Source organism: Dasypus novemcinctus, chromosome 18 (genome assembly GCF_030445035.2).
Source record: "Dasypus novemcinctus isolate mDasNov1 chromosome 18, mDasNov1.1.hap2, whole genome shotgun sequence".
NCBI lineage: Eukaryota > Metazoa > Chordata > Mammalia > Cingulata > Dasypodidae > Dasypus > Dasypus novemcinctus.
In genome coordinates this window covers 84,707,284-84,778,985 of record NC_080690.1, presented here as the reverse complement: position 1 = coordinate 84,778,985, position 71,702 = coordinate 84,707,284, and the positions used below count along the sequence as shown (strand labels likewise).

General features: G+C 45.2%; 2 protein-coding genes across 3 annotated transcripts; both read left to right on the top strand.

Annotated features, from left to right (window-relative positions):
- The first annotated feature begins 11,828 nt into the window (after positions 1–11,828).
- Positions 11,829–30,000, top strand: LOC105744866 (zinc finger protein 383-like). Its single transcript, XM_071209506.1, has 6 exons — positions 11,829–11,895; positions 15,726–15,820; positions 21,555–21,681; positions 22,230–22,361; positions 23,056–23,160; positions 25,902–30,000. The coding sequence occupies exons 2-6, from the start codon at positions 15,761–15,763 to the stop codon at positions 27,050–27,052; spliced, it is 1,575 nt and encodes a 524-aa protein (XP_071065607.1). The 5' UTR covers positions 11,829–11,895; positions 15,726–15,760; the 3' UTR covers positions 27,053–30,000.
- Positions 30,001–36,380: 6,380 nt separating this feature from the next.
- On the top strand, positions 36,381–57,702 carry ZIM2 (zinc finger imprinted 2). Of its 2 annotated transcripts, XM_058280926.1 has the most exons (6): positions 36,381–36,555; positions 40,783–41,249; positions 43,000–43,088; positions 47,881–48,007; positions 50,198–50,290; positions 53,640–57,702. In XM_058280926.1, the coding sequence occupies exons 2-6, from the start codon at positions 40,871–40,873 to the stop codon at positions 54,599–54,601; spliced, it is 1,650 nt and encodes a 549-aa protein (XP_058136909.1). In that variant the 5' UTR covers positions 36,381–36,555; positions 40,783–40,870; the 3' UTR covers positions 54,602–57,702. The 2 variants fall into 2 exon arrangements, with proteins under 2 accessions (XP_058136909.1, XP_058136910.1); XM_058280927.1 differs by lacking the exons at positions 36,381–36,555; positions 53,640–57,702 and having other exon boundaries at positions 40,787–41,249; positions 50,198–50,903.
- The last annotated feature ends 14,000 nt before the right edge of the window (positions 57,703–71,702 follow it).

The following is a 71,702-nucleotide window of genomic DNA, read 5'->3' as shown; positions in this document are numbered from 1 at the left end:
TAAAAAGGGAAGCAGATGTGGCTCAGGCAATTGGGCTCCTGCCTACCACATGGGAAGTCCGTGGTTTGTTTCTCAGTGCCTCCTAAAGAGGACAGCTAGCTGACGCAATGGGCACACGCTGCAAGCTGATGCAACAAGATTGTTGCAGCAAAGCCAGGAGTTCTGAACTGCAGAAAAACTCATAACTGTCTCTCAGGAGATGTGGAGGAACAGATTTATTACACATGGGCCCAGAATAGAGTCAGTCTCCAAAATCTGAGGCCCTTTTTTCAGTTTTCATAGGTTTATATAGGATTTCAGATGGGATCAGCATGACTTTTGCTCATTGGCTAATGTATTGCTGGGCAAAAACTTGCAAGAGGGGTTACAGAAGCAGAATGCAAGTGCAAGGTTGCGGGCTGATTTACAGAAGAGAGGGTGGGGGTGGAGAGTCACTCATTTGATATCTTCCTGCTAGGCCATGTTTTCACAGTCTGATTTAAGAAACAGGGGGCAGGAGTTATTCATTTGATATTCTCCTGCAAGGCCATGCCCTCACAGGCTGATCCACAGAAGCGAGGGCAGGAGTGATTTCTTAGATATTTTTGCAAGGTTATGCTTTTTATTTCTCAACAAGATGATGCAACAAGAGACACAAGAAAAAATATATAATGAGAGACACAACAAAACAGGGAGCAGAGGTTCTCCATGCCTACTAAAAGAGGACAAGCAGGATGGGGAGATGGTGCAATGGGCAGGCACAGCGAGCTGATGTGACAAGATAATGCAACTAGAGACACAAGGGAAAACACAATGAGAGATACAACAAAGCAGGGAGCCAGGGTGGCTCAGGCAAGTGGGCACCTCCCTCCCACATCTGAGGTCCAAGATTTGGTCTCCAGTGCCTCCTGAAAAGAAGACCAGGACAAGACAGCAAATGCAAACAACAATGGGGTGGGGAGAAATAAATAAAGAAATAAAATAAATCTTTAAAAAAAAAAAGAAGAAAGAGCTAAAATCAAAGATCTAACTGAACAACTGGAGAAGCTAGAAAAACAGCAAACCATTCCCACAGAAGGAAAGAAATAATAATGGTTAGAGCAGAAATAAATGCAAGTGAGAAGAACAACAACAAAAAAACTAGAGAGAAAATCAAAACCAAAAGCTGATTCTTTGAGAATACCAATAAAACTAACAAACCTTTAGCTAGACTAACAAAGAATAAAAGAGAGAAGATGCAAATAAATAAAGTCAGAATTGAAAGGGGAAGTTACCGCTGACCAGACAGAAATTAAAAGGATCATAAGAAGATGTGAGAAACTGTATGCCAACAAACTAGACAAACTAGATGAAATGGACAAATTCCCAGAAACTTACAAAAAACCTACATTGACTCTAACAGAAATATAAAAGCTTAATAACCAATCACATTTAAAGAGTTTGAATAAGTCATCAAAAGAGAAGTGCCTCTTCTGTCACTTTTACTGAACTTGTGGTTGGTGCTGGGGTTGGTATATGCTCAGGACACTTGAATCTCTGGACTGTCCATGTGCCAGCTGGGCCCTGAGCCTCAGCAGAGTTGCAACTCCTACTCTCCAGTTCGTAGAACTAACCCAGGGCAGCTAACAGGGAGGTGAAGATGGTCAGCCACCACACCAGGGAACTGAAGGTGCCTACAACTCCAAGTAGGGGAATCGCATCCATCAACCATGTGGGATCTAAGCCCCCTCTCAATTTAGAGGTGGAGTGGACAATGCCACCCCAGGGTCCACAAGATGGAGGAATAAAAAATGGATTAGATGAGGGGGGTGGGGGGTACATGGGGACCTCATATTTTTTAATGTAACATTAAAAATAAATAAATTAATTAAAAATTTGGATTAGAGTAGACTTACTGATATGCTACTATAGAACTATGGTGACTCTAGCAATGGAAGAAATTGTATCATTGATGTGGAGACAGTGGCCACGGGAGTTCCTGAGGGCAAGGAGAGGGAAGAAGAGGTGCGATGTGGGGGCATTTTCGAGATTTGAAGTTGTCCCGAATGATATTGCAGGGACAGATGCAGGACATTATAAATCCTGCCATAACCCACTGAATGGACTGGGGAGAGTGTAAACTGCAACGTAATCTATAATCCATGAGGTGTGGCAGTGCTCCAAAATGTATTCACCAAATACAATGAACAAGCCACACTGATGAAAGAGGTTGTTGATGTGGGAGGAGTGGGGGGTGGGGTGGGGAGTGGGGTATATGGGAACCTCTTATATTTTTTAAGGTAACATTTTGTGTGATCTATGTATTTTTATAAAAAAAGACAATAAAATTTTGCTAAAAAAAATACGTGTCAATGCAAGGACAAATATTACATGATCTTAAAAACATGAACTAAATTCAAAGAATAAACGCAAGGAATTAAAACCTAGAGTATAAATTATTAGGAAATAAGAGGAGGCCTGAAAAGGGGTACTGATGTTTAATGTATATAGAAGTTTTAAGTAACTTGACTGTAAAAGTATGGAAATGCAGAGTTGATGGTAACACATTATAGTGAGTAGACTTAAAGCAGCTGGTTTATACATGGGATTGTGGCTGAAAATGGTAGCCTAGGGATAAAAATGTCAATTGAAAAAAGGCTAGAGAATAATCTAGGGACTGAATAACACAGTGAACCAAGAGGTGGATAAGAATTGTGGTTAATAGTACAAACACAAGAATGTCCTTCTGTGAGCTAGAACAAATGTACATCACTATTGCAAGGTGGTAAGAATGTGGAGAAGCATGGTAAATATACAATTAATGTAAACTATGGACTATAGTCAACAGCAATACTGTAATATTCTTGCATCAATGCCAAAGGTGTACTGTGTTAATAATAGAGGGCTAATGGAAAAAATATGCCAACTATACGCTATAGACCATAGTTAGTGGTAATGTTGTGATGATATTATCTCATAATTTGTAACAAATATCCCACAACAATGTAGTGTGTTGGTGGAGGGGTGTTGTATGGGAATTCCACACATGTGCATGATTGTTTTGTAAGTTCATAACTTCTCTAATAAAAATGTATTTTAAAAAAATAAAGTGTCAAACAGAATTGGATGGCTTCACAGGTGAATTCTACCAAGCCTTTTGAGAAGAATTAACACCAATCCTGTTTAAACTCTTCCAAAAAACTGAAGAGGAGGGAAAATGACCCAACAGATATTATGAAGCAAACATCACCCTAATACCAAAGCTACATAAAGATACTCAAGAAAAGAAAATTACAGACCAATCTCTCTAATGAACATAAATGCAAAAATTCTCAACAAAATCCTTGCAAATAGAATCCAGCAGCATTTCAAAAGAATTATACACCATGAGCAAGTGGGATATATTCCTAGTATGCAAGGGGGTTCAACTAAGAAAATCAATTAATATGATACACCACATTAACAAATTGAAAGAAAAAAAAACCCTCATGATTTCAATCGATGCAGAAAAGGCATTCAACAAAATCCAGCATCCTTTCTTGATAAAAACACGTTGAAAGATAAGAATAGAAGGAAAATTCCTCAATATGATAAAGGGCATATATGAAAAACCCACAGCTAACATCTTACTCAAGAGGAAAGGTTGAAAGCTTTCCTTCTAAGATCAGGAACAAGACAAGGATGCCCACTGTCATCACTGTTACTCAATATTGTGCTAGAAATTCTAGCTAGAGCAATTAGACAAGGAAAAAAAGCATCCAAATAGGAAAAGAGGAAGTAAAACTCTCACTATTTGCAGCTGACAAGATCCTATATTTAGAAAATTCTGAAATGTCTATTAACAACTACTTGAGTTAATAATCAAGTTCAGCAAAGTAGTAGAATATAAGATCAACATGCAAAAGTCAGTAATATTTCTGTACACTTGTATTGAACAATCTGAGGCTGAAATCAGGGGAAAAACCCATTTACAGTAGCAACAAAAAAAAGAAATATAGGATCTATATTCTGAAAACTATAAAACAATGCTAAAAGAAATCTAAGAAGACCTAAACAAATAGAAAGACAATCCTTTTCATGGACTGGAAGACTAAATATCATGAAGATGTCAATCCTATCTAAAATGACTTACAGATTCAATGCAATCCTAATCAAAATAGCAACAGCCTATTTAACAGAAATAGAAAAGACAATTACCAAATTTATTTGGAAAGGAAAGTGCATCTGGATAGCCAAAAGCATCCTAAAATGAAGAGTTATGTGGGAGGACTTTCACTGCCTGACTTCAAAACATACTACAAAGCCTCAACAGTCAACAGCATAAAGATAGGCACAGTGATCAGTGGAATAGAGTTGAGAATCCAGAAATAAACTGTCATCTCTATGGCCAACTGATTTTTGACAAATCTACCAAGTCCATGCTAACAGAAAAAATCAGTCTCTTCAACAAATGGTGCTGGGAGAACTGGATATCCATAACCAAAAGAATGAAAGATGACCTCTATCTCACTCCATATACAAGAATCAACTCAAAGTGGATCAAAGACCTAAATATAAAAGCCAATACCATAAAACTACTAGAAGAAAATGTAGGGAAACATCTTCAATATCTTATGGTAGATGGTGGTTTCTTGGATCTTACACCCAAAGCACAAGAAACAAAAGAAAAAATAGATAAATGGGACCTCATCAAATTTAAATACTTTTGCACCTCAAAGGACTTTGTCAAAAGTATGACAAGGCAGCTGACTCGATGGGAGAAAATATTTGGAAATTACATATCCAATAAGGGTTTAATATCCATAATATATAAAGAGATGCTACAACATACCATAAAAAGACAAATGACCCAATTAAAAAATGGGCTGAAGACTTAAATAGACATTTGTCCAAAGAAGTAATACAAATGGCAAAAACAAAACGAAAATACATGAGAAAATGTTCAACATCACTAGCAATTAGGGAAATGCAAATCAAAGCTACAGTGAGATTTCTTTCACACCTATCAGAATGGCCACTATTAAAAAGACAAAAAACTACAAAAGTTGAAGATGATATGGAGAGATAAGAAAACTTATTCATTGTTAGTGGAATGTAGAATGGCACACTGTGGAGGCCTGTTTGGAAGTTCCTAAAGAAGTTAAATATAGACTTGCCATGTGACCCAGCAATATGATTACTAGGTATATACCCAGAAGAACTGAGAGCAGTAACATAAACCGACATCTGCACATCAATGTTCATAGTTGCATTATTCACGATTGCCAAAAGATGGAAATAATCCAGGTGTGCATCAACAGATAAGTGGATAAACAAACTGTGGTGTATTCACATGATGGACTATTATGCAGCAGTAAGAAGAAATGACATTGTGAAGTATATGGCAACGTGGACGAACCTGGAAAGTATTATGTTGAGTAAAGCAAGCTAGACATTAAAGGACAAATAATGTATGATTGGGCAACCATGAACTAAATATATTATGTACACTCATGGAATTAGTAACCAGAGTATGGATTACCAGAAAACAGAATGAGGTTAGAGAACAGGAAGTTGAGTGTTAACCTGAGCAGAATTGGTAAAAAGGTTGTTTGTGAATATTTGGAAATGAATAGAAAAGGTGGAAGCACAACACAGTGTTTGTAACTAGCAGTGCTGTTGCATGGGTATGACAGTGGTTGAAAAGGAAGTCTAATGTTATGCATATTACTAGAAGGAAAGCTAAAAAATTTAACATGGGAGTATGTAGCAGAGTAAAACCTGATGTGAAATATGAATATGGGTAAAATTGCATATATAAGACTGTTTTTCCTTGAAAGTAAACAAATGTATATTAATGTTACAAGATTTTAATATCAGGCAAAAAAAAAACACAAAAAAACCACATATACAACATTATGCCAAGTGAAAGAAACCAGACACAAGTACTACATATTGTATGATTCCATTTATATAAAATATAAATCAATTTATAAGGATTAAAAAACAGAATGAGACACTACTGCCTACCTATTATATTGGCTAAAACTTTAAAAAATGAAATATATTACCCAGCAATAAAAAGGATCAAACTATTGATTCATGCAACAACATGTATGCATCTTAAAGGGCCTTTTCACATGAAAGAAGCAAGAACAAAAGGCTACATGCAGTATGATTCTGTTCATATGACATTTTAGAAAAGGTGAAACTGTAAGGATGGAAAACAATAGTTTCCTGGGTTTTACTACAAAGAAGACACACAAGGGAGCATTAGGGTGAGAAAGGTTCCAAATGGCACCATAGTGACAGAATCAGGACTCCACGCATCAGTCAAAACCCAGAAAACTACATCAAAAAGAATGACCTTCAGTGAATGCACAATAAAGCAAACTATCAGCCAGGATGTCAGGCTGTGGCAAATGAATCTAACCTTATTACAAATGTATGAAATAACCTCACTAAAGGGGGCAGGGAAAGAAAAAGCAGCTCAAATAAGTAACTCTGACAAGGTGTTTTGACTGGAAACTGCAGGCTGAAGACAAAAGAAACTGCACATAAACCTGTACTAATGAAAGACGTTGACGATGTGGGAGGAGTGGGGGTGTGTGGGGAGTGGGGTATATGGGAACATCTTATGTTTTTTAATGTAACAATTTTGTGTGATCTAAGTATCTTTAAAAAAAAAAATCAAAAACAGAAACAAAAAAATCTGTACTCTTGTCGGCAGATATGCTTCCTACCTGGTACAGGAAAACATGAGAAGACACTTTACATATGCACGTGGGTCGGTCCAATAAGTAGATGGATGATGGACAGTGTTTTCCCCTGTCAGAAAGGATATTAGAGAAAAAAAAGAAACGATGACTGCAATAAACCCTGTGAACTCATGGTTAGCAGATAGAAGCAATTACGGGCAGGGCTGTATGTGAGCCGGGGCACGTACACATGTTTCCAAGGTCTGTCTGAAGAGAGAGGGCCTAGAAGCAGGGACACCCTGTAGTAACCTGCACACTCAGAGCCCAGAGCTCGGTTTCTAAATACCATTCCCTAATAAAAGAAGCCAGCGATCCTGGGAAAAAAAGGTCGTTTTTAGGGCTAGATGGCAGAGAAAATATAAAGTAAGTCTGAAGCATCTTGTAGTTACTACAAAGTAAAGAAGCACTCAAAAATCCAAAGGATAGTGACATGTCAGAGGGGCACAGAAGCCAACCAGAGAGTTCCCAATGGCCAAAGCTGGGGAAAAAGCCTGAGTGATAAAATAAATAGCACAGTATTGGATTATAGCATAAAGTATAAAATAAATACACAAGTCTGTACTGATGAAACATAAAGAGAATAAATAAATAGGGGAGAATGGACAAATCCTCCTTACAGAAGAACTGAAAGGAGAAAGAGTTACTTTACAGTGGTGACCCTCCAAAGGCGACCTTCACCTGACACCCAAGGTCAGCGCCACCAGAAGCATCCTGCAGCCATCGCTTCTCCGGACGGAATTTGGTGCAGGGCGCTCCGTAGTCCCAGCATCGTCCTGAGAACATCCATCCAACAAAAGCAAATTGGGAGACATTCTACAAAACACCTGACAGTCCTCCTCAAAACGTTCTTGGGTCATAGGGACAAAGACGGAGCAGAGTCGGGAGTCATGACAGTGACAGGCAGTGCGCACCCTGGATCGGATCTTGGAGCACAGGACGGACGTTCCTGGGAAAGCGGATCCGAATGGAGCCTGGAGCCACATTTACCCGGCAACGCGGGAAGGTCACAGCCGGTGAATGGGGTGAGGGGTACACTGGGGTTCCCAGGACTACCTCTGCGCCTTTTATGGAAATATAAAATAATTACAAATTCGAAGTTTATTTTTTAAATATTTTTTATAAAAAGCAAGGAAGATGCAATTCCGCGGGGGAGGCAGATGGGTTGGTGCCGACAAAGGAAATAGATGGAGGCAGGAGTAGACTTGTGTTTAACTCTCATAAAAACCTGATAAATGTGGCGACATTTTGTCTTTTTTAAAGATGGGAAACTGAGGCTCAGAGAGATCAACTGCCTTGTCCACTATCCTGTAGTTAGGAGGTTGAGAGCTGGCTTTGAACTGGAGTCTCTCTGACCCCAGATTCTACCCCTTGCCAAGCAAGCTGTTGATACAGAAGCTCTAGGGGACAGGTGGCAGGTGGAAAGGGCGATACATAGAGAACGACAAAAATAGAGGGACTACCGAGTATCGGTGCTGCTTCGAGCCAGGCTGTGCCATCTTTTGAGATGGGCGTGACAAGCAGCCTCTTTCCTTCTCAAAATTCTTGGAGATTGCGGGGAACTCCTCAGCTAACATCACGGCTCAGTCGTCAACCTAATCACCAGCGCAAAAGGGTGGGCGGTGGCCTTCGGTGTCCTCTCCGGGAGCGCCATGGCTACCGACATCAGGTCTGTCCCGTGGGTGGATGAAGACGAAACAAGACCCCCCCAGTCACAGCTGAACACAGACAAATCAGGAACAGGGTCGAAACTGCGCCAGCAGCCCGGGGAACGGGGCTGGCCCCGCGGCCCACCTCCGGCCTTCCAGATGAGAAGAGCTGATAACAGAACACACCAATTTCAACAGCACCCTACCCGGAGACGCCCTGCTTCCTGGAACTTCCTAAGAATTGCCCAACAGTCCACAGCCCGTAAGAAGTCCCTGGGACGGCCCCCTGTTCCCCGTGGTGGCGGTCGCCCTGGGTGCCTGAGTCGGTGACCCCGGCGTCCTTTGGCCACAGGTGTGCTCCTGGGAGCTCAGGCTGGAACACATCCACAACCCTCAGCGACAGCCTTGTCAGCGTCCAGGGTCTTTCCTGGCTCCGCTGGGGGCAAGCGCTGACCTGGGAAGGGGAGGTGGGCAGGACGTGGCCGTTGGTCACGGTCATGAGAGGCTGTCCCTCAACTCAGTGTCAGCCCCCAACCTGCAGGGATGCCAGCCCATGCGAGGGACGCCGGAGGGCGAATCACGGCAAAGCTTGGCCTCACGGCTCACGCTGGTGACAGGACAGGGCTCCTTCATTCGCTAGCGACAGAAGCAAACCCCAGCTGGCTGCAGCACGAGGCAACTTACTGGTTCAAGCAACTGGGAAAGCCAGGGCTTTCAGGCATGGCTGCATCCAGGCTCTCAAACAATGTGCTCCACCCGGCCTTGGCTTCTCTCCATTTCTTGGGTGAGCTTTCTACGGCGTTGGCCTCATCTTTAGTCAGGATTCTGCCCCGTGGTTTTAGAGATGGTTGCCAGCAGCTCCAGCCCTGCAGTTCTCCTGTGAAACGTGGATCCAAACGTGGAGGCAGCGGGGAGGGCACTGGCGCCCGCAGGGCCCGGGGCTGCTCCACAGCCTCTGTCCACAGGACCTAGACAGCACCTGCGGGGCAGCTGTGCTTCCACGCAGGCAGCGACGGTGCCTCCTACCGCACCTGCTCCTCTGTGCCCACCAAGAGGCAGACGTCTCTCGACTCTGCGAGTGGGCTGCGCTGCTTTGACCAAAAGCACGTGGCAGAGATGAAGAAATGATACGGTGCCACTCCCTGGCCGTACCCTCAACTGGCCGGTGGGCTCTGCCCCTGCCTCCTGGGAGCAGGCACCGTGCCGGAGGTGCGATTGCCCTGAGACCACCACGCTGTGGGGAGCCCAAGAAACGTGGTGGAGAGGCCACGCGGGGCAGGAGGGGCCCAGACCGCCAAGTGGAAAAGCTGCAGGAAGCAAGTCCCACAGCCCCAGTTTCCCAACTAGTGCCACGTGGGGCAGAGATGAATCCACCAACCTTTGGGGAACCGTTTGTTTTGTGGAAATAGATACCCTGGCCAAAGAAGGTGTCCAACAACATTTGTTAAGTGTGGATGACTTGCTCCCCACAGCGTCCCCAGAAGAGCCGAGAAAGATCACGATGGCTCCTGGGGGCTCGCCCCGCCCCCGTAGAGAAGCAGCAGGGGCTCGGGTTTCTGGGAGGGACGAATGGGATGTGTAACGCTCTATTTCTGGAAGATGTGCTTGTGCTTTGGACGCCATTCACCGTTTGTCCTCAGACACGATCAGAGCTGCCACCTCTGCCTCACTGCGCCAAGGCCCCAGAGTAGCCTTGTCGATGCTGTGGGACTGTGTGTGTCCAACGGGGGACACAGGGCTTAGCTGCTCATGCCAGACCAGCTGGCAGCAGTCAGGGGCTGACCGGTCACCCGGCTTAAACAGCTAGCATCCTGCAGCCAGGCTTGCTCAGCTACACTCCCCCGCCCTTGTATGCAGCAAATTCATGGCGTTACGTCATTCCATCCATCCACCCACTCATGCACCCCATCAATCCACCCTCCTACTCATCCACCCACCCACCCACCATCCACCCACCCATCCGCCCACCCATCTGCCCACTCACCTATTCATCCATCCATCTACCCATCCACCCTTCCATCCACCCTTCCATCTATCCTTCCATCCACCCATCCACCCATCACCCACCCATCCACCCATCCACCCATTTGCCCACTCACCTATCCATCCTTCATCCGTCCACCCATCTGCCTACTCACCCAGCCACCCATCCACCCCTCCATCCATCATCCACCCAGCCAGCCAATCATGTTCTGGGGAGATATACCCTCAGGGAAGGGCTAACCTTGAGTATGGGTCAGTGACTCTCTTCTTATCATCTGGCAAAGGTCACAGGGCAGCATGTCCTTTCCTAGGTAATGTAAGACTGTCTGAACAGACTGGAGAGAAAGACGCTTCCCAACTGGCTTTGAATAAGTAGCAGCCTTGCTGACCCTGTCGGAGGAGAGGACGCATGGCAGGGACCCACGGGCACCCCTGGCAGCTGAGCGTGCCTGCCGGCAGCGGGCAAGTGCGCCCTTCAGTCCTACAGCCACAACCCCAGTGAGCTCGGAAGACGAGTGCCCACTGGAGACCGGGGCCGAGACTCCCACCCGGGATGAGAGCACCAGAGAAGCCGCCCACCCTGCTGACCCGCAGGGATTGTGTACGCACAAGTGTGTGTGGTCCTAAGCTGCTAAATTCGTGCTCCTTGTTGTGCAGCACAGAAGACTATTAATAATTCCATCTCTAAAAGACAGTCTGTTCTGCTGATACGCACAAAAGTAGATGGAATAATATAATTAACCGCCATGTGCTCAACATCCAGATTGAGCAATTTTCACCACGGTCATTTTTCATCCACGCCCCCAATTTCTTCCTCCCTTCCCTCCCGGCAACATCTTCCACCCCCTACTGGATTTTTTAGAGGCTAAATGCAGATATCATATCATTTCCTCTTTAGGTGCTGCAGTATGTATCTGTGAGCGATAAATACTCTTAATAAATAAATACCCCAATACCTTTATTACACTTCACTTAAAATAATTCCTTAGTATCACAAAATATCCAGAGTTCAGTTTCTCCAAGAGAAAAGACGAACTATTTTAAAGCTCTTTTCCCTCCCATGAAGGCAGCCTAAGCTCGTGACCGCCCTGGGTGCGGTTTTCCTCCTTCGCTTTTCCGTCTGGCGCCTGGATCCGGGCTGACCAAGGCTGAGAAGACAGGCTCGCTGTTCGGGGGCGGGGGGCGTCTCTGAGCCTAGCCCCCAGGTAAGGGGGCGGAGTGCAGAGCGCGAAGCCCGCCCCTGGCCGAGCGCTCCCCCCCGCTGTGGGACCCAGTCCGGGGGTTGGGGGGACGCGACTTCTCGCCCCCTCCCTACCCCCTCCCCACCACCTCCGGCCCCCTCCCCATCCCCTCCGGCCCGATCGCGCTCACTCCCGCCCCATCGGCCTGGGACTACATTTCCCAGCGGGCCTCGCGCTCCTTCCGGGTTCACACTCCTCGGCGGACTCGCGGCCCCGAGCGCGGGGCCTTCTGGGGCTTGTAGTTCGGCGGGCGGCGCTGGGGCTGGTGGGGTCGGGGTTTGAATTCCGCCCGCCCGCATTCTGCACCGGGCAGGAGGGCTGCGGAGAGCGGTGGGTCCGCGGAGCGAGAGAGTGGCCGGCGGGCTGGGGCCTGCGGGGGCGGCCTGCGGGGGCGTCTGCATCTGCCCCCGCGGGAGCCGAGGGTCGCGGGATGCGCCCTCGGGGGCGCGTGAATGGAGGTCGGAGTGGCAGGGTGCCCGCGGCCACGCTGCTGTCTCGAGTGCGTCTGGCGGGGTGGCGGGCCTGCGGGGACGTGAGAGAGGGGTCGGCCACCAGCAGGTGGATGAGCGGGGAAGGGGTCGCTAGAGTAGCTGTGGGGGTGCCCGGGCTGGGGGGTCCGATCCGAGCGTGGGGCGAGGTGCGTGGCCGTGCGGGGCGGGCGGCTGTATCGTGCAGCTGTGTTTCACACCCGCGTGTCTGCGTGTCACGGCGGGCTGGGAGTGGACTGGGCCAAACTGCCCGCGTGTTCCGACTGTGTGTGTGGGGGGGGGGGGCCCTGCCGTGCAGGAGGGCGTTTTTGACAGTTTCAGCGTGGCTGCGTGTGACTGTGGTGCGTGGAAGGGCGTCTGAGTGCGTCTGTGTGATTGCAGCCAAGTCTGGTTGTGTGTCTGGATTGGGGGTGAGTTTGTGTCAGACCACGTGAGTGTGGCTGAGTCCGCCGGTGTGTGAGTTTCTGTGAGCCTTGGTGAGTGGTGAATTCTTGTCCAACCCTGCGTGTGTGGCCAGGTGGGGTTGTCTGATTCCGTGTCTGATTGCATGTGTGAGTTTGTAGTGTGTCTGTGCCTGCCAGTGTGATTGGGTGTATTTTTTAAAAGCAGTTTTATTGAGATATATTCACATACCATGCAATTTATCCAAAGTGTACAACCAGTGGCTTTTAGTATAATCACATTGTGCATTCATCACATTTGTGTGTATTTTAGGATGTGCCTGTGTGATTGTGTATTTGTGTTTGTGTGCATATATGTGTGTATCTGAGTCTATGTATGTGATTTCTGTGTGCATTTAGGCCTGTGTCTTTGTGATTGGGTGACTTTGTATGTACCTGAGTGTGTGCTTGTGTCGGTTTGTGTGATTACGAGTCTGTGTGACTGTGTAAGGTTGTGTGTCTGGTTGGGCCTGTGTAATTGCATGACCCCGCGTGTATGCTCGTGTGATCATGAGAGTTTGTGCCTAAGTGCGTGTTTGTGCGGATCCGGATCTGAGTGTGTGGCTTTGTGCCCCGGCGTGTGAGCTCGCGCGTGTCTGTGGCTGCGAGTGGGTTCCTCATCCGAGCCTGGACGTGCGCGCGTATCCACCCGAGTGTGCCTGGTTTCCGTCCTGGCCCACGTGCCTGGCGTCTGTGTTCGGTGGACGCACCCTCTCGGCGCCTGGGTGTGTAGCGGGGCAGGGGGTGTCCGTGGGCGCCCGCGCCTGCTCCTCCGCGCTCTGACCCGCGCAGTCCCGGGCCCGCGGAGCGGACGCGCCGGCCCCCGCCCCGCCTGGCCTGCAGGGCAGAAGAGCCCACGGGGGCGCGGCCGGCGGCAGCTCCCACGGGCCGCCCGCGCTCTGGCCCGTAGGGCAGAAGACCCCAGGGGGCCGAGGGCGGCGGCAGCTCCGGGGCGTTTCTGAGCCGAGGGGCGACAACGCGCCCGCGGATTTCTCCGGCCACGGAGGAGAGAAGAGCGACCCGGACGGGGCCGGCCCGGAGGAGGGGACGGCCGGGGTCCCCCCCGACTAGCCCGGTACTCCAGGACCGGACCGCAGTGTTTTAGTGGGCAGGAGGGCCAGGCCTGGGGGCGTGCTAGTCTGATGGGGAAGGCAGGGGGCTTCCCCGGGGGCTCCAGGTGGCTGGAGGGGGCAGGTACGGGTCAGGGGGCCGTCACCGACTTGGCCTGCCGGGGCCGAGGAGAATGATTTGGGGGGGGGGGGCCTGAGGGCAGTTTGGGGGTCGTGGAGCTGCGGGGCGCCCCGTAGGAGACGTTTTGGGGGCCTGAGAAACCGCGGAGGCGGATACCGGGTCGCGAAGACGGCTTGGGATATAGTCCCCCAGGCGAGCCTGCGGGTGTGCGCCCGCGCGGGGATGCGCCTCTCCGAGAAGGCACTTCCTCTGGGCGAGTGGGTCCCCGGTGAGGTGGGGGGTGAAATGGGGTGTCCACTGCCCGGAAGGGTGGCTCGGAGTTTCGTGGAGTCCGTTTGCAGGTGCGCATGTGCCCGCCGGCGCCCCACTCTCCGGGTGTACAGCGGCTATTTATTTTTTTTAGTGTGCATATTATTCTTCTAACCTTAGTAAATTATCATAATTACAGTTTCAATATGGAAAGATAGATTTGCATGTTCACATTCTTAATTGAAACATATAATAAAAATAAAATTAGGGAATTTTACTGAAGTATAGAAAGAATTCTTTGTAAAGATACCTTAGAAGATCTAACTGAATTCTGGAAATCAGAATTACAGTTATATATGTTTCTATGTTTTTCCTATATAATATTGCTATCCAAATGAATTAAAAATAGAACAATTACTATGCATATTTGAATACTTTTAAATTTCCAGCTGACTGGCATAATTTATTTAGTACTGCAAGTTATTGTTTTAAAAGATTATTTAAAAAAAGATTATATAAAAAAGATGATTATGACATATGAGATATTTATGCAGTTGAAATTTCTAAATACAAACTATTAAATTAGAAAATATTTCTAATAATATTTCTAAACGTTCTTGACCTGAACTTTTTTATATTTTTATTTTTTTAATTTAAAAATGTTTCTCTTTATTTTTTTTAAATGTTACATTAAAAAAATATGAGGTCCCCAAATACCCTCCACCCACCTCACCCCACTCCTCCCACATCAACAACCTCTTTCATCACTGTGGGACATTCATTACATTCGGTGAATACATTTTGGAGCACTGCTGCACCAAATGGATAATATTTTATATTGTAGTTTACATTCTCCCCTAGTCCACCCTGTAGGCCAGGGTAGGACATACAGTGTCCAGCATCTGTCCTGCAGTACCACCCAGGACAACTCCAAGTCCTGAAAATGCCCCACATCACATCTCTTCTTCCCTCTCCCTACCCTTAGCAGCTACTGTGGCCACTTCCTCCACATCAATGCTACAATTTCTTCCATTATTAATCACAATTGTTCCATACTAGAATATCAGTAAGTCCACTCTAATCCATACTTTATTCCTCCATCCTGTGGACCCTGGGATGGTGATGTCCACTCCACCTCTATATCGAGAGGGGACTTAGATTCCACATGACTGATGGATGCAATTCTCCCGCTTGCAGTTGTAGGCACTCTTGACTCCCTGGTGTCATGGTTGACCTTCACCTCCCTGTTAGCTGGCCAGGGTAAGTTCAATAAACCAGAGGGTAGGAGTGCAAGTCTGCTGAGGCCCAGGGCCTGGCCGTCACCTGGATAGTCCAGGGATTCAGGTCCCGAGTACGCATCAATCCCAGTGCCAACCACAGGTCCAGTAAGCGTGGCAGAAGAGGTGATGGAGTTGGACTCAGATGTGACCTTTCTACACATGCCTCTTCTCTTACTTTTGCAGGGGGTATTGGCAAACAGGATGCCCCCCTGAGGAGTGGGCTTCTCCGCGTGGCCATGGAATGACTGTGCAACCTGAAAGTGTTTCCTCCAGCAAAACAGCAGGGCAGGAGGAGGGGAAGGGGGGAAATAAAATAAAATAAATCTTTTAAAAAAAGGGTTGCCATGAAAAACCAGATAAGCTAGTAGGCATGAAGTGCTTGGCAGAACCCCCGGCAGGTGGTAATGCTGGGTTTGCGTTGACTCCGTCCATCATTTTGTTAATTATTATATTATTGGTTTCCCACCCCTCGGAGGGGAGGATGGCTGCATGACTTCTTGTTTCTCCCCCAGCCCTGCCTTCTCAGAGCCGCACTCGTCCACCAAAAATGCTCCTCAGTAAGAAGGGACGAATGCCCGCCAGAGACCCCCCTCCGGCATGGAGCACGGTAAGCTGGCGCCTTCTCTCTCGGACCAGAGGCCGGTTCAGAGAGGGCGGCCGTAGCTGACACCCTCCCCGGCTCTGGCATCCCCCACGCACGTGGGTCCCACGGGGGGCTTCTCCTGGGCCACTGCCCTCTTTCCTAATTCTGCTCTCTGCCCACACGGCGCCCCTGCCTTCGCGTGGTGTTTCCGTGGTGATTGCTGCTGCCGGCAGCGTTTCTTTCTTCATCTGCTTCTCACGCCTCTGCTCCTCCATCTGCTCCGGGAGGGCAGGAGCCCTTTCTCTCCGGGACGTGTGCCCAGCGCCTGGAGCAGTCCACGGAGGGGCCGGCGCTGCGCACACGCTCCTGGAGTTGTGGGAGTCGGCGACAGGTCTCTGGCGGGGCAGGCGGCCAAGGCTGTAGCCACCCCGAATCCATTCCGCCCCCCTCTGCTGACACCCTGGATCCCTCTTCCGAGCCTACCCAGTCCACCCCCAGCCCTGCCCCAAGCCACACGCTGGCCGGACGGGTCAGTGCGTCCTGCCCCAGGCCGCTGGGCTCGGCTGGGCGTGAGGACGACCCCAGCCACTTCCCGGGCTTGCGGTCTGGAGGCACAGGAGCCCGGAGCTCAGGGGCAGCGGGCGCAGCCGGCGGGGAAAGGAGGCCACGGGGCAGGGGCAGGCGCGGGGACCAGGAGCTCAGAGGCAGAGGGCGCAGCCGGCGGGGAAAGGGGGTCGCGGGACAGGAGAAGGCGCGGAGCCCCCTGGAGCTCAGGGGCAGCGGGCGCAGCCGGCGGGGAAAGGGGGCCGCGGGACAGGAGAAGGCGCGGAGCCCCCTGGAGCTCAGGGGCAGCGGGCGCAGCCGGCGGGGAAAGGGGGCCACGGGGCAGGGGCAGGCGCGGGGACCAGGGGCTCAGGGGAAGCCGGCGAGTAAAGAGGGCTGCGGGACAGGGGCATGCGCGGGGACCAGGCGCTCTGGGGAAGCCGGCGAGTAAAGAGGGATGCGGGGCAGGGGCAGGCGCGGGGCCCCGGAGCTTGGGGACAGCAGGTGCAGTGGCGGGGAAAGGGGGCTGCGGGGCAGGGGCAGGCGCGGGACCCCGGAGCTCAGGGACAGCGGCGGGGAAAGAGGGCCGCGGGACAGGAGAAGGCGCAGAGCCCCCTGGAGCTCAGGGGCAGCGGGCGCAGCCGGCGGGGAAACGGGGCCGCGGGGCCGGGGCAGGCGCGGGACCCCGGAGCTCAGGAGCAGCCGGCGGGGAAAGGGGGCCGCCGGACAGGGGCAGGCGCGGGACCCCGGAGCTCAGGGGCAGCGGGCGGGGAGAAAGGGACGCGGGGCAGAGGCAGGCACCGGACCCCGGACCTCGGGGACAGCAAGTGCAGCCGCAGGGGAAAAGGGGCCATCGGACAGGGGCAGGCGCGGGACCCCGGAGCTCAGGAGCAGCCGGCGGGGAAAGGGGGCCGCCGGACAGGGGCAGGCGCGGGACCCCGGAGCTCAGGGGCAGCGGGCGGGGAGAAAGGGACGCGGGGCAGAGGCAGGCACCGGACCCCGGACCTCGGGGACAGCAAGTGCAGCCGCAGGGGAAAAGGGGCCATCGGACAGGGGCAGGCGCGGGACCCCGGAGCTCAGGGGCAGCGGGCGGGGAGAAAGGGACGCGGGGCAGGGGCAGGCACCGGACCCCGGACCTCGGGGACAGCAAGTGCAGCCGCAGGGGAAAGGGGGCCGCGGCGGCAGGGGCAGGCGCGGGACCCCGGAGCTCAGGAGCAGCCGGCGGGGAAAAGGGACGCGGGGCAGAGGCAGGCGCGGAGCCACGGAGCTCAGGGGCAGCGGGCGGGGAAAAGGGACGCGGGGCAGGGGCAGGCACCAGACCCCGGACCTCGGGGACAGCAGGTGCAGCCGGAGGGGAAAGGGGGCCGCGGGGGCAGGGGCAGGCGCGGGACCCCGGAGCTCAGGAGCAGCCCGCGGGGAAAGAGGGCCGCGGGAGAGGGCCAGGCGCGGGACCCCGGAGCTCAGCGGCAGTAGGCGGGGAAAGAGGGTCGCGGGGAAGGGGCAGGCGCGGGGCCCCGGACCTCGCGGACAGCGGGTGCAGTCAGTGGGGAAAATGGGCCGTGGGGCAGGGGCAGGCGCTGGCCCGGAGCTCCCGATCCAGGTGCACAGCTCGGGTGCCCAGAGGACAAGAACATTTTCCCAGGAAGTTCTCAGGAAAGGCCCTTTAAAAAAAAAACTTTACTTGGAAGTAATTTAAAACTCACAGAAAATTTGCAAGGATGGTACACAGACCACCCAACTGCCATTTACTAACACTCCCCCTGTTTGTGCGGTCATCTGTGTGTGCTTTCTACATTATTTTCGTGACCGTTGGGCATAGGCTGCAGAATCACAGCCCGTGACCTCTCAATGCCTCAGCGTGTGTTTCCTAAAAATGAATATTCTCTTACATAACCGCAGCTCAGTTATAAGCTTCATCCATTTCATTCGGATACATTTTCTTTTTCTTTTTTTTAACCCACTTGTGTCTTTTTATTTTTTATTTATTTTTTTAATCGTCTTTTTTCTTTTTAACCTACGTTTTCTATTTAGGCGGTACCGGGATTGAACCTGGGCCCTCGTATGTGGGAAGCAGGCGCTCAGCCTCTGAGCTACACCTGGTCCCCCCTACTTTTATTTCTAATCTGTTGTCCATATTCCAGTCACATCAATGTGTTGAGCACTTTTTCCCTTCCGTGTGGGGTCCGGTCTAGGATCAGGTATTGATGAGCGGTGGCTCTGTCCCTTTAATGTCCTTTAATCTGGACGTTTCCTCACCCTCCCTTGTCTTTCCTGACCGTGACATTTCTAAAGCCACAGCCCCACCCAGCCTACTGTGGTTTACTGGTTGTCTCCCTCAAGCGGATTCGGGTCGTGCATTCCTCCCCAATACCACGTAAGTGCAGTGTGTCCTTCTCGGGGCACTGTGCTAGAGGCACACACCCCTCACTGATGGTGCTACTTTATGCATCCGGACAAGCTTTCCACCGTGTGCTTCTCCTTGTCTCCTTGCAACTTACATGGCATGGTGCCAGCAGCCTGTGAGCAGAGGGCTCTGACTGGCCCGTTCGGAGTCCCCTGCCTGCCACTGAGCCCATTGCCCGCTGGGAGAATGGACGACCCCCGTTGGCCCAGCCCGGGTCACGTGTCTGTCCCTGGGGGCCACGGGACACATGGTGCCCGCCTCTCCCAACCACGAGGACGGCCCGGCATTACTGTGGAATAAGGCAATGGCTCTCAGCTGGGGCAGTTTTGCCCCAGGGGGACACTTGGCTGTGTCTGGAGACAGCTTGATGGCCACAGCTGGCAGGGGTGTGCTGGCACCAGTGGGTGCAGGCCAGGGGTGCTGCTGAGCATCTTGCCCCAAAAAGAAGGATTCAGTCCCAAGTGCCTGTAGCGCCACGGCAGAGAAACCCTAGAATAGAGAAGAAGGGCCCTGCGAGCTGCCAGGAGCAGAGACCACCCTGGGAGTCCATTCTATGCCGCACAGCCGGGAGTGCCCGCAGGGAGAGACCACAGGCCCTCAATCTGCCCCTGGTTCGAATCCCGCCTCAGCCACCAACAGCTGCGTGCCCGTGGGCTAGTTCTCAGCTCCTCTGTGCCTCAGTTTCCTCACCTTTAAAATGGAGAGAGAGCAACAGAGGCTCCCTCGGGAGGATTAAACGAGATCCTAACACGCAAATGCTCGATTACGCCAGCCAGAAACAAGGTTTAATACAAACTGCTAATCGCTTCTGGCTGCTTACCGAGTGCCAGCATCGTGTTAGATGCTTTACATGGGAAAAGAAGTTTTTAACTTTTTTAAAAGCAAATCATTTTAGGACGGTGTGTAGAACATGGCTAAGGCAAAAGTACAAACGGCTAAGGTATTTTCAGCTCTAGGCGCCAGCCATTGTTATAGATTCTTTTCTTGGATTAACCCGTTTAATCTGCACACTACCTTGCTAGACACAGATATGGAAACTGAGGCATGGGAAAGTTGAGTCCTCGCCCAAGGTCCCACAGCTCATACGTGGCAAAGATGGAATTCAGATCCAGGCAGGCTGGCTCCCAAGGCTCCACGCCAGCCGCTGTACCAGGGGATCACCGCCTCAGCCTGCAGCACTAACGTTCTCCTCTTTCTTTTCCTTTCTCTCTCCTTTAAGCCGTTCCATTCGCTTTGGCTTTTCCTTGCCTACACACGACTCCTGCTCTGCTTTGCCTCGCAAACTCCTCCTCATCCTTCAAGACTTAGCTCCAGTATCACCTCCTCTTTCAAGACTTCTAGAGTTCGGGGAAAGCCCCGGTGCTCCCTTGCATCTCTGCCTTCTCTCCCACCTGCCGCCTCGCACCGTGACGTCGTCGTGACTCTCTCGCCCCTCTGCTCCCCGCTCTAGACTGGGAATCCATGAAAGACACAGGTTTGGCTGCTGTCATCTGACACTCTAAAATACAGCTGCTTAAATAAGACCGAGCTGGTTTTCTGTCGTGGGGCGGTCTATGTGGAAGCGACCAGGCTTCTTGACTCTTGTTCTCTGGCCCCACGTGGCTGAACACGACTCACCCCTGCGTCCAGTCCATGGTCTGGCCCGCAGGAAGGGGGAATAAGGGAAGGAGGAGATGAGCTTAGTCCCCCCAAGGGAAAAGCCTGGAAGATGCACCTGTCTCTTCTGCTCAGGCCCCATTGGCCAAAACCTAGCCACATGGCCTCACCTGGCTGCAAGAGAGGGTGGGAAATGTAGGCTTTGGCTGGGCAGCCATGTGCTCACCCATAGCTTCTATTGTGATAGGACAGACAGATATTCTATCTACCACGAGCCTTGTCTGAGATGAAGATTTGTCCCAGCACCAGGCCATGATGAATACATGAACAGGTGGACTTACTCTCCAGGACTGACTATCTTTCCCATTGACTGGAATCTCCCTCCCCACTTTTTAAACAGATATTCAGAATAGTAATTAACATTCTTGATCACTGAGCATATGCCAGGCACTGAGCTGATTTCTTTATGTATACTGACTCATTTGATCCTTAAGACAGCAGGGTCGCACAGGTGTTAGGTGACTGAGCCAGGATTCAAACCAGGCAGTCTGACTCCAGACTCTTAATGCTCTTAACCAGTACAGTGTCTGCCTCACAGATGTGCCTCACAGAGAATCCCAGATGGTTGTACAACTGGTGAGCAGCAGAACCTCTTCCAGGCCATTGATGACCCCAACATGCCATAGCATCTGCTCATATGCCCCTTGAGATACCACCACATAAATGCTGCATAACAACAAAGCCTCAAAGGCACGCAGTGATAAAGGTTTGGCTTCGTGACTCTGCTGATCTTTGCTGGGCTCACTCTTGGCTCGGCAAAGGCTGGCCACCAGTTGATCTAGGCCAGCTTCTGCTTGGTGCTGGGGGTAATCTGGCTCTTGTCCCACATCTCTCATCTTCTGTCAGGCTGGCCTGAGCACGTGCTCATGGCAGTGACAGAGGCACAAGAGAGGGGAATGTCGATTGCACAAACACTTTTCCAACTTCTACTTATATTGTGTTTGTTAACATCCACTGACCAAAGCAAAAGTCCCATGGCCAAGCCTAGATTCAGACATGGCAAAGCGCTTGGATGAACTGGGGCCATGTTTGCAATCTACCACAATGCAGAACATGGAATGCTTCCCATACCTTCCATTAGCTTTTCACCTACATTCTTGGGCCAGATGAGGGGCCAGTTCCTGGGTGAACAGGAACAGGCGTTTGGTGTTACAGCAACCAGTGATCTTCAAGGACGTGGTCATATACTTCACCCAGGAGGAGTGGCAGCTGCTGACACCTGCTCAGAAGGACCTGTACAAGGATGTGATGCTGGAGAACTATGGGAACCTGTCCTCTCTGGGTAAGGGTAACCTCTCTGGAGCTCAGCTTGGGCCCTTGAGATTGGCTCATTGATTTTAAAAGGCTGCAAGGCTTCCAGAGCACTTGGCCAAGTTCTGTCCTAGGACTGGGCTCAGCCACTGAGGTTTTAATAGCGTTGGCTTCATCCTCTGGTTCTCTCTGCTCATGATCTCATTAGAGCTGCCAACAGCTCCAGGGGCACTTGCTGAGCAGCATTCGTAGCAGAAGGTATTTGTTCTGGGTGTTTCCCCAAGAAGTCCTGACTTTCACTCTGATTGGACCTGGCTTCAGTCCCATAACCACAGCAAAAGTATTCCCGTGGCCAGTGGCCATGAACAGGGTGATTGGCTGATGTGCTCTGTGAGGGTAGTTTCAGCTTCCTAGAAATAGAAATGTAAGCTGGTGGGATGGAGAGGTGGGGCAGAAGGATGGGGTGGAGGCTAGGGAAGCCCTTGCCCCAAGAATCCTCTACAGGTTTTTCTATACAAACATTTGCTTTGAAAATGGGTTCTGGGAGGCGATCAACACTTCTTTCCTTCTGTGGAGCAGAGCATCAGTTTTCCAAACCAGAGTTGATCGCCAAGTTGGAGCAAGGGGAAGAACCTTACATCAAGGAAAGAGACATCCCTGAAGCTCCCTGGCGAGGTGATGAGGGAATTGATGTAAACAACATCTCCATGGGTGAGTAGATGGGGATATCATTGAAATTTTCCATGGGAAATCTTCCCATAAAGTTCCATCACGCTTAGGGGTATGGGAAGAAAAGATGAGGCTGCAGGATACATTTCCTTCCAGGAATACTTTTGCATTCTTCTACCCTGAGAGATTCTTCCACTTTCCTGTTCTCAACCCCACAATTCTTTCTTCTCCCCCATCCTCTGTATCAGACTCTTTGGGTTGCAAGAGACAGAAAACCTAACTCAGTATCTTTGTACTGGCATTTCCTCTTACTGAGCTTTCTCTCACCCCACTTCCCCATACATGCATGCACACACATATACGCAGGCACACACATACTTTCCAAGACACTTTCCATCATATTACCCAGTTTTATTAAGTTTTTAGGATAAATCACTGCTTAGGACTCTTCTATTACTCTGTTGTTTGTCTCCTCACTCCTACTAGAACATAAACTAGAGCAGACACTTTGTCTGTCTTTGTCCACTACTTTATCTTCATTGCCTGTGCTAAAATAGAACTTTGAACTTTGTGCCTCTCCCCATCTTGTATAAATTTCTGTTTAGGGGAAAATTAGAAACAGAGTATTTTGCCTGCTTTGGAAGCTTCTGTATACAAGTGTTTTGTATAGTGGGGAGGGATTGAGGACAGTATTTTCTTAACAACCTTGGCCCTTTCTATCCCCTATTTGTGAAAGAGTGCATCACATATGAGGGAGAGTCCTTTGATGGCAAAGCAAGGAGAACCTCAGAAACAAATATTGAAAGGCACGGAGTTTCAGCCAAGGACAAAGCATGGCAAGGTTGGATGACTCCGTCCACCTACCCAGCCATTCTCCCATCCATCCTCCCATTCATCCATTCATCCATTCATCCATTCATCCATTCATCCATGTGTCTTATAATTAGGATTCGGAAATAAGGTGGCTGTTAAGGGGATATGTATTAACTGTGTATTTATACGGAAAAACAAAGTCAGACTTTTTCTTACAGAATGTAAGTATTTTTAGGCAGAAAAGTTTGAAAATGAGGACTGACTTTTCCAACTAGGTTAAATAGCAGACTCTTTCCATAAATTAAAAGACACAAATCGGGAAGCGGACTTGGCCCAATAGAAAGGGCGTCCGCCTACCATATGGGAGGTCTGCGGTTCAAACCCCGGGTCTCCTTGACCCATGTGGAGCTGGCCCATGTGCAGTGCTGATGCACACAAGGAGTGCTGTGCTGCGCAGGAGTGTCCCCCGCGTAGGGGAACCCCACATGCAAGGTATACGCCCTATAAGGAGAGCCACACAGCGCAAAAGAAAGTGCAGCCTGCCCAAGAATGGCCCCCCACACACGGAGAGCTGACACAACAAGATGACACAACAAAAAGAAACACAGATTCCCGGTGCCGCTGATAAAGGATAGAAGCAGTCACAGAAGAACACACAGTGAATGGACACAGAGAGCAGACAACTGGGGGAGGGGGGCGGGGAGGAAGGGGAAAGAAATAAATTTTTAAAAAATAAATCTTTAAAAAAAAAGACAAATCTGCCAATATTTTGACAAAAATATATTTAAAGCAAAGATAAAAACATTTAGTATCTTACTGGCATAGCTTTATAGAAATGCACACTACGTTGACTCCTCCAACCATTTCTGAGAACATTAGGTAAGACAGGACCCTTGTAAGTGAAGAGTAGCATAACTTTATATATATATATTCATTAAATACATGATGATCCACTTCTTTAATCCATTCAATAAGTACATATTCATGAGATTCACCTCATTTTTCTTAAGTTATTGAGATTTCAATATAAGAAAGCAGAATAAATTATTATAATAAGGGGGAAATCCACTGTAACAAAATGCACCATCATTTATTGATTCAAAAATACTTATTAAACACCTACTTTGTGCCACTTGCTGTACTGTACTCTGGGATTTTAACATTAGGCAAAATATCAAAGCCCTCATCCTCATGAACTTTGCATTCAGAAGCCCTAGGCAGACAATAAACAAATAAATGCATGGACACATAACTTACCAGGTAGTTTTACATGCTATGATAAAAGATGATGAATGAAAAGGTGAATGAATTGAGATAGTAAATGACTCTGAAGACTGGCTAGCAAATTCATTTACAAGTCAGATCATTTCCACATCTGCATTTTCAACAAAATTGGAATTGAATCTAATCGGGTTGTCAGGGATAATAGGTCATAATAAGACTTTTTGCTTATGACTTGGAAGGACTTAAAAGAATTGAGTGACTCTTCTATAATAAAACTCCCTCCACATTTTTGCATGACCAAATTTTCTCACACTGTATATATTCATATGTCTATGTGTAAAAGTGTGTACATACATGTATGAACGTATACACACAAAAATAGGAATTGAATTACTATCAAACCTGAGCAATAAGTGGTATTTATCTATGAAACACCTGGGAAGATAGCTTATTCAGGTATATATAAAACATTTTACCTTCCACATTTAATAATTATCAAAATTAAATACACATATCATTTTGAATAATAGTATATAATACTGGTAAATATAATTTTAGCTCTCAGAGCCTTATGATCATTGAGAATTTTTTAACTTAAAAATTTGAATTCATATATTCTTGTCTGTTTGCAGAAAAGTATTCTTTCAAGCTTAACAGTCTATGACCTTAGAATAAAATTCTGTGGGGACATGCAATTGTAAACGATTTCAAGGAGAAACAAAAGAATGAGTTTAATTTTTACCTTCTAAAGGGACTTTTACAAACATAATGTTGAGTGAAAGGACGCTTGAGTCACACCTCCACAAAAAGTGCGCATTTTATAAGATTACATTTATGTAACGTGCAGAAGCAGGCAAAGCTAATCCACACTGTGGGAAGTCAGGATAGTGTTTTTCCTAGGGGAGAGGGGCTGATGACTGGAATGGAATAGAGTGGGAAAGGCTTCTAGGATACTGCCTCCGGGGTGCTGCTTTAGGGGGTGTTTTCTGGGGTACTGTCTTCTGTGGTGCTGTGTCTTCATAATATAGTATTGTGTACATGAATATGCTCAGTTTATGAATATTACATTTTACACTTAAGATTCACATACTTTTTCTGTATGCACGTTATAGTCCAGTAAAACAAATTTTTTAAAAAGATTTATTTATTTATTTAATTCCCCCCCCTCCCCCGGTTGTCTGTTCTCTGTGTCTGTTTGCTGCGTCTTGTTTCTTTGTCCGCTTCTGTTGTCATCAGCTGCACGGGAAGTGTGGGCGGTGCCATTCCTGGGCAGGCTGCACTTTCTTTCGCACTGGGTGGCGCTCCTTGCGCGTGGGGCTCCCCTACGTGGGGTACACCCCTGCGTGGCAGGGCACCCCTCGAGCGCGTCAGCACTGTGCATGGGCCAGCTCCACATGGGTCAAGGAGGCCCAGGGTTTGAACCGCGGACCTCCCATGTGGTAGACGGACGCTCTAACCACTGGGCCAAGTCCGTTTCCCAGTAAAACAATTTTAAACAAAAATAAAAATGACATAAAATACACTGGGACTCTAAATCTCTTGCAGATGGGAAGACTGAGAGCAATGGGAAGACATCATCTCCAAAACAAGGGAGTTCTAAGAGGTCGTCACAGGGGAAGGTAAAGAAAATAATCCAAAGACGTGGCCCCCAGGTTGCTAGGGCAGAGAGAGCCTTGAAAAGCAAGGACAGGTCACTGCGAGACATGCAGGAACCTGACCCAAAGCCAGCCACAGACTCATGCCAAAAAAACCTCCCTGGCAGGAAAAGGCGTGAATCTGTGGTCTTGAGGAGACGCTTGACTCGCACGCCCACAACTGTAACACCACAGAGCATTCCTAGAGGAAAGAAAACTCCGAAGAAGGATTCTCATGAAAAACCACAGGATTCAGACCTTAAAAATCCTCCAAAAGTCAAAAAGGGGAAGGCTCACTTTCAATGCAAAGAATGTGGGAAAACCTTCAACCAAACCCTCCACCTTATCGAGCATGAGCGGATTCACACTGGGGAGAAACCCCACAAATGTGACGCGTGTGGGAAGTCCTTCAGGCATAGCTCGTACTTCTTTACGCACTACAGAATCCACACAGGAGAAAGGCCCTATAAGTGTAAGGAGTGTGGGAAAGCCTTCAACAGCAGTTCCACCCTCAGTAGTCACTACAGGATCCACACAGGGGAGAAGCCCTTTAAATGTGACGAGTGTGGCAAAACCTTCAAGCAGAGCACAAAGCTTACTCGCCATCGAAGAGTGCATACTGGGGAAAAACCCTACCAGTGCAGTGAGTGTGGCAAATCCTTTGGCCGCGGCTCATCCCTGACAGAGCACAAGAGGATTCACACTGGAGAGAAACCTTATCAGTGTAAGGTGTGTGGGAAAGCCTTCAGATGCAACTCCCATCTTTCTGAGCATCACCGAATTCATCAGGAGGACAAGGCCTTCCAGTGTAAAGAGTGTGGGAAGAATTTCCGAAATGGCTCCCACCTTTCAGAGCACAAGAGAATTCATCTGCTGGGAACCCGAGAAGACTGCCAGGAAGGTGGCGAAGCTTTCACCGGCAAGGCGGCGCTTCTTAAGCACCAGAAAAGCCACGATGAGGATTACCTCTATCAATGCAGAGAATGCAGAAAGACCTTCCGGTGTAAGTCGAGCGTCCGAAGACATAAAAGAAGGCATGCTTGCAAGAAGCCCTGTGTGTGAGCTGAATGTGGAAAAGCTTTCACCAACAGCTCAGCCCTTCTTGACCACCGCAAAATTCATGTAGAGAAACCGTATCCATGCACAAAATGTGGGAAAGCCTTCAGGCGGGGCACATCCCTGACACAGCACCAGAAAATACGTGCTAGAAAGGGAAAGTAAATAAATGTGAAAGAGCCTTTGGCTGGAACTCACACCTTCATGGTCAAAAGAGAAGCCAAAATGGAGGGAAACTACAGTAGTGGACATTTCCTTCATTTCTCATCAGAGGTTTTCTATTTGACCAGTGGTTCTCAACCAGGAACCATTCTGTCCCTCCCCCAATATCTGGAGACATTTTTGGTATCTCAACTCAGAGGTGGAGAGGCTGCAGGATGTTGCCAATCCTGCAATAACAGGACAGCCCCTCACAGCAAAGAATCATCTGGCTTCAAATGTCAATAGTGGTGCTGTTAAGTAACCCTGTTTTAGGCAAAAGCACTGTGGGTAATTGAATTTGAGAAGGAATTTAGGTATAGTTTTATGTGCCTTCCAATACAATGGCTACTAACTACGTGTGGCTATTTAAATTAATCAAAATTAAATAACATTTAAAATTCAGTTTCTTGGTCACACCAGCCACATTTCAAATGCTTCATGGCCAGATGTGGCTAGTGACCACCAGACTAGATAGTGCAGGTATAGAACATTTGCATCATCACAGAACGAGCTATACAGCACTGGTTTATATCTCCTAAATTATCGGGATTATCACCCAGCATACCTTGAGAAAGCGAGACTGTGGGAGACAGCTGGGGGAGATGAAACTTGTATTTTCAACACAGCTGAATGTAGCCTTTTATAAATTGCTTTTGGAGAATTTCTTTGCATCCTGGTGCCTCGAGCACTTTGACGTCTCAGGATGGGCAAGTGCCCTGCCCACAGGACGCCGCCCTTGTGCTTGGGGCAGGATACCCAGCACTTCCCGACAGTGTTGCTGACAAGCGCTAACAGGTCCTGAGCACCTTCCCATGCTGAGCAGGTGCTGGGCACTTCCCACAGCGTATCTTACTCAGTTCCCCCTGGAGCACTCGGACATAGGAACCATTGTGATCCTCGTTTTCTAGGGAGACTAGCCAAGCTTTTGAGAGCTTTTGCTATTTTTTTAATGATTATTCTTTCAAAACTTGAACATGGAGCAAGACTATTGCTATCTTTATATTGCACTCTTTCAAATGCACACAATTTGAATTTTCACAAAAACATTTAATATATATATATATATATCCGTTAACATTTCTGTCTAGACTGTCCTTGAGTACAGGAAGCAGTTTAGATTTACTTGTGGCCTGAGAGGACAAAGAAAAGACTCTGAACCAGAGGTCAGCAAGTTAGGTCCCTGGGCCAAATTTAGCCCGCTGCCTGTTTGCAGCAATACAATTTTATTGGAACACACTTGTATCCACTCATTTACACATAGTCTACAGCTGCTTTAGTGCTACAACAGCAAAGCTGAGTCATTGCGACAGTGACTAGGTAATATATTTACCATGTGACCCTCGAGAGGGTCTAGAGAAAAAGTTCGCCAAATCCTGCTCTAACTAACCAACCACCTGAAATGAATAAGGGTAAAAGTATGGAGCTGTTAGAGGAAGAAGAAGAGATACACTCTAAGGCAGAGGCTCGTGGACTTTTATGTCTGTGGCCAACAGCATAAAGTATATTTTATATTGCAATCCAGTACACACTATGTATCTATGTGTTTATATGCGTTGCATGTATGAACATACATTTGTACGTTCATGGAGAAGAGGTTTAATGTAACAATACCCTTATTACATGCATGCACCGATTCTCTTTCACTTGAAAAATGCTGGTTGCGACCTTCCAAATTGATTTCATCCACCATCCTAAGGTATGATCCACAATTTGGAAACCACTGCCCCTTTGGCTGGCAACATATGCTAAAATCAGAATCTGCCATTGCATCCTTTTTGAGATTCTCAGAGAGCCAGGAAGTCTAAGGCCCCCAGCTGGGGCTGTGGGTGGCATCCCCATTGGAGGACATTTCAGAAAACAGAAGGTGGAAAACACCAAGATGTTCAGGCTGTGACTTTGTGTTTGCTCCAGAAATAGCTTGGAGAGTAGAGTGAGGTCTCCAGATAAGTCCAGGCTCTCTGGATTGCTTTTGTGTTTTCCAGGACATTTCCTTGCTGTCCCCTTCCTGATATTGGGAAAGCTGGAGGCTCCACAGATCTCTTAAGAGTGGGATTAAAAGAGGACGGCTGGGACTCTCCAAGGATGCTGGTGGTACTTTAATAGGGAAGAACATATGATTATCTGGACATTATCTTCGGAGTGGGGCTTGGGTGGGTGGGGAGGACTGTGTATGGCAGGTTATTGTTATTGCTGTTGTCTATGAAACAATTTGAGTGTGGGGAGGGGTGGGGGGATGGAGGGGGTTCCTCTGGTACAAACAAAGAATGTGTCTGTATATATTCACCAGGATGTTTTTGGTTGCAAGTAACAGGAACCCAATTCACATTACCTTAAATGAAACCAACAACAACAAAAGGAAATTTATTGCCTCACAGACTTGGGAAGGCTCCTGGATTGAAGGATCTTTGACATGACCAAGAACCTCAGAGACTGGAATCAAGAATTTCCTGTGGTCGGAATGTGTTGCTCATCTCTTATCTCTGGTCCTCTCTGTGTATATTTGCCTTGACCTTCTATTAACAGACAGGAGCATTCTCCATGACGGGGGAAACAGCCAGGGGACCTTAGGGGAAAGAGGTCTTTCTCCCACAGACTTTGCATCAGTCACAGAGAAGGGTCCCAATTAGGCTGCTGGCGGGAGCGTTAAGAAATCTATCTTTTTGTTTGTGTGGTTGTACTGGGGATGTGTCGCTTTTGTCATTTTTGGGTCATGTTTAACAGTGTGAATAAACAATCGCTCTGGCTGGAGGAAACAGAGGTGGAAGCATGAATGCCACTTAGAAGGCTGTTGTGGTCCCCAAGGTGAGATAATGGTGGCTCGGACTCAGGTGGTGTGACAAAGGGGATGGACAGAAGTGGAAAGCCTCAGGACAAGTGTATCAGTTTGCACCAACAACCGCTGGGTGTGGGATGTGGGAGGTGAGGGAGAAGCAGGTGTCCTGGATGACTCCCTGGAGTCTGGCCTGAGCCAGTGGAGGGGCCAGATCGACGATGGGCAAGACGCAGGAGGAACAGAAAGGGGACAACAGGGCGATCAAGTTAACTTGGTCTACAGTCAAGGGTGTGTCGGCAAGAGCTGAGAGTGTGCACGAAATTTACAAACAATTCATCGACATTTGTGTCTGTTTTTGTCAGATTGCCTCAACATTCACGGTGTTTCCTCCCACCTTGTGTCACTGCCTAGGAGTGTGGTACAGCCCAATCTGCCCTGCTCTTGCAGGCCAGGATTGAGGCTTGATGGTTAATGAGTCCATTCATTCATTTATTCCAAAATCATTTACCGATACCATAAAAAGTCAAAATATGAATGACAAACTGAGAAAAAGACATATTAGAGGCAAAAGATCAGTGGCACAGGTTCAGTGGTGGCCATTCTGGTAATCTTTGCAGAGCGAAGGGCTGAGTGCAGCCTAAAGGCCCATCCAAAGGGAACTGGCTAAACAAATGATGATAAAGTCATTCAGGAGAATAGTCTTCCACCATTATACAAAGAGGAAAGCTGTTTTGTATGCACTGATACAGCAATATTTCCGAAATTTATCGATGTGTTAGCAGATTAAAGCAAGGAATAAAACAAATGACAAAGAAGTTTATAGGATAGGGTATCATTGGTATAAAATAATTGGGAGGAGATGGAAATTTTATATATATTTTACATATGTATGTCTATATACACACATGCATATACAAATATATCCACACACATTATTTTTGAAAGCATATGCCAGAAATATTGGTAATATCGATAGGGGTTGACACAGGGGAAAGGATCAGGATGGCAGGTAGACTTGCAGTGGAGGGGACTGATACCTTTCACTACATATCAATTTCACTCTTACAAATTTTCACCACTGTGGCAGAAAGCACTGGTCCCCTGATGGCAATTCCTCCTTTCTTCCATGGTATTAAACTTGTGATTTTCAGCTGCCACCTGTTGTCTGGAATAAAGGTGGCATTCTCATGCTCCCTTGTAGCCAGCCATGGCCATTCTGATAATATTCTGGCCAAGGAGGAGTAAGGGTAAGGGGCCTTTCTTAAAAGACAGCTGGCACACATCCTTTGCCCCTCAGCAGTCCTCTTCTCTCTCCTGCTGCTGGGAATGTGCCTTAGAGTCCTGGTCCCGTCTTGGACCTTGATTATGAGGAGCGGTGGAGTGTGAGCTGGAAGAGCCTCTTGGTTCCTCGATGACTTGGTGCTGCCGAGCCACCACGGGCCCTTCACTGCCTGCCTCTGTGCTAGCTCTTTCCAGTGGAAACATAATGAGAGCCACAGTTGGCATTAAAATTTTGAGGGGGGCGAGCAGACTTGGTCCAGTGGTCTACCACATGGGAGGTCCGAGGTTCAAATCCCGGCCTCCTTGACCCATGTGCAGCTGGCCCACACGCGGTGCTGATGCACACAAGGAGTGCCGTGCCACGCAGGGGTGTCCCCGCATAGGGGAGCCCCACGCACAAGGAGTGCGCCCCATAAGGAGAGCCTCCCAGCATGAGAGAGAGTGCAGGCTGCCCAGGAATGGTGCCACCCACACGGAGAGCTGACACAACAAGATGACGCAACAAAAAGAAACACAGATTCCCGTGCCGCTGACAACAGAATCAAAGAAGAACATGCCACTACATGGATTTATTTATTTATTTTGCTCCCCTCCCCCCGCCCCAGTTGTTTGACACAGAGAACAAACAACTGGGGCGGGGGGAGGGAAGAGAAATAAATAAATCTTAAAAAAAATACATTAATAAATATAAAAATTTTGAAATAGCCACACTAAAAAATTAAGTAAAACAGACGAAATCAATTTTAACAACATTTTAATTTAACCCAATATTTCTGAAACATTACCATTTCAACACTTAATCAAGATTTAAAAGTATTAATAAGATAGTTTACTTTTTTACATTAAGTCTTCAAAATCTGATGAGCATTTTATACTTAAAGCACACCTCAATTTGGACTAGTCACACTTCAAGTGCTCAATTGCCACATGTGGCTAGTGGCTGCCATACTGGATAACGCAAGCCTAGGCATTCACCCAAAAGAGAAACACAGAGCTATCTCAGTACAGCATAGCTTTTTTGGGGGGTCTATGTTGTACCTGTACCTAAATAACTGATACCATTCCATGTATATATTTAAAGTTTTTTTTGAAGTATTTTATTCAGTTAATCAAAACTCTATGAAGGGCCATTTAAAAATCTTGATCAAAATGACACGCATGAATGCTTGCCTCAGCAATTCCACTGCAGGGGATTTTTCTTACCAATAGATTTTCACAGCAGAATTGCTGGAGATCAAGGCTATGCAACAAAGAACAGAAAACAGCAGTCAGGAACTAGTTAAATAAATTAGATTACACCATACAAAGGAACCCCAAGCTGGTGAAAAAAAATGAGGAAACTCTGCATTGATTTGAAAAGCTATCCGAGATACCCAGGAAGTGAAAAGAAATTAAGGTACAGATCAGTGTGTATAGTGCGCCACCTTTTGTTTAAAAAAAGAAGGAAATGTGAATATTTGTATTTATGCAAACACATATATGCATTACAGTTAAAGAAACATAATCATATGTATGTAAACATGTAATAAACAAATGTATCAATATATGTCATGTGATATATCTTGTTTCATTATGTCTTATGTTAAATTCCATTACATTTTATTCCATATAAATATGTCCTGAATATATATAATGTATGCATATAAACCTATTTCTATAATAATCACACAGATGTGATATATGCACATACAAATACATATAGATATGTACAACCTCTATATGTATAAATAAATTCTGAAATGATATATAAAAGTAATTATTGCGGTTATCTGTGCGTATGTGTGTTTGTGGTGGTAAAAATTTGGTGGACAGGCCACCTGGTAGGAGGAAGTTTTTCTGAAATAATTTCAAACTTACAGGAGAGTTGTAAAATAGTACAAAACCAACACACCTCCATACCCAGATCCATCAATTTTAACATTTGCCACATTTGTTAAATCATCTACATCCATCTATTTTCTGAACATTGAGGATAGGTTTTATACACCATAATCCTGAACAAATTACTCCCCTGTATGTTTCTTAAGAACAAGGATATTCACTTATGTAACCATCTTAAGTGCAGTGATCAAGTTCAAGTAATCTCACATTGATATAAAGCTTACTAGCTGTAGTCCAATTATTCATATGTCCCAATAATGTCCCCTTGAGCCTTTTCTCCTCCTTTATTAGATCCAGTCCAGGATCACATATTGCATTTAATTGATAACGTCTCTTTAGTTGCTCTTTTATTATTATCATTATTACTGTGGAAACATATATACAACATAAACGTTCCTGTCTCAAACGCTCCCAAGCACGCCATTCAGTGAGATTAGTCACATTCACAATCTTGCAGTACCCTCACCACCATCCACTATCAGAACGTTCCCATCACCCTAAATGGAAAACCTACTATACATTAACTCTCCATTCCCCCTCCCCGTTAACCTGTTCTCTGCTTTCTGTCTCTATGAGTTTGCATATTACAGCGATTTCATATAAGTGGAATCACACAATATCCACCCTTTTGTGTCTGAAATTTCACACAACATGGTATTTTTAAAGTTCATCCATGTAGTGGCATGAACCAGAACTTTGTTCCTTTTTAAGACTGAGTAATGTCCCATTGTATGTAAATACCACAATTTGTTTACCCATTCATCTGCTAATGGACATCTGGGTTGCTTCTACCTTTTTGTTCTTCAATTATTACATTACTGCCTATCTTTGTATTTTTTAATTACATTAGTTGATTTTTGTAGTGAATACTTAGAATCCCTTCTCATTTCTTTCTGTGTATATTTTCCTAATATTTCTTTGTGATTATTTTGGGGCTTGTAGCAGTTTTATATTATTGATGAATTCCAAACAGAGATATTGGATTATGCTTGTAATCTGATCTGTACCTGGGCATGATTGAGTTATGATTAGGGCATTGAGTCCCTACCCCTTGGTGGGTGGAGACTCAAGGATAACAGGTGTGGCAAAGAACAAAGTTGAGGGTTTCTGAAGTTGGAGTTTTGATGTTGCAGTTTGATGCTGAAGTCTTAAGCTGGAGCCCCAAGAAGTCAGCAGAAGAAAGAGAAGCCAGCCTCAGGAGGAAAGAAAACTTGAACCCAGAGAAAAGCAAGTCCCAGGAACGTAGGAACCCAGGAAGCCTGAACCCTCACAGACGTCGGCAGCCATCTTGCTCCAAATAGACTTTGGTGAGGGAAGTAACTTATGCTTTATAGCCTGGTATCTGTAAGCTCCTACCCCAAATAAATACCCTTTATAAAAACCAACCAACTTCTGGTATTTTGCATCAGCACCCCTGTGGCTGACTAATACAGGGCCTAAACAACATACAAATCTATAACAATCTTGGTTGGTTTGATACCAACTTAACTTTGATACCATACACAAACTATGTTCTTATACTCTTCTATCCACCCACCTTTATGTAGTTCTTATCACAAATTACATATTTGTAGATTATGAGTCCAAAACCATTGATTTATCATTACTTATTATGCACTGAATTTTAGAGCCTCTGGGAAGTAAAAAGTGGTGTTACAAACCAAAAATATACTGGCATTTATATTTACCCATGTCATTACCTTTACTGGAGATTTTTATTTCCGCATGAAACTTTGATCTAGGATATAGTGTCCATTTCCATTCAATCTGAAGAATCCTTTGGGCATTTCTTGTAGGGTTAGGCTAGTGGTGATGAACTTCCTCAGTTTTTGTTTATCCGGGAATGTCTTAGTATCTTTCAGAGATTGAAAATAAATGTCTCCGGGAGACATTTTAAGGCTGTTAAAAGGTTTAAATTAGGAACTACAGGACGAACTATGATTCTTAACTCACTGGCCTAGTAGATAAGAGTTTTAAGCTAAACTTAAATTTCCCTATCTTGTCACACCTAGCCCTTCCCCCATAGCTCTTGCAAAGAGGAGACCCTGGGGGAGGGGGGAGGGTTGGTAGGTCAAGGAGCTTAGGAAAAACTTTTTTCCCTTTCCTAATAGTAATGACCATTACTATAGCAAGCATACACAAGGGTGAGGCTAGACCTGAAGGAACCATAAACAAAGGTATATTAGTCTAAGATTACAGCACAACAGTAGGTCTATTCTAAATCCACCTAGTTAAAACAATTTCAAATATTATTACCCTTTGCCGTTTTATAATACAAAGGTATCTATTTACTAATCTTAACTCTTAGTTACAGCTTCTAGTATGTTTTTACTTCAAAACAAATTGGGCACTTTCATTTATTAACTAAGAAACTGAACTATTTTATTAGTAGAATTAATGTTGCTAAATTTTCCTGCTTTTCCAGCAGTTGAACTACTTCCACTTGTGTTGTACTACAGGGTATGTCCTTGGGGGCTCCTCATCTTCTTCCAGCTCCCTTTCTGTAGCACAGCCAGCACACCTGTTAAGAGTTTTTAGGGCATCGCCATATTCTCTCAGTGGTCCAGACTCATGCAGGAGGGCAGCCACCCCTCCCCACATGGATGTTACAGGCCAACCCAGTTTCCTGGCTTGTGGCTTGCTAATTGTTCCAACCCAACTCCTGAAGGGCACGGTTGGTGTGGCCACAAGACCAAAGAACACACCTGGCACGGAGTCAGGCATAGGCTTTGTTGGGACTGATGAACAGGATAGCGTGTCTGATGATGGCCAGTTAGAGAATGAAGATAATGGTCTGGAAAGAGATGGGAAAACGAGGGGTGATGTGTTGTAGGCAGCACATTTTAGCCTAGCAAAACGGCTCGGCTTGTACCGAAATGGCCTCCGCGCTGGACAGCTCCTCCCCGCGCTGCCTTCCCGCGCTGCCTTCCCGCGAGCGCCAACCTGAAAGCTGCTTCTCTCCCCGGCACCAAGAGCGAGCAATCCATACACTCCGTCCCCTGTGCCCAGCCAATCGCGCGTGCCAACCTGGAGTCTGCCTCTTCCCTTAGCAACAGAAAGCTACCAGCCAGTCTAAGATGCGCTGTCCCGTTCGCCAATCCAGTCAGAAGATGCCGCCCAAACCAGCCTATCCGCGACTGCCACCTCTCCCCCGCCCCCCCATAGCCCATATAAGCCGATGTCCTCCCTCAATAGCCCGGACCTGCGCCCCGAGCCCGCGTCTGCAGGCGGTTACCGTGTGTTCCGTGCTCTGTTGGTCACTTCCCGCCGTCCCGCATCTTCCCCCGCCGCACTGGCGGGGCTGGAGAGCGTGGCGGAGGCCGACGCGACGCCGACAGCGATGTGAGGGGATTCAGAGCAAGGACCCTCTACGGTATGAGAACAGTTATTGCTAGGATCCTGCAAAGTGTGCATAAGGGGTCTGGCGATGTTTTCACTATGCTCATAGGAAGGTGCTGACCAAGGACCTTTACTGCTTTGGGGCGATTATAGTTCGTGATACCATCTACACATTCTCTCCCCTCTAGGGAGGGTTGTTAGCCTTTAACGTAGGTTGAGGTCACGCAGGTGGCTACGCGCTGCGGACTTGGGGGGGGGGGCTGGGTCCCCACAGATGACAAGCCTGCAGAGTGCCCTGGTTCAGTTCTTCAGCTTCCCCCAGACAGAGCAGCACAGCTGCGCATGCTCCCGAGTTCGTGCACAGGGTTACGCTGACTCCTCCAGAACCGCAGGACGAGTGCCGCTGGCTCTGTGTGGGGCTGGTGAGGGTCCGAGGGGCCAGCAAGGGCTCTCGAGAGAGCGCCCTACAGTTTTTAGTTGCCTTTTCTGGATTCAGAGCTCACCCTGAAACTGTTTACTAGAGCCGGCCAGTTCTGGGTGGTGGTTCTAAGCCTCTGTGCAGGAAACGTTCTGCCAGCGTTGTCCCCGCACAGCCCTGCCTAGTTATTTATTTATTTTTAAAGTAACCGAGTCTTGGCTATTGAAAAAGTTAAATAAGGCATCTCAGGGAGGAAGGCCTCAGGCTCGCCGTTCCTCCAGCCCTCCCGCCTGCCGACGCCCTCTCCAGCAGACCAGGGCCACCAGGGAGCAGGCGGCTCGGGCTTCGGGGCGCGGGGCCGCCGGCGCGCACGCGCAAACCCGCCAGCGCGCATGCGTGCGGATTTGGGCGCCAAGTCGACGCGGAGTTGCCCAGTCAGGCGAGGCGGCTGGCAGGAGGTGAGCTGCGGGCGCTGCAGCGGGAGGCCCCTCAGGACGCGGCGGCGCGGGGCGGGGGCCGGGCGGGCCCGGAGGGCAGGGGAGCGCGGAACTGGCGCGGCCTGGGGGCTTCCCCGGGGGCGGCCAGCCAGAGTGGCTGTGCATTCGGGGTCCTCCGTAGGAGGGGACCAGGGCCCGGGAGACAGAGGCGGGAGAGGGGAAGGCCGGCCTCGGGCACACAGGGGCCTCCGAGTGGACCCGAAAGGGCGGACTGGACCTCGCGAGCTGAGGACGGAGGGCGCATCCTTCCCTGCCCGCCGCGGCCCCTCTCTGCCCCTCAGCCGAGCGCCCCTCGCGTGCTCTGAGCCCTCCCTGGGGTCCTGGGATGCACACGTCCGCCAGGGCGGGGTCTTCTGCCCTGGCTCCGGCCCCCCTTTCTGCTGCACCCCCTGTGCCCTGCCTCACCCCCTCCTCCCTGCCTCTCCCCCAGGCTCCCCTGGGCAGCTTCTGCCCACCTGGTATCAGTCCGTCTCCATTCTGGCACATGCTGGTTTTTTTTAGAATAAGACACCAAGGAAGAGTTGGGTCTCCTGTGGTATGCCTTTTTTTTTTTTTTTTAAGATTTATTTATTTTTTAAATTTCTCTCCCTCCCTTTCCCCTCCATTCGCTGTGTGTTCTTCTATGACTGCTTCTATCCTTATCAGTGGCACCAGGGATCTGTGTCTCTTTTTGTTGTGTCATCTTGCTGTGTCAGCTCTCCACCTGTGTGGGGCCATTCCTGGGCAGGCTGCGCTTTCTTTCTCACTGGGCCGCTGTCCTTATGGGGCGCACTCCTTGCGCATGGGGCTCCCCTATGTGGCGGGCACCCCTACGTGAGGGGCACCCTTGCGTGGAACAGCACTCCTTGGGGCATCAGCACTGTGCATGGGCCAGCTCCACATGGGTCAAGGAGGCCCGGAATTTGAACCGGGACCTCCCATGTGGTGGGCGGACGCCCTAACCACTGGGCCAAGTCTGCTTCCCTTCTGGCACATTCTTAGCCCTGCTTTGCTGGAATCTCTTCCTTACTCTGAGATCAAGGAACCTGCCACCGAAAAGATTTTAGGAATGCTCGGGTTTTTTAAAAAAAGGTATTTAACTCATGAGCAGCTCTTATCTCCATTTCTTAACATGCCTCTATCCCCACTTCCCATGAGAATCCCTGAAGAGGACACGGAAGGGCTGTTGGGGTTTGAAGTGTACAACTACCCTTCTCTTCTAGGAAGTTTACTTGCTGTCCTCTGTTTTAAAAATTCATAGAATTTTTTACGTTAATTTGTATAGTATATGTTTTTGCTGTACCATAAAGCATTTTTCGTTTACTTTTTTTTTGGTTTGGTACATTTTTTTAAAGTAGAGAAGTTGTAGGTTTACAGAAAAAACAGTTCCCATATACCCTATAATTAATACCTTTATTTGTGTAATACATTTGCTATACTTGGTGAATGAATATTATAATTGTATCAACTATAGTCCCTGGTTTACGTTAGGGTTCACTGTATTATACAGTCCTGCGACGGTTTGCTCGGTCGGTAGAGGTGGGGTCTGGCTGCGGACGAGGGGTCGGTCCAGCTCTGGACGAGGGGTCGGTCCCGCTTGGGACGAGGGGTCGGTCCGGCAGCAGACGAGGGATCGGTCTCACAAGGGGTTGTGCGGTTCGGCTGACGGGGTCGCCCGGAGAAGCCGGCGACGAGGGGTTCGCCCGGAGAAGCAGGCGACAAACTGGGGACAAGGGAGGCCAGGCCCTTGTCGGGGGCTCTCAGGACTGGAGGGCGCACGCAGAAGAACTACCGCGGAGACAAGGTAAACACGCAAGTCCACTTTATTGAGGGAGAGGCAACAGTTTTATAGGGGCTGGGGAAGGCTGCTTGGTCGAAGCCACGCCCTGTTCTGATTGGTTGCCGGTGAAAGGTCAGTGGGCGGTACTGGACGGGGGGAGGGGTGGTGGTTAGGGATTGGCTGTCGCTGTTGCTGGGGGAAGGGGCAGGGTTTAGGGGTTGGTGGCTGCTGTTGCTGGGGTGGAGGGCAGACTTGAGTTTTCCGCCCACGCCTGGCTGTTGCTGCTGTCGGGGGAGGGGAAAAGGGCAGACTGGAATCTTCCGCCCTGCACCTGCGCAGGGAGAAAGAAGAAGAAGGGTGCTGCCCCACAGGCATCGTGTGGCGCCATCCGGGAGGAGGGGCGGCCGCAGAAGCATGGCTGCCGAGAAGGGGAGACCCGAGGGCACTCTGCGCCCATGCCGAGCTTCCTTCGGGGGTGGCGGTGAGCCCGACCAGCCACCCTATTATGGGGGCAGCAGCTTGGCCTGCCGCGACTGCTCCTCTGCCAGGCCAGCAAACCACACTTCAGCCCGAGGGGCGACCGCACAGTCCTATTTTTTGGGTGGAGATTTTTTGTTTGTTCTTACAGTTTTTAAAAAAATTTTAGTAACATATAGAAATTGCTAACTTCTTATATGTCAAATGCATATTTAATAATTAATGTTTAAAGTTGAGGTGAAAGTTTACCCTTCTGTATGAAGTTTCAAGCAAAGGAGAAATCAGAAGTGCAATTATCAATCATTAAGAAAATAATGAAAATAAACCTGGTGGCATTCCCCCAATTTTTGTATATAACAAAAATTAAAAGCTTTTCAGTAGTCAAGAATGAATGAAAATAATGTTTCAGGAGGTCCCCATTCAAACCTAAAAAAATAGGAAAAAGTAAAAGGTAAATGAAATTAATACATGAGAAAAAAAACAGCATTGAAAATTGTCACTGGTACTTGGAATAATGGGAAGAAGGTGGCATTAAAGCAAAAAACAGAACTAATTCAAAAAGACAAACTAGGAATAAAGCAACATTATTGGATAGAATGGATAAAAGAGCATACTTAGAAGATTTGCTATTGTGAGAATACTGACTTCTGATTTTTTTTGTGTTTTAGGAGGTACCGGGGATTGAACCTGGATCCTCTTACATGGGAAGCAGGTGCTTAAACACTGAGTTACATCCACTCCCCGGTTGTTTTAACTCAATTATTTTTGAAAGGAAAATACTTTCTTCTCTGGTTTATGAAATCAGTTCTCTTCATTGTGGTTTGTTGTTCATGTGTCTTTTTTTTGAGTGCCATTTCTGAAATATTTGTCTTTATCCTGTTCCCATGGATTTTCAGACCTGGGAATAAGAATGAGGTAGTACCTGGGTCTGTATATAGGCATATAGGCACAGCTCTATGAATGTGTGTTTAAGCATTTGTTTAATACGAGATAATTTGCTTCAGATCACTTCAACCCCTCAGCTCAATCCTAACTGCAGGCCATTTGTAAATCTCTCTCTCTAATTTCTGCAAGTTTGAAGTTTTTTCATTCTTTTTTCATCTGATACAGCTCTGCCTGCCACCTTCCACAACGGTGTTTTCTGGAGCAACCTGCCTTTGAGAATATCTCCATTCCATGAAGGGTCAAACCCATAAAGATGCTGCATGTGACAAAATTTTTAGAGGTCTTCAGGAATACCCAGATGTTTAGTCTACACCAACAAGAGGAGAATCCAGAAACCATTCCCATAAGAAACCGATGGGCTCTGAAAGTTCCTCATCAGAAGTTTAGGCATTTTCAGCACCTGGCACTGACTGGTCCTTACCAGGCTGTGAGCCAAATCCACAAGCACTGCCAGCAAGGGCTGCAGCCAGAGACCCACCCCAAGGAACAGATGCTGGAGCAGCTGGTGCTGGAGCAGTTTCTGAACACACTGCCAGAGGAGGTCCAGATATGGGTGAGGTCGAAACAGCCCAAGAACAGCCAGGAGGCAGGGATTCTGGTGGAGAAATTGATCCAACCATGTGAAGAGAAAGGTGAGAAGGAGGAAGGAAGCAACTGGCTGTGTCTGTCTGTTGAATGGTTGCTCTGTGCCTGGCGTTTAATAGGACCTGAATGAAACTTATTGAATGAATGAATGAATTTTATTTGTTCAGACTCATCTGCCTAATCTCATGTGAGATAAAAGAAATTTTGGATTCAGATTTTGCTTTTAATATTATTTCTCTGAGAGTTCTCCTCCCTGTTTTGCTCCTCCCCTCCCCCATATTTCTTATCCAGCCTGAACTTTAGGCTCAAAAGAAAACAATACCACACACACACAAACTATGAAACAAAACAAAAAATCCCACAAAACCTGCTGGGACAGGTAATGGTATTAATATATTAAGCATAAGTTTGGGGGAAATTGATCTTTATATTATTTAGACTTTCCATTCAAGAATGATTTGTTGAGTTAATGGCTAATTGTTGGGCAAGAGTATGTAAAATGCAGGATTTGTGAGTTCTGGAAATTCAGCCTCTGTCAAAATTGGACTGATCTTTTAGAAATTAGCTTCTTACATTGGAACTAAGGAGGACATTTCAAGAATGAAAATAATACTAAAAACAATTGTTTGGGAATACATACACATGTTGGAAAAAATATATATGTATGAAAAAAGGCAAGATGCAAATCCAAGATTAATAGTTACTCTGGAGGGAAGGCTGGATCTTGGACAGGAAAAGCATGTGGGAAGATGGAAGTTATTGGGAATAATCTGGTTCTTAGGTTGGGGAGTGAATTCACAGGCACGAATTATATTTAAAAATATAAATAATATAAAATAAATATGACTGTCATGTACATTTCAATGCTGATAGCATATCATGAAAAAGTGTTCTTTATCCAGTTTTGTGCACCTGCATTCCTGAAAAGGATTTTTAAAATGCTAAAACAAGTTGAGTGCAATGTAGTTTTCTATGTGGTTTATGTATATTAACTTAGTTCTTGTACTAGCTCTGTTGAAATAAGTGTTATCCTGGATTTCTAGACGAGGAAATGGAGGCACAAAGAGATTGAATAACTTGTCCACAGTCCTATAAGGAGTAATTGGCAGAGCCAGGCTCTGCCAATTAGTAATAGGCGGCCAGCTCCAGCATCTGTGCTCTTAATCATGGTGTTATACTGCCTCAGGTGGACAGAGGGAGTATTGTCCCTGAGAGGCTAGAAAAACAGCTAAAGGCAGAGCTAGCCTTGGAACTGATGGGTGAAAGAAAGAAGACATTAATGACAGGTACACTCAGAAAGATTAAAATCAAGGAAAGCTTCAGGTTTCTGGGAGGGATGGTGGTTGTGTCTTCTAATCAGTGAATGAGAAAGATATTGGAAAGGCTCAATGGTAAGAGCTGTTTTTTTTTTAAATGGCTACTGTATGTAGTACATCTGTAATGTTTACTCCTCACGAGAGCCCTTTGAGGTATAGCTATAAGTATTACTGTTTTACAGTTGAGGAAGCTCTGGTGATTCTAACTGGGTAAGGAGACTGGGAACCCCTCATATACAGGGAACTTTCACTTTCTTTGGAGGAGTGGGGACCCCCTGAAGGATTTAGAACTGGAAAATGACTTGCGCTTTCTTTTGCGACTTGCCATACTGAGGTGAGAATTGACTTCTACAGCCTTTCTGTCATCGTAAGGTCCACAACTGCGACCTCCCGTGGCAGGATGGGACGGCAGACTACTTTCTGTGATGGTGGGTTCTGCCAGACAGACTCAGTTTCATGGTCGTTCTTTTTTCCCTCCTAGGTTTCTTTGCACAGGAGTCTGTCCTTGCAGAAAAGAGGAACATCAAAGAAGAAGGGACATTTGATAATCTTCCATCTGCTGGATTCCAGGTGAGCTGGGCTTTTCTCTGACTTGTTTCTCAAACGTGGGAATCTTACTTTCTTGGTTTCTGGACCTTCCATTTCCAATTAAATCACATCCTCATTTACTTTAAGTCTTTGCATAAATATCACCTAGCTGAGGCTTTCCCTACCTACCTTACCTAAAATTTTCTTCTGACTCTTTGCATCCTCCCTTCTCTGCTTTATTTTTCTCTGTTGCATTAATCACCATCCTACATACTATATACATTTAATGATTTTCCTCTCATCCTACCTTTTGGCTTAACTGAGTAATTTTCTTAGCATTCCATCTTCTCTTCACCATTGACACATTCAGAACTATGCTCACATAGTTTATATTATTATTATCCCCTTTTTATACATGAGGGAACAGATTAAGTAACCTGTTGACGATCACACACTTGTTAAACGGGTAGAAGTGGGTTATGAGCGCAGGCGGTCTGGTGTCAGAGTCCACGCTCGTGCCCACTTACTTGTTGCTGCCTCCTGCAGTACCCTTGCTCCAACTTAAGCTGACCACATTTAGTAAATAAAAAAATGGAGCAGTCAGCTAAATTCGAATTTCAGATAATCCTTGAATAAATTTTTAGCGTGTCTGTCCTATGTAATATTTGAGACGTTCTTAATACTAAAATTTATTTATTTGAAATTCAAATTTAACTGGTAGACTGTATTTTACCTGGTAACCCTATTCCAACTAGATTTTTAAATTGAGATTTTTGAGACAATGGAGTCCCTCAGGAAGCACGGATAGGTTAGAATAGCCCAGATATTTTTGAAAAATGAAAGATAATATGTCCTACCAGGTATTTCCTCTATGATAATGAATGATAACTCTAATGCAATCACTAAACAAAACTTTCACCTTATACAAGATTATACAGATGAAAATTGTAATGTCATAAAATGTTTGTATATTTACTAATATTTACTGAGCACCTACTTGTATCAGGCCCATGCAAGTCAGTAAGTAATGGGTTTCCAACCATATTAATTGATGCTGAACAGTCACAGGGCAATTGGAAAGGGCCTTTTTTGAACGGCATGCTCTAGATCATGCATTCTTAAGAGGGGTGATATTGCCTCCAAGGGGGCAAATCTTTAACATTTAAAGCGCAGGTATACACATACAGTACATAAACAGATAGTGCAGTGTAGCTGTGGCATTAAAATTTCATGAGTACTGTATGATTCCATTTATACGAAAGGTCTAGAATGGGCAAATCAGAAAGATTAGTGGTTGCCAGGAGCTAGGAAGGATGAGGGAATTCAGGAAAAGGGGGGGTGACTACTAACGGATGCAGGGTTTATTTTGGGGATGATGAAAATGTTTTAAAGTTGTGACAGTTTCACATTTCTGGATGTACTAAAAGCAAACAAATGGTATACTTTAAATAGGTGAATTGTATGGTATGTGAATTACAATCTCGATAAAGCAGTTATTTTTAAAAAGGTAGCATTTGCAGCCCCACCCTCCTACCCTGACCAGTTGAATCAGAGGTGTGTATGTGTGTGGGATCAATGCTACTTTACAATTATTCAAAACAGTTTATGTGGTCAAGGATTGTAAGGTACTTTGCACAAATATAGTTTAAATAGAGATAATCCCACCCACACAGAGCTTGGCCTGTTGGTAGGGCTTCAGCAGATGTCAGTTATTATTGAAGAGGTGATAGTGTCATGAATTTTTCCTTTTTTAGTTTTTAATGTGTCCCTTAATGTTCTTTTTAAAAAATTTTTTTCTTTAATAGTGAAGTTGTGGGTTTATAGAACAATCATGCATAAAATACAGGATTCCCATCCTTCATATTCTTTTTAAACCACATTTTGGAAACTTAAAAGACAGTAAGTGATGGGAAGTGGACTTGGCCCAGTGGTTAGGGTGTCTGCCTACCACATGGGAGGTCCATGGTTCAAACCCAGGGCCTCCTTGACCCATGTGGAGCTGGCGCACACGCAGTGCTGATGCACTCGAGGAGTGCTGGGCCATGCAGGGGTGTCCCCCGCGTAGGGGAGCCCTACGCACAAGGAGTGTGCCCCATAAAGAGAGCCACCTAGCGTGAAAGAAAATGTAGCCTGCCCAGGAATGGTGCCGCACACACGGAGAACTGACACAAGATGATGCAACAAAAAGAAACACAGATTCCCGTGCCACTGACAACAACAGACGTGGACAAAGAAGAACACACAGCAAATAGACACAGAGAACAGACAACGGCGGGGTGGGGGGGAGGGATGGAGAGAGAAATAAATAAAATAAATCTTAAAAAAAAAAAGACAGTAAATGAGTTAATATCCTGTACTTGTTTTAGAACCAGAAAAAATATAGCATAGAAAAAAAAGTTCATGCAGGATGACAATTAGGGAAAAAATGTCTGAAAATGCTCTTTATGGGGGAGATAAAGAAAAAAATTTTTTGAAAGGTTGAAAACACTGTTTTGGAAGATTTGCTCCTGGGATGAGCCCTCTGGTCCTAGAGTATCTATGTCAAGGGTCCCTAGCAAAGGTGGCCACAGGGGCTGTCCAGGTCGTGTAAGTGAGGACTTGGTCTGGGGGGAGTATGGCAGGCTGGGGACTCTTGCCATATTGGAAGGGGCAGTTGTGACTCAGCTTCAGCTGATGGTGCCATATGAGAATGTGGACACAGGTCGCCAGATCTTCTGAATTTTTAAAGAGAAGTCAGAAATCCAGTTAATAGGGTTTCCTAATGTTTTTGAAGTTGGCAGCTAATATAAATTTGTAAAATGAAAAAAAAAAAGATGGGCCAAATAAACCCCTCTGAAGAATCTAGGCATCCAGTACGTGATCTCTAGTCTACATCTAATACTTATTGATCTTATACATTTTAGAAAGTTTCTGTTTAAATACAAGTTATATATTAATAAAATGGGATTATACTCTTATTTAGTCTTCTAGTACCTGCTCCTTTAATTCAGCTTTATGTTATCGAGATTGTTAAGTGTAACTGTAACTGGATTTTATTTAGGTTCTTGACTATGCTGCAGAAATGAATTTCAAGAACATGTCGGGTTAGTTAGGTCAGTAATTTATTCAGGTAGGAAGGGAAGAGAAATGGGAGAAAATAACGGATCAGGGGTCCCAGGTAGAGAGGAAGGGGCTGAAAAGTGATAAAGCGGGCTGATTTACAGACTACCATTTGCCCAGGTTTTACTTGCGTGGTAATCATGGCAGGGGAACAACAGTGAGAGCAGGGCGCAGAGGGCAGGAACAGGCACCGGAACAGGGCGACGGCAAGAGAGTACAAGAGAGAGCAAGAAGTCTTCCAGCTTGCTTTTTAAGCCGTTAATTATTCCACCCCTTGCTAATGGCATGGGAGGAGTTCCAGCTGTTTGCTGTTTTGATTGTTACGCCACCAATTAGTCCCCCAGGTGGATCCAATGATAAGGCCCCTAGAGAATATCCTGGGCTTCTCCTGGTTTTTGGAGGAAATCTCATTCTGAATGGCAGAATCTTAGTCGGGGAGGGGGTACTTCCAGCAGCTATCTTGGGGTTATCGATGTCCACGTGGACTTCTTGCCAGGTTCCAGATCCATCTATTGATTTCCTATCTAGCCTGCTTCATTATTGTAGTTAATTAATTTATATTTCTGGAATATTACATGAGTATACTATAATATTTTTATCTCTTCTACAGGAAATGGATGTTTGGGTTGTTTCCAGGTTTTTTATTTTAGTGACAGTGCTGTTATGAACATACCTGTTGGTGTTGCCTAGTACATATAAGCATATATACCTATGAATAGAATTTATAGGTTGTTTACCAATTTATATTTCCTTTAGCATAGCATTTTATAAGAGATCCTGTGTATCCATGTTCTGTGTAGCACTTGTCAGACGTCTTCATTTTTGTCAGTTGAATGGGTCTAAAATGGTACTTTGTCATTTTGATTTGCAGTTCCCTGTTTATTAATAAGATTGAATATCTTCTTCATGTTTATCAGCTTTTTGTGCTTTATGGATGAAACACTGAAGCTTAACCTATTCAAATTCACAAAGGTCATTAGAACCAGGTTTAATTAAACCCATTCTCTCTGATTCCCGAGGCCCAGGTATACAGCTCAGTTGTTAATTTTTTTTTTAAAGATTTATTTCTTTTTCTTCCCCCGCCCCCGCCCCTGCCCCGGTTGTCTGTTCTCTGTGTCTATTTGCTGTGTGTTCTTCTTTGTCCGCTTCTTTTGTCAGCGGCATGGGAATCTGTGTTTCTTTTTGTTGCGTCCTCTTGTTGATGTCAGCTCTCCATGTGGGTGGTGCCATTCTTAGGCAGGCTGTACTTTCTTTTGTGCTGTGCGGCCCTCCTTACGGGGTGCACTCCTTGCGCATGGGGCTCCCTTACCCGGGGGACACCCCTGCATGGCACGGCACTCCTTGCGCGCATCAGCACTGCGCATGGGCCAGCTCCACACGGGTCAAGGAGGCCCGGGGCTTGAACCGCGGACCTCCCATGTGGTAGACGGACGCCCTAACCACTGGGCCAAGTCCGACTCCAGTTGTTAATTATTTGCATTCTTGCTTTCTTTCTTTGTTAAGCATCTTAAAAAGCCTTTTCCCTCCCAACTGAAATCTGTAGTATTTAGCAGCAGGAACTAAATCTCAAGAAATGTTGCCACTTCTCACAGATTACACGACCAAGGAAAGTCCCTGTACCCTCGGTTTTGTGGGAGTGACTGCTTCCTGTTAGTCTACTCTCATCAGGCTCCTTCTCCCCAGCCTAGAGTAATATGTGGCCTTCAGTTGCTAAGTGGCGTTTCTGGTCCTTTAGGAGCTGGTGACGTTCAAGGATGTGGTTGTGGACTTCAGCCCAGAGGAATTAAGCTACCTCAGTGCTGCTCAGAGGAACCTCTACCGGGAAGTGAACTTGGAGAATTACAGGAACCTGGTCTCCCTAGGTAAATAAGCTTTCTCCATTTCACTTGGTTCTGCCCACTAGGCCAGTGGTTTTCAACTCTTTTCTGTACTCCCATCAGTAACAGCGGCTCACCATGTCGATGAGTCTCAAACCTAGGTGAGAGGTAATATTTTAATATTAAAGCCTTTGCCAGAATCACTGTTAATCATAAAATTGCTACGATTTATCAAGCATTTATTTTGTGTCTGACACTGGCCTGTGCACTTCATATATTTTAACTTCTTTAATCCTTATACTAGTCCTGTGAGGAAGGGATATCGTTGTTTTTATTGTTGTTGTTGTTATACAGATGGAGAAATGAGGCATGGAAAGGCTAAATTAATTGTCTACAATTAATTTGCCACTCATCTACAAAGTGGCAGAGGTAGAATTTGTACCCAAGTGGTCTGACTCAGAATCTGCTTCCTTAAACGCTATTTTGCTGCCCACAGGTGCTTTGCCTCTTCAGGTCTCAGTACAATAGCAGGCTCTCAATAATTGAGATTTGATTAAAGTTACAAGTGCTCCAAAGACTTCTATGGCCTTGAGGTATAGGACTCCGAGATTGACCATCTCTCCTCACATCCAGAGGCAGGATTGTTTTCCCTCCCCCCCCAAGCAAATGTTTTTTTGTTGTAAGCCCAAAATCCTTTTCTCAGTGGCCTTTTTGGGTGCTTATGGTCTCTTAAAGAACAAAAACAAAAATAAAAACCATTCCAGCTGGCAGTAAGTTGGTGCTTTTATCCTAGTAAGTTAAAGACCTACATGGGGAGACCTAAGTGCCTCACCTCAAGCCTGTTACAAGGTATGTAATTTTAACCCTGACTTTTATAAAGTACAAAAGAAGTGCCTTTCCCAATCTATTTTACATTCTTCATTCAGTTACCACCCTTTATGACTTAAAATTGAGGGAATAATATCAGGAAAAAAGTGACATACAAGTGTTAGCTGTTCAGCCCTTTTCCAGTAATCTGGAGACATTTCTAGCTTCTTATGAGTTCTGGCTTCTTTTTAACACTGAAAGTTTTGAGTTAATAGAAATCTGACATATACAATCAGGACATTATCTTCCCAAGTGTGGAATGAGCACAATGGAATATACGATTATTTTAGGCACTACAAAGGCAATAAGAAATAATCCTTTAATCAGTTGGTCATTTTCTAATTTCCTTCCAAATCTTTGGATTATGTCATGTGGGATGTCTCAGTTTGGTGCTAGTACATCTCTGCATAGTCTGATCTTTAGTTTTAGCAAAGAGAGCAGATATCAGGCCCTGAACCTTAAATGGGTAACAGAGGCTAACCCAGGACTCAGTAATGTCAATTTGTTTCTGTTGTATCTATTACCTTACCTTCAGCTTTTTTTTTCCTAACTGTACTTTCCATTTATAGAATTTATATAATGCTTCCATTTAAAATAAATTTATTTAAGTTATAAAAAGAAAAGTGGTCTAAAGAAAAATATTAAATAATGGTATAAATGACAAGGATGTGGCAGTAATGTGAGGGTCATTGATTAATTGAGGCAAATTCACAATGTTCCAGGTATGGGTATAGGCATTGGAGGTATAAAATAGATGAAAATTCTTATTCTCATGGCTGGTCCATTATAGTGGGGAGGGATGGACTAGAATACATAATAAAGTAGTATGCAAATGATTTAATTTGGGAAACAACCAACTGAAGGGGGTTAAGTATTTTAAAACAGAGGGAATAGAGATTATCAGAGTAAAATAAAGTACCATAATGTTGTTGACTTTTTGAATAGCTACAACATCAGGTTCCCCATTCTGAAGTATAAAGCCCTGCACACTTCCCTCAAGCTCCCTTTTCCGTTTTTACCCTTTAGCAAGCACTGTTGACATTTGTGGCTGGATAAATCTTTGTTGTAGGGGTTGTCCTTTGCATTGTAGGATGTTTAGCAGCATCTCCAGCCTCTGTCCGCTAGAGGCCTGTAAGCACAGTGCCCCGCAAGGTTGTTGCAACCCCCATTTTCTTGCAACATTGTCATATGTCCCTGAGGGGGCAAAATCATTGAGAACCACTTGCTATAGACTTGAAAACAGGCTTCATTTATTCCCATATGAGTTTGAACCTTCTTTATTATCCCAGAGTCTTTAGAACCAAGTTTGGGAGTCACTTGTAGGTACATTACGGAACTCCGAAGTTCTGAGTCTTGCCTTCTCAACAGGGTATCAGTTCTTTAAACCGGACCTGATCTCTCAGCTGGAAGAGGAGGAGTCATGTGTAATGGAGGAAGGCATCCATACAATGATACATCAAGGTGAGTAAAAGGACAAGCCCAGGGAGCAAGGAAAGGCACCCCCAGCTGGTAGGGAAGGAAAGGGAAATGTTGGTCAGGAGAAGACTGGTAGTTGCTCTTCTCAGTACTTGCACTTCCTTTCATCTTCTTTCCTAAGCTCATCTCTCATGCCCAGCTCCACAGAGGCTTGCCCTTGCCAGTTTCCCCTTTCTCTATTATGCCAGCTACTCCATTCATACTCATTTGTGCCTTTGCTCTTGCAGCTACAAATCACAGGCTTTTCCTGTCTAACCAAGACAAACAAAAATCTGTGGTGCCATACCACGTCTTTCTAGCTGTCTCACGTTTTCCTCATGGTCAGTTCCTCTCCTCAGATTTGTTGATCCCCAAAGCCTACCTTCCCATTCTCTTCTTAACCATTGCCATCTGATTTTCATCCCCTACCTCACATATGCACACTCTGTTCTAAAACTTAATCGAAAGGTCCCCACTGACATCCTTATGGCTCAAGGAAAAGAACCTTCTAGGCTTAACTTCTACAAACTCTGTGGCTACCATCTGATAATGGTGGCATCCTTCATGAAATGTTCTCCTTTGACTTGGGACACAATGTGTATCAGCCAGAATCATCATTGACCTTCACGGAAAATCCACATCCAAACTGTCTTAAGTCACAGGGGATTGTTAGCTTTAGCAGTGGTCAGCTGGGCTTCTGGGGTAGCTGGGTTTAGGTGTTCAATAATGTCATCAGGTTTCATTTTCTCCTTCTACTCTGCCAACAAATCCTAGGTCTGCTTTCTTGTTCCTGTCTAAAGAGAGAGTGAGAGCAAGTAGGTACATTCTAGAAGCTCTCTAAAAGGGTGAGGAACCCTCTTTCCCAGAAGCCCTTGACATACTCTCCTTGTTTTATTATTCCCTACTGGGTCACATCCCATACGTGAAACAGTAGATGAGTCCAGAGTTGTGTTCATTGACATCTCACTCCCTGCCTTCTCTACCAAGGAACCAGGAATAGAGTCAGCTTTTCTTGTGTGAGTGGAGAAGTGGATGCCCAAACAAAATTCAGAGAGTTGCCAAGGGGTCTCCTCTACCTGCTACTCAGTTTCCTTCACTGTCTTATCTTCTTTCCCTATTCTAGTTTATTCACTCTTTCATTCATTTCATATTTATCAAACTTCTAGTTTGTCAGTCTCTGTCCTAGATTCTGTGAAATCAGTAGTCAACAAGAGAGACAAAATACCTTCCTTCTTGGAGTTTGCATTCTAGTGGTAATGATAAGTGATAAACAGACAAATAATAGTATCTGACTATATTTAAGTGCTATTATGAAAAATAAAGAAGAGAGTGATATATGGAAGACTTCTTAAGATGGTCAGAGAAGAACTGACTTGAGAAAGATGAAAAAAATGAGGGGGTGAGCTAGGTAGAAATCTTGAAGAAGAGTGTTGCAGGCAGAGGAAACAACGAATGCCAAGGCCCCCAGGCTGGACTGAGCTTGAGTGATCAGGAAGTGAAGAAAGGGCATGTGGTCTCGCCTGGTGGGGGCAGGGGGATCAGAGATGAGACCTCAGAGAGAGACAAAGGGGCCAGGCACATGGGGATATGCCAAGGAATTTGGATCGCAGTCCTAGTGAGATGTGAGGCTTTTGGAAGGCTTTGAGCAAGGGACTGAGGTAGTGTTACCAACACTAGAAGTGTGCTGTCTAATATGGTAGCCACTAAGTACATGTGGCTATTTAAATTTTCACTAATTAAAAATTACATAAAATTTAGTTCCTCAGTCACACCAGCCACATTGTAAATGCTCCATTGCCATATGTAGCTAGTGGCTACTGTATTAGAAAGAAAAAATACTGACCCTTTCCATCATTGTACAGAGTTCTATTGGGCTGTGTTATTCTAGAAATCCCTCTGGCTGTTCTATAGAGAATGGCCTTTAGGGGACAAGCAGAGAAACCACTTACTGAAGTCCAGTCGGCTAATGAGGATGGAGACTAGGACTATGATTGTAGAAGTCCCAGGTTTGAGTTATTCTTTGCAAGTAGAACAGGCAGAACATGCTATTGGAGGTAGGACAACGTGAAGAAAACAAAGGAGTCAGTAAGGACTTGTCTTCTTGTCTTCCATTCTGGAGTCTTTTAAAATATTTCCTGAAACATCTAATCCACTGTGATGGTTGCAGCTTCCCTCTTCTGATGACATCCTCAGCTATACTTGTGGCTCTGCTGTTTCACCTCTGTTCTATTTACTATTTCCAGTGTCTTCCGAATGCAGGCAACACTGGGGTCGTCATCATCTCTTATAAACCACAGTATTATAATTAATTTCCTTGGCTTCAGTTTCTTCCCCACCCAGAGAGTTGCCATTTAAAGTACAAACTTTTGATCAGCTTTTTAACACTCTCAAAAAAAAATCTAAACTTTTTAGTATAATATTTAAGTCCCTCCCAGTCTGCCCCTAACTTCCCATTGCAGCCTCATCTCCCACAGCTTTTCCAAGTCAAATGTGTGCTTCAGTTTCCCTAGGACTCTGTCCTTTCACATTTCAGTGTCATTACTTAAGCTGTTTTACAAGCTTTACATCCCCTTTGCTGTTTATTGCTTTCAGATGCCATCTCCTTCTGTTTCCAAATGTAATCACTTTCCTGATCTTTGTTCCTGTTAGTCATTTCCAATCTGATGGGAATCTTTTTCAGATTTCTGATGAGTAATGAGCAATGCCTTGCACAAAACAGGCACTTAGCAAATGTTGAATTGAAGTGAATTAGTTGGTTGGCAGTGTACACTGGGGTAAGGTAAGAGATTGGGAACCAACAAAAGAGTTAGAGGAATCCTTTTTGCCTTGTTCTGAGGTTAGGTTATAAAGGCCTTTTCTTTAGTGTTTTCCCCAATGGTCCAAAAAAAAAGTTACCCAAATAAATTTCAAAATGCTACATTCTTTGAATTGTAAAATACTGTATTTCCCAAATTGACTAAATAGTGGAACCTCCTTTAAAGCTGTAGCTGTAGATTTTCAGAATACTAGTGATCTACTGAGCATGGTTTGGGAAATAGCAACACACCAAATCCCAGCTTTCTCTGGTTTCCTCCTAATTCTGTTCTCTACATGTTGCCCTAGCATCTTTATCAACGTTCAGTTCTCCTGGCTGGTCCCTTTTTTGCCTCTTCCTCAGCCCCCTTTTCTTACTCTCCTTTCTAACCTTTTCCCATTCGTTCCTTAGGTTCCCATAAAATTCCCATACCTGCATAATCTCAGTTCCTTTATTTTTGGTCTCTTTCTTGTTTTTACTATAATGGGTTTTCTTCTATTTCTACTATAATGGTGGTCTCTCTGAGTAAAAAGAGTAGAGGAAATTTTACATTTCTTTTAGATTGGGAGACAAGGCCTGATACCAAAGAACTAACTCCTGAGCAAAGCCTGCTTGTAGAAAAATCATCCCTGGGGACAAGAATGGAGGATTTGGCAGTAGGTAACTGCTGGCAAGACCATGTGGAAGAGTCTTCTCCTGATGAGCCATCAGAGCAACACAAGGACAACCAGGAGAAACTCTTGAGTCCTGAAACAATGAGTGACCCTCAAACCCTCACTCAGGAAAGAAGCCATAGTCCTAGCTCAGAGGTTACTAAACAGTCAGCGGCTCCTCAAGGAAAGGATCCCCAGGAAAGTGCTTCTCCTGAAATTGGCACCAGTCCCCAGCCACTGAGTGATGAACCTATCTGCCAAAAGAATAACAAATGTGAATTTTGTGAAAGAACATTTAGTACCCAGAGGGGCCTTGAGAGACATGAGCAGATCCATATTAGGAAGAAACCCTTAGAGCAGGAGCAATGCGGAGAAGCCTCCTACCTCATGCCACACCTCACCAGACATCAGAGCACTCGTTTTGCCGAGAAGCCCCCTGGCTACAATGAAGGGGGACAGGCCTTGAGCCGGCATGCAGATCTCTGTGGACCTGCTGGAAGTCAGAGTCAGGAGGACTACTATGAGTGTATTCAGTGCGGTAAAGCTTTTATCCAGGATGTACATCTTTTTCAACATCTCAAAGCCCATGAAGCAGCAAAAGCCCTTCCCCCTGAGTTGCCCCGCAACAAAATATATTTAATTCGCTATCAGCGAAAACGGGACTCTGTCGGAGAAAAAACTTATCAGTGTTGTGACTGTGGCAAAGCTTTCGGTCGGAGTTCACATCTCAGTCAGCATTATCGAATGCACGCGCAAGACAGACCTTACCAGTGTCAGCTGTGTGGAAAATGTTTTAGCCGACCCTCATACCTCACACAACATTATCAACTCCATTCTCAAGAGAAACCTGTTGACTCCAAGTACTGTTGAAAAACCTTGAGCCAGAAAATATACTTTTTCAGCATCTTTGGCTTCATACTGGAGAGAGACCAAATAAGACCTCTGAATGTGATAAGGCCTCCCATCAAGCCTCACACCTTGTTAACAACTTGAGCCTTCAATATGCTGTGGTTAGAAAACAGTGAATGACTACAAGACTGTAGGACAACCTCTTTGCAAGAATAGATTCAGCATATGTCTTGGTGTTCACACAAGTGAAAACCTTACAAAGAATATTTTTGTTGCATAGGAAAGAAGCTAATAGATTTTGCCCTTCTGTGATACTCATTGAATGGAGAATCTTTGTTTTAACATCTGAAAAACAACTTATGACCAGCTATTGGGCCTCAGGCTGGCAATCTGTTGCATGACTTTTTAGAGAAGTGTTTGCATACAGTAACTTCATATAGGATGTATCAACACCATGCATGATAAAAAGATTTTCAAGGTGTACCTAGATTGATTCTTACTATTTAGTAATTCTGGGGTTGTTTCACATTAAGGCAGATGGGGATGCTTGCAGTATCAGAGTGAACAAAGATTTCTTAGGGCAGAGTTCTGATAGTCTTTTCTCTGGTGATATAGGACTAGACAAGGGCTTTTTGAGACATGAATTTGGAAAGTTCATTTTTGAAGATTTTCCTGTAATTGTTCTTATAGATTGTAAAGCTGTTCAAGCTGATCATGTATACCTTGTTGCTGTTTGAGGTTTTGGAGTTTCTTCTTTTCTTCTTCCTTTTTTACTTCTTTCCTTCTTCTTTTATAAAATCCTGTTTGAAAGCAGGCTTTCTGCTTTCTTGGGCTGTAACATCACCAGCATGCCCAGCTTCCCCTGAAATCCTAATTGCATGTTGGGCACACTTCACTCTTGAAAGGCATGAGCTCTGAATTATCTTCTGTATCATATTGCTAAGATGTTAAAAAGCTTTCCATCACTTATTTGAATATTGGTCAAACACAAAGACATAGTGGAATCCGCTGGACCCTGGGTTCCCTCAGCCGACTCCCTGCCTCAAGGGTGGGTTGCTGCTGCTATTATTCACTGCCCTGCTTTTCCTCTTCCAGCCATTTTTGAGGCTATTGTGTGACTCTAAAGTGATGAACTTTAAAACATGAACCTGACCAGCCAAATGGATGCTAGCTAACACAGTCCCTCTTCTCCTCATTCCTGAAACCCTCAGTGGAACAGACTGCGCTGGCTGGCTCTGACTTTGTACCACTCACCATTCTTGAGCCCACTGCAACCTGTTTTCTGACCCTGCCACCACCTTCACCACTGCTACCAAGGCAACCAGCAACCTCGCGTTTCATTCCGGTGTCCACTTTTCAGGAGTTGTAGCCAGTGGCTCTTGTGTTATTTGACGTTCCTTTAAAGGGTTTGTTTGCTTGTTTTGCTTTGTTTTGTTTTTAAAAGTTGAGACTTACAGAGAAGATGTAAAAGTAGTAGAAAAAGTTCCCACATACTCTTAACCCATCTTCCCCTAATGTTAACGAACATCTTACATGACTATGGCATGATGATGAAAACTAAAAGTACATAATGATGCAGTGCTGTTCGCCGAACTCCAGATTCTACTTGGAGTCCCCCAGTTTTTCCGCTGCTCTCCTTTTTCTCCTCCAGGGTCAGTCCAGGATCCCACGTTGCATTCAGCTGCCGCATCTCTCTAGTCTCTTCCAGTCTGTGACAGTTCCTCCTCTTCCTTTGACTGTTATTACGTGGAGACTTTTGAAGAGTAGAATGTCCTGCGATTTAGGGCTTGTCACGATTACATTGAAGTTACACATTTTTGGCCAGAACACGGCAGAAGTGATGGGCCTTTGCTCACTGCATCGTGCTGGGGGACATGTATTGATGTGTCGTATTGGTGACACTAACCTTGATGCCTTGATTTAAAGTGGTGTCTGCCACATTTCCCTACTGTAAAGTTAATGTGGATGTCCCTTTGTGAGTAACTGATGTCTTGCGGGAGAAACTTTGAGTCTGTGCAAACATCTGGTTTCTCCTCAAACTTTCACCCACTAACTCTTACCACCTACCCATAGATTTGCCTGCAGCCTTAACTCCCGTGTGGTGACTGAATGGTGACTTCTGTTTCCCTCAGTCCTTCTGCATTTATTAATTGACATTCTTCTGTAAGGAAGAGTTGTCCTCCCCATTCATTTATTCAGTAATATATTTATGGACTCATGGACATTTATTTTATTTATGGTCTATAATCTTGTACTTCATTATTGATTCTGTTTGAATTGCTCCCAGTTCTGGCCATTGGGCGCTCTTTCACCTTGGCCCCTATGCCCTATCATCAAGCTCTCATATTTTCTGAGCATCTCCTTTCTATGCCCTCCTTATTTTCTTTTCACTTCCAAGAAAACTCTTATGTTGTACTTTTATAGTGGTTTTTACCTCATCACTGTCTCATAAAATATCCTTTTTATCCCAGAGTCATAGGTTTACTCAGGTCATTATCAATCTTAGTTATTTCATTTCTGCTTTTACAGTTTTTGCTAAACCTGCCTTCTACCTGGATTGCTATTTACTTAATGCATTTTTTATAAAGATTTACTTTTCCTCCTTCCTCTCGTCCTGCCCTGCTGTTTTTGCTGTCTGTGTTGTCTTCTCTTCTCATTTTCTCTCCTCTAGGACTCACTGGGATTCCATCCTAGAAACCTCTCATGTGGAGAGAGGTTCCCTGTCAGTTGTGCCACCTCAGTTTCTGGTTTCTGCACTTCACATTGACTCTTCCCTTGTCTCTCTTTTGATGCGTCGTCATCTTGCTGCTTGACTCACTTGCGCAGGCACTGGCTCACCACGCGGGTAATCGTGCAGGCACTGGTTCACTGCGTGGGCACTGGCTTACTGCGTGGGCACGCTTTCTCTTCTTTTTCACCAGGAGGCCCTAGGGATCGAACCTGGGTCCTCCCATATGGTAGGTGGAAGCTCTGTCACTTGAGCCACATCCATTTCCTGTTTAATGGATTTTATTGCATGAAGTAATCTTTATTATTTTTAATGCCAGTGAATTTAATTAAAAAGGAAAATTTTATATCACTCCAAAGGAGTTCCCTTGGAAAAATAAAAAAATAAAACAAAATGATGTTAGTTCTTGTTGATTGATTCTGTTGCCTTCCATAGCAACCCTGAGACTACATTCTCTTTGCTGAAAAGGAAGATTAGCATGGGCTAGAAATGTGTCAAAGTGATGCTGGCACCAAATTGAGCCTTTCTCTTTGTCATAATAAGCTTGGAAGAGAACTATATTTAGTTCTTTTGGCTATATACCTAAGTGATAGAGTTTTAAAAAGAGAAAAAACTGTAAAGAGAGTATCCACTATTACATATCATGAATAGAAAACGGGGTGTTTGAGTGAGTGCACCTTATAGTCTCTCCTGCAAAGAAGCTGCTGGGCACCATTGGAAATTCTTCGGGACCAGGCTGTTTCGGGATTTTGCAGGGCAGGAGGTGTCTGGACATCGATTTGGTGAGAAGGTAACAGAGAAAATTCGTGTATAAGATAAAATTGAGGCTCTCTTACATGGAGGTGGGGGCTGCACATGGGATGCTCCCTCCTGGGGTGGGCAGAGCCGCGGCACCGGCACCATGGCGGCGATTCCTGAAGGCTCTGCGGTACTGGGGAATTCATAAGCCCTGAGCGGGCTATTGGGGACTAACAGGGCAGGCGGCCTTCGCAGACCGATTTGGGGAGACAGACGGGAATATTTTTGTGAGGTCGGGAATTTTTGATTTCTGACACGAGTAATAGCGCTTCCGGCTAGAGCCCCGCCCCCAAGGCCGGCTGCTGATCTGCAGCGGCCTTAAATCGCTCACAGTAAAGAGACATCACCAGGAGGCTGTTTTCAGGGGCTGGCAGGGTGGGAGACGTCTGGAAGCCAATTAGGGGAATCTTTTGCGAGGTGTAGGAATTTTGGTTTCAGGCACTGATATCGGCGCTTCCGGCTGGAGCTCCGCCCCCTGGGCCTGGCTGCTGATCTGCAGTGCCATTAAATTGGCTGCAGTGTAGAGGCGCCCCCAGCTGGCTGTTTCGGGGACTTGCAGGGTGGGAGGTATCCTGAAGTCGAACTGATGATACAGCCACAGAAGAGACCCTAGTGAGAGGGGGAATTGCGGGTTTCTGACACATAAGTCAGAGTTTGCGGATGTGACCTCCCCTATAGGGCTAGCACCCTGCTGCCGGGATCCCTGAAGGCTGTGTTGCACTGCGGTGCTCCCAGGCTCCCTGTTAACCAGATTTGAGGTTGCCAGGTCTGTGTCCCCTAAACCCTGGTGGCCCACACCCCGGAGACTCACACCTCTTGAATCTGCAGTATCACAGACGTCCCATCCCTGAATCCACCATGCCCTGAGGTCCATCTGAGGTCCTTGAATGTCCTAGCCCTCAACGTTTGTGTTTTTTCTTTTTCTTTTTTGTTTTGTTTGTTTTTATATTTTTTATTTTTTATTGTCCTGATTGCTAACATTGTATTATCTCCTAGTCTTTTCTCCATTGTATCCCCCAAGGTCTTTTTTTTTTTTCTTTCAGTTATTTAGGGGTTTTTTGTTGTTGCTGTTGTTGTTGTTCTATATCTTTTTTTTCTTTTCCTTACTTGTTCCCCTCCCTTTACTCACCCCCCTTTTTCTTTCTTTCTTCTCTCTCTTTTTTTTTTTTTCCTCTCGTCCCTCATTTTCTTCTTATTTAATTTTATCTTAATTATACAGTAGGTGCTGCAGGGAACACCTCACATTTGCTGGATTTCCTCATCCTCCGTTGCCTCATTTCTGTGTGAATTGGTTTTGGCTACCTACACTATCCCCTTTCCCCCATATCTTGATACCCTTCATCATCTACTGTCTCTCCTATATTCCACCTCCCTTTCTTTGATCCCCAAATTGTCTAACTCTTAATTTCTAATACCGTTGTTTTGTTTTCTGTGTTTTATCCACTCTTGAAACTATTGCCTTTCTTTTCTCTTTCCCTCTCTCACGAAAACACTAGCTTTTTAATTTATACCATATTCCTCACATATTCAGTCGAGTACCTTATTATAGGTACTCTGCTTACTGCTATAACTCTACACAACTTACATGAATCTAATATCCATCCTCCCAGATCTCATATTGTTGCTCTATTAACATTTATCAACCAATATTACTTTTCACATTTTCCTTTCTTATACAGTTGCCTTTCCCTGCCCTAATACTTTCCTTCAAAGTCAACTCAGCCAGAAATAAGAAATTAGAATAAGAAGAATAAAGTGACAAAGAGAAGATAGAACACTTATGCAGAAAAAACAGCTAATTAATCCCCAAGACTAGACAAAGAAGCTAAGGAACTGATTAAACCCGTCAAGATAAAATGATGACCAGACAGCAACAAAAATCTACAAACCAAACCAGTAATCAGGAAAACGTGGCTGAATCCAATGAACAAACTGAAAATCAGGAAGGGGAGCAGAACTTCGCACAAGTAATTAAAGATCTCAGAACATATGTCACAGACAAATTTAATGAAGTAAAGGAAGAGGTTAATAATATGAAGACAACACTTGGAGGGGAAATTGCAGACATGCGCAAAAAGATAACAGATATGATGGGAATGAACATCACAGTTCAAGAAATCAAAAACACATTCGCAGCAAATAACAGCAGATTAGAAGAGGCAGAGCAGAGAATTAGCGATGTGGAAGACAGTACATCAGAAATCAAATAGTAGAATTGATCGATAAAAAGATAGAAAAAATCCAGCTAGGACTTAGGGACCTGAATGACAATGCAAAACGTACAAACATACATATTATAGGCATCCCAGAAGGAAAAGAGAAGGGAAAGGGGTCAGAAGGAGTGTTGCAGGAAATAATGGCTGAAAATTTCCCAAATCTACTGAGACAGATATACATATCCAAGAAGCACAACGCACCCCAAACATCATAAACCCCAGTAGTCCCACCCCAAGACATATACTTCTCAAAATATCCAATGCTCAAGACAGAGAAAATCCGAAAAGCAGCAAGAGAAAAGAAAACCATCACATACAAGGGAAGCTACATAAGATTAAGTGCTGATTTCTCATCTGAAACCATGGAGGCAAGAAGGCAGTGGGATGATATAGTTAAGGTACTAAAAGAAAAAAATTTCCAACCAAGAATACTCTATCCAGCTAAACTAGCATTCAAAAATGATGGAGAGTTCAAAATATTCACAGATAAACAGAAATTGAAAGAGTATGCCAACAAGAAACCTCCCCTTCAAGAAATTCTAAAGGGAGTTCTACAGGAAGAAAGGAAAAAACAGGACAGGCAGAGTTGGAGGAGAGTGTAAGAGCAACAAAAAAGACCAAAAAAGAAGAAAAACAAACAAACAAAATATGACAAACACAAGTCCAATCAAAACATGGCTAACATAAATAATTCCTTGAAAGTAATAACAGTAAATGTCAACGGATTAAACTCACCTATCAAAAGATTCAGACTGGGACATTGGATAAGGAAATATGACCCATCTATATGCTGTCTACAAGAGACACATCTTAGACCCAGAGATTCATGGAGGCTGAAAGTGAATGGCTGGAAAACAATCTTACAAGCAAACAATAACCAAAAAAAGGAAGGAGTAGCTATATTAATATCAGACAAAATAGACTTTAAATGTGAAACAATTGTGAGAGACAAAGAAGGATACTACATATTAGTGAAAGGGACAATCTGTCAAGAAGAACGAACAATCAAATATTTATACTCCTAACAAGGCGCCTCTAAATAAATGAGGCAAACGCTGGAAAAACTAAGTGAAAGAATAGATGCATCTACAATTGTAGTGGGAGATTTTAATACACCACTATCAACTCTGGACAGAACATCTCAAAAGAGAATCACTAAAGAAACAAAATATTTGAACAGTGTATTAGAGGAGCTGGATCTAATAGACATATACAGATCATTACACCCAAACACAGCAGGATATACATTTTTCTCAAGTGCACATGGATCATTCTCCAAGATAGACCATATGCTAGGCCACAAAGAAAGGCTTAATGAATTCAGAAAGATCGAAATCATACAAAATAATATCTCTGAACACAGTGGAGTGAAGCTGGAAATCTGCAAGGGCCAGAGGCCCAGCTTTCACACCATGATTTGGAAATTAAACAGCACACTCTTAGAAAAACAGTGGGTCAAAGAGGAAATCCCAAAAGAAATCAATGACTACCTTGAAACAAATGATAATGATAACACAACATACCAAAATTTATGGGATGCAGCAAAAGCAGTACTGAGAGGGAAATTTATAGCCATAAATTCATACATCAAAAAAGAAGAAAGAGCTAAAATTGAAGAAGTAACTGCACATTTGGAGAAATTAGAAAAAAAACAACAAAGTAATCCAACAGGGAGAAGGAAGGAAATAACAAAGATAAGAGCAGAACTAAATGAAATAGAAAATAAGAAAGCACTTGAAAAGATAAACAAGACCAAAAGCTGGTTTTTTGAGAAGATCAATAAAATTGACAAACCTTTAGTGAGACTAACAAAGAAAAAAAGAAAGAAGATGCAAATACACAAAATAAGAAATGAGAAAGGAGATATCACCACTGAGCCCACGGAAATAAAGACTATCATAAGAGGATACTTTGAAAATCTATATTCCAACAAAAATGACAATTCAGAGGAAATGGACAAATTCCTACAAACATATAAGCAGCCAATATTGACGAATGAAGAAATTGATGATCTCAACAAGCCAATCACAAATGAAGAGATAGAATCAGTCATTAAAAACCTCCCAACTAAGAAAAGCCCAGGGCCAGACGGCTTCACAGGTGAATTCTACAATACATTCCGGAAAGAACGAACACCAATTCTGCTGAAACTCTTCCAAAAAATCAAAACAGAAGGAACATTGCCTAACTCCTTCTATCATTACCCTAGTACCAAAGCCAAACAAAGACACGACAAGAAAGGAAAATTACAGACCAATTTCTCTAATGAACCTAGACGCAAAAATACTTAACAAAATACTTGCTAATCGTATTCAACAACACATTAAACGAATTATATACCACGACCAAGTGGGATTCATTCCAGGTATGCAAGGATGGTTCAACATAAGAAAATCAATCAATGTAATACACCATATAAACAGATTGAAGGAAAAAAATCACATGATTATATCTATAGATGCAGAAAAAGCATTTGACAAAATACAGCACCCTTTCTTGATAAAAACACTCCAAAAGATTTGGAATACAAGGAAATTTTTTGAACATGATAAAAGAGTATATATGAAAAACCTACAGCCAACATTGTTTACAATGGAGAAATCCTAAAATCCTTCCCTCTAAAGTCAGGAACAAGACAAGGATGCCCACTGTCTCCCCTCTGTTTAACATTGTCTTAGAAGTACTTGCTCGAGCACTGAGGCAAGAACCAGATATAAAAGGCATTCAAATTGGAAAGGAAGAAGTCAAAATTTCATTATTTGCAGATAACATAGTCTGATACATAGAAAACCCTGAGAGGTCTACAACAAAGCTTCTAGAACTCATAAATGAGTTTAGTAAAGTGGCAGGTTATAAGATCAATGCGCAAAAATCAGTAGCATTTCTGTACACCAATAATGAGCAAGATCAGGAGGAAATCAAGAAACAAATACCATTCACAATAGTAAATTAAAAAATCAAGTATTTAGGAATAAATTTAACTAAAGAGGTAAAAAACTTATACACTGAGAACTATACAAGACTGTTCAAGGAAATCAAAGAAGACCTCAATAAATGGAAGAATATTCCCTGTTCATGGATAGGAAGACTAAGTATTATTAAGATGTCTATCCTACTAATGACTATGCTTGTGAGCCTATACACCTGAGATAAGAACAAGGCCTAGAGCAGCACTGTGCCTAAGAGTTCCCTCCTGACAGCCTCTGTGTTACTCAAATGTGGCCAGTCTCAAAGCCAAACTCAGCATGTAAATGCAATGCCTTCCCCCCAGCATGGGTCATGACACCCGGGGATGAGCCTCCCTGGCACCGAGGGATCACTACCAAGTACCAGCTGATGACATAACTAGAAAATGACCTTGAACTAAAGGTTCAACGCGGACCAGCAGAATATCCCTGTCTACATATAATAACAGGAGTTAAAAATGCTGTTTGACCTAAAGCAAGGGGGAAATGGAAAGGACAAATGAGTTTATATGGCTATGAGTCTCTAAAAAAAGAGTCTGGAAGTTGACAGAAGGACTGCCCTTATGCACACCTGAGCAGAGTCTCAGAGACAGATAAAGTAGATACAACCCCAGGTATTGGTTTTTTGAGGGCTAAAGAGACCCACAGGTTCTATGGTCATGGCAGATGGGGTTCACTGCCATGTCAGTTGGCCCTTCTTTGGAGCTGGTGTTTCTGCGTGATGGAGTTGGACTCAGATGGGATCTCTTTTCACAAGTCTTTCATGCTACTTCACTGGAATTGTAGTTGGTGCTGGGGCTTAAGATATATCTAGGGGATTTGGATCTCTGGACTGACAATATGATAGCCAGGTCCTGAGCCTGAACAGACTTCAGCTCCTACACTGATTTATTGGACTCACCCCACTCAGCTAACATGGAGTTGAAGAATGTCAACCACCACACCATGGAGCCTAGAGTGCCTACAACTGAAAGCAGGAGGATTGCATCCAGTATCCATGTGGAATCTAAGCCGCCTCTTGACATAAATGTGGAATGGACACAACCAAGCCAAGGTCCACAGGAAGGAGGAATACAATAAGGATTAGAGTGGACTTAATGATATTCTATTCTTGAACTATTGTGATTAGTAATCGAGAAAATGTGGCATTGGTGTGGAAAAAGTGGCCATGGTGGCTGCTGGGTGCGGGGAATGAGAGGAAGAGATGAGATGTGGAGGCATTTTTGGGACTTGGAGTTGTCCTGGGTGGTGCTGCAGGGACAATTTCCGGACATTGTATGTCCTCCCATGGCCCACTGGATGGAACGTGGGAGAGTGTGGGCTATGGTGTGGACCACAGGCCATGGGGTGCAGCGATGCCCAGAGATGTACTCACCAGATGCAATGGATGTGTCATGATGATGGGGGAGAGTGTTACTGTGGGGGGAGTGGTGGAGTGGGGGCGGTGGGGGTGAATGGCGACCTCATATTTTTTCAATGTAATATTTTTTAAAAAATGAATAAATAAAAATTAAAAAAAATAGAAAACTTACATTATATTTTCTTTAATACACAGTAAGTTAAATATATAAGTATAAAAATAAAAATCATCTTGCATGCCTAGTACACATACCATGCTTGGGGAAATACTGTCTTGGATTATTAAATTCCATGCCTCTTATTATTGCTTACACAATATTCCAGAACTACTGCTTTGAAATAGAGATGGCCCTGTGCCCATCTTAAAATCCCTTTGTCATCTCCATTCTCCTTAGCAGGGGTTTTGGCTCCCTGCACGTCCTGACTCCGTGTTTCCTGCTACACTGGTTGAGTTCTCTTGGCCTGGAAGACCGTTCAGCCTGAAGAGCTGTCTTCTCCCCTGAGCTCTTAAGCCCTTAGCTGTACCTCTGAGAACACTGACCACTTCAGGGGATGGTTAGCAGCCCTCCCCTTCCCCCAGCACACACTCTTTTCTGCTCTCCTGTCTCAGGGAGGGTTTCTCCACTTCAGCAGTGTTGCACTTTGGACTGGATTGATTGGTGCTGGCAGCTGTCCTGTGCATTAGTAGCACCCCTCGCCTCCACCCACTAGATGTCAGTAGCAACCTCCATCCTCCGTGCCCATCCAGTTGAGATGACCAGGTGCTTCCAAATGTCATGGGTTGGGGGAGAGGGGGTGGCAACAAAAATCATCCAAGGTTGAGAACCACGAGTCTAGCCATGACTTGGAGGCAAAGCCCCAGTTATGCTTATCTCTGCCTGGTGCTTGGTGTTCAACAAATCCTGCCTGCATGGTGGCCAAGTGGTGGGTGTGGTCTGGGAAGTATCCCTGACCTTGCGTTCTGGTATGTTCAGGCCATTTGTTCAGAACCCATTGTGGGATGCCTATAATTTTCTAATATTAATTTTGAAAATTGCCAAAGATACTCAAATGAAGAAAGAACAGTACAATGAATTTGTCACCCAGATGCAATAATTTTCAAGAGTTTGTCTTATATATATATCTTTATTTTTATTTGCTCAAGAAATTTTTAGTGTGTCCTTTTACCCCTTTGTAATTGAGTATGCTTCTTTTAAAAATTCAAGCTTTTCTCCCCAACTTAATCACAGGGTTACTTTTTTACCTTACAAAATTAATAATTTCTTGGTGTCAGTTAATGCCCAGGCCATAATCAGATTTCCCTCTCTCCAGGATGTCTTTTTACAGTTGGTTTATTCAAATCTGGATCTGGGCGTGGCCCACAGATAGCATTTGTTGTTGAATCTTGAGTCTCTTAATCTAGTCTTACCTCACTGTTTCAAAATGCCTCGTGTGATGATGATAATGTAGAGACATACTTCTCTCTTTTCCACACCAATTCCTAATATATTTAACAGTTTTGACACTGCTCTTATATTAAAGTTGAATTTCTATAAAGTCTAGAAACAGTTTTTAAGCTTTTTTAAATTATGCAAGTGATACATATTCCTTTAAGAAAATTAGATACTATGATTTTTCCTTTGAATATTTGTATTTCCCCCTCCTAAAAGTTTGAGATAAAATTTTCCATTTTTTTTAAAGATTATTTATTTCTCTCGTCTTCCCCTCCCCCCACCCTGGTTGTCTGTTCTCTGTGTCTATTTGCTGCATCTTTGTCCTCTTCTGTTGTTGTCAGAGGCACAGGAATCTGTTTCTTTTTGTTACATCATCTTGTTGTATCAGTTCTCTGTGTGTGCAGCACCATTCCTGGGCAGGCTGCACTTTCTTTCGCAGTGGGTGTCTCTCCTTATGGGGTGCACTCCTTGCGTGGGGCTCCCCTACGCGGGGACACCCCTGGGTGGCACGGCACTACCTGCGTGCATCAGCACTGCACATGGGCCAGCTCCACACGGGTCAAGGAGTCCCGGGGTTTGAACTGTGGACCTCCCATGTGGTAGACGGACGCCCTAACCACTGGGCCAAGTCCGCCTTCTTCCAGTTTTTCTGTGCATAGGTCTATACAAATTTTTAAAAGATATGTATTTTATAGAATGGAATCATACCGTAAAGTTTGAAGTCCGTAATTTTAATGCTAATGTATCTGAAGGTTTTCCCATATCTATAAATATCCACTTGAACCATTGTTTTTCAGGACTGTCTAGTACTCCATTGCACGGATGTGTCCTAATTTATGTCATAAACCTGCTAGGGTTGGAGACTGGGTTTGCTGTAATTTATCTCATATATACATTGCTACTATAATTATGCTTCCCCCTTGATCTCTTGAGTCTTGTCATTTTCCTTATCAAATTGCTATATTTTTGCATATGGTCATTTTCCTAAGGAGAAATTCTCAGGACTGCAATTTCTGGGCCAAAGGCTACATGTTGTGTGAAGGCTTTGGAAACACTCCTAGCCTCATCTACAGGGCTAAAAGTTGTGCTGTTTTTTTTCCTCTGGGGCAGCTAAACCATTCAACTCTCCCACATGCCCCCTTCTTCCTTAAGACTCTGTACTGTGGACCCATCTTAGGGAATAACAGAACTGAAGTCAGGCCTGGAAAGAGCAACAGATGAATTGAAATTGTTTGTTAGAACCCTAATTTTAACAGTTTTCTTAGGTATATTTTCCTCTCTAAAGTTATTTTAAAGAAACTTTTGGAAAGCAGGAAAAAGATAATAAACCTTCCATCAGGAACTCCTAAGAATATAGTTACGGTCACAAGTGGAAGAACCCTTTGACAGAGAAGGGAAGGTTTGGGTTTTGGAGCAGGCAGACCAGAGATCAAATCTCAGTCCCTCGTAGAAGCTGATTAAATGGCATTTCCTTATAAAATGGGGATAACAGTGCTTCCTCCAGACTGCTGAAAGGCTTAGAGCTCCTCTCAAAGAGCCTAAGGGTGTGTGGCACACAGTAGACACTCAGTAACCATGGTTGCTCTAGAATATTGTGTATGTGATTTTTTCATTTTTATTTTTAATAGTTTTATTGGTAACAGCATACTTATGGCCATAGCAAACAAATATACTTGAGAATGTGTCAGGAGTGCAAATTCTGTAGCTTCACTCTGACCTTCTGAGTTAAAACACTGAGTTAAAACATTCTGTATTTTAATGCCCACCACCCACCCCACCCCCAGAGATTCTTGCACCTGCTAAGGTTGAAAAGCACTGTGTATAAAGGTTGAAAGCTCAGGTGCCTATGGGGATGGCCCTTCATGCAATTGTGCGAATGGGGCCACCGACAGAATTGGAGTATGTGCTTGATCTAAAGGCATTCGGATTTTTAAAATCATTGAAGTGCCAAACCATACCTTTGGAAAAGATTTAACTGCTGGGCCTCCAGTTTTAAGTCCCAAGCACAGGGACTCAAATTGAGGTCTGGTTCCTGACAGTGCTTGTCACCCTCCATGGGCTCTTAGGAGGGGAGCAAGGACCCATTCTGGGGGATCACCCCTGGTAAGACAGGTGCAGGTAGAAACTTCCAGGTGGCAGATTGGGACTCTGAGCCTCAGGTTATGGTTCAGGAGACCCAGACTCAGGGGAAAGGGGGAGCACCTTATTCTCCCTTGCAGGATCCAGTTTGATGACTAAAATCCTTTACCTACTAAATTTATGATTCTAATGTTTGAGCACACACTGTATGCTAGGCACTGTCACAGGCACCGGGGATAATTTACTTAACAAAACAGAAAAAAATCCCTCTCCGTTTGGAGTGTTTTATGTGGCACATTAACAATTTGCTTGACCTAGAGTCAATAAAATAATAATGTCTTTCACTGTCCCACCACAACAGTAACAGCTCTTTTCTAGCTTTTGGGACTCATTCTTAAATTGAGAAATGGAATCCCTGAAAAATAAGCTTTAGACCACATAGGGCATTTTCAAACATCAAATATGCATTCAGCTATTAAAATTTTAATTACCTGAGGAAACTCAACTTCCTAGTTAACATTATTTTTTTAAAAAAGTCATCTCTGGAGCAAACAAAGCTAGATATCAACTCTATGTATCTTCTTTAGCCAGCAAAGTGAAAAGAAAGTAAGTGCTTACTGGCACTGTAGAAGCCAAGTCTAGAATAGTCTGGGGACAGTCCTTCCACATCATCCTCACAGTTAACTCAGCAGAGTTCAAGAAGGCCAACACTCATAGACAAACCACAGAGCTTTTCCTGTTTACAAAATGTGTGTGACTCAATGCAGAGAGCAGTATATGGGTGAATAATATCCTCATTTTGCCCACAAGGAAACCGAAGCTCAGTATGCAAATAACAAAAACCATGAACTGGTCGTGGCTCTTAGGGACAAAGAACACTTGGGGTGCATTTAAAGGTATTCTATACTCCTAACAGTTGTCATGGAGATGGCTGAACTAGTGCCAAAATGTGGAAGTTTTGGCATGGAGGGAGAGTGTAGGCATGCTTTCTTTCTTCCAAGTGGCAAACAGCTTTATTTTTTATTTTTTTGCTTTATTTTTTTAACGTTACATTCAAAAAATATGAGGTCCCCATATACCCTCCCACCCCGCTCACCCCACTCCCCCCTCCATAACAACGTCCTCCACCATCATGAGACACCCACCGCATTTGGTGAATACATCTCTGAGCACTGCTGCACCCATGGTCAATGGTCCACATCACAGCCCACACTCTCCCACAGTCCACCCAGTGGGCCATGGGAGGACACACAATGTCTGGTTAACTGTCCCTGCAGCACAACCCAGGACAACTCCAAGTCCCGAAAATGCCCCCACATCACAGCTCCTCTTCCCACTCCCTACCCCCAGCAGCCACAGGTCCAACAATGAGCCCTTGATACTAATGACTATGCTTGTGAGCCTGTGCACCTGAAATAAGAACAAGGCCTAGAGCTGCAGGGTGCCTAAGAGTTACCTCCTGAGAGCCTCCGTGTTGCTCAAATGTGGCCAGTCTCAAAGCCAAACTCAGCTAAATGTGTTGTCTTCCCCCTTGCGTGAGACATGACTCCCGGGGATGAGCCTCCCTGGTGCTTAGGGGTTACTACCAAGTACCAGCTGATGATGTAACTAGAAAATGACCTTGAATAAAAGGATCAACTTGAACCAGCAGAATATCTCAGTCTACATAAAATACCAGGAGTTAAAAATGCTTTTTGACCTGAATAAAAGGGGGAAATGGAAAGGACAAATGAGTTTATATGGTGATGAGTCTCCAGAAAGAGCCAGGAGGTTATCAGAGGGGTTGCTCTTATGCACATCTGAGCAGAGTCCCAGAGACAGATAAAGTAGATACAACCCCAGGTATTGGTTCTTCTGAGGGCTGTGGAGACCCAGAGGTTCTGTGGTCATGGCATATGGAGTTCAGTGCCATGTCAGTTGGCCCTACTTTGGAGTTTGTGTTTCTGTGTGATGGAGCTGGACTCAGATGTGATCTTTGTCCACAAGTCTCTCCTGTTACTTTTGCCGGAACTGTGGTTGCTGCTGGGGTTTAATGTATGCCCAGGGGACCTGAATCTCTGGACTGACCATGTGATAGCCAGGCCCTGAGCCTCAACAGACTTGCAACTCCTACACTCTGTAGGACTTACCCCACTCAGCAAACAGCTTTAGTCTACTGCTCATTTTAATTTTAGCCTTTAAGTTTCTCATTGTATAGTTTTTCAGTTGCTAATTTAGAAACCTTCTTTTAGAATTGTGTGACTTACTCCACCACAATAACTGCTATTGTCAGAGAGGAAAGAGCCTTTCTAATTTCTTGTATGCCCAAGGCCAGAGTTTCTGGATAATTGGTATGCATGGATTTCAGGCTATTTGAAAACCTGACACTTAAGATTATATCCAATGCAGAAGAGAGTAAACACAGCAGACCTGAGACTGTTATCCTTAGAAAGGTCTGCATGCAAGGCTGGCCCTTATCTGGCATCTGGGAACTTGACAGGTAAACAGCTCCCTACGCTATATAAAATTTCCCTAAATGGTAAGAGTGGCTCACTCTGCCTCAACTGTTTGTGCACACGATGTGGTTTAAACTGAATGCTTGCATTCCTTCTGAGAGTCTGGAGTTTTTGTATGTGCTGGGCTGAGGGTGCCTATGTGACCAGTCCCGAGGAAAAACCCTGGGCACCGAATCGCTAATGAGCCTCCCTGGAAGATAATTTGCACATGTCACAGCTTTCTGCTACAGGAATTAAGTGGGAGAGGGTTCTTAGAGGCTTGTGCCCGTTTCTTCCAGACACTGCCCCATGTGCCTTTTCCCTTTGCTGATTCTGCTGTGTCCTTAGGCTGTGCTAAATCTTCACTAGGCGAACTACCTGCTGAGTCCTTTGAATCCTCCTAGTAAGTACTGAACCTGGGATTGTCAGGCTCTTGACACATGTCATCATAATAACCTACAATGTGATGTCACAAATGTCATGAAGGCTGAATAAAACCTGAAGGTTTTCCAATTTTCATTCCATATGCATGATTTTTCTAGTAAGAATTATTGGAAATTAGCTGCCACAAAAGGATACCTCTTGAGAGCATCCATGTTGCTCAAATGTGGTCACTCTCTAAGGCAAAGTCAGCATGTAAATGCATTACCTTCCCTCCAGCATGGGCTATGACTCCTGGGATGAACCTTCCTAGCGCTGAGGGATTACTACCAATCACTAACTGGTGATGCAACTGGAAAGAGACCTTGAATAAAAGGGTCAACTCAGACCAGCAGAATGTCTCAGCCTACATGTAGGATCATGTGTTAAAAACTGCTTTTTGACCTTGATCAAAAAGGGGAAATGGCAAAGACAAATGAGTTTATATGGCTAAGAGTCTTCAAAAAAAGAGTTAGGAGGTCATCAGGGATCATGGTTACACATTCCTCAGCAGGATCCCAGAGAAGCGAAAGTAGATACAACCCCAGGTACTGGTCCTCCTGAGGGCTACGGAGACACACATGTTCTATGGTCATGACAGATGGCTCTGGAGTTCAGTGCCATGTCAGTGGACCCTACTTTGGAATTT

Excerpts from the sequence above, each read along its gene's own strand:
- ZIM2 (XM_058280926.1), top strand. The coding sequence starts at position 40,871 with ATGCTGCATGTGACAAAATTTTTAGAGGTCTTCAGGAATACCCAGATG. Across the intron at positions 43,089-47,880 it reads TTCCATCTGCTGGATTCCAG|GAGCTGGTGACGTTCAAGGA; the intron begins GTGAGCTGGGCT and ends CTGGTCCTTTAG. Across the intron at positions 50,291-53,639 it reads CCATACAATGATACATCAAG|ATTGGGAGACAAGGCCTGAT; the intron begins GTGAGTAAAAGG and ends CATTTCTTTTAG.
- LOC105744866 (XM_071209506.1), top strand. The coding sequence starts at position 15,761 with ATGCTCCTCAGTAAGAAGGGACGAATGCCCGCCAGAGACCCCCCTCCG. Across the intron at positions 21,682-22,229 it reads TGGGAACCTGTCCTCTCTGG|AGCATCAGTTTTCCAAACCA; the intron begins GTAAGGGTAACC and ends TCTGTGGAGCAG. Across the intron at positions 23,161-25,901 it reads CAAGGACAAAGCATGGCAAG|ATGGGAAGACTGAGAGCAAT; the intron begins GTTGGATGACTC and ends AATCTCTTGCAG.